A 68,928-nucleotide genomic window follows, 5' to 3' on the forward strand; every position below is an offset into this window, starting at 1 on the left:
CTAAATCTGTGGCGGACTATAATCATGTTGTTCATAAAATTTGCTCTAAATTGAAGTTTTGCGAGAAAGAGCCAACAGATGCAGATAAGATAGAGAAAACACTCTCTATTATGCTTCCGTCTGATCGTGTATTGCAACAGCAATACCGGGCCAAGAATTACCAAGTTTATTCTCAGCTCATCCATACATTGACTCAGGCCGAAAAACATGCCAAGCTTCTTATGAAGAATCATCATAAGCACCCGGTTGGTTCGGCACCTTTACATGAGGTTCACAATGTACAGAAAAATGCTAAGAATAAAAAGTTCAATGGAACTACTCCAAAGAATAGATTTGGTAAATGCAAACACAATAAGGGGCAGAGACCGAATTCATACAAGAGGAGCAAAGACAATGCGAGATCCAAAAATGACAACAAGTGTCATAGATGTGGTGACTTCTCGCATTTTGCTAAGAATTGTAGTGCTCCAAAGTATTTGGTTGCTTTGTACCAAAAGTCATTAAAAGAGAGCAAGCACCCAGGAGGAACAAGATATGAGACACACTTCAATCTTGCATCCGAGATTGTCAAGGATAAGAGTTGTTCACACCAGGAACCAAAAGAATAGGAGAACAACAACACTCTTCACGTTGAAGAGAAAATACCATCAACTGACAACATGCTCATAGACTTCGGTTCTGGAGACATGTTTGGAGATATTGACTAATTTTTTGGTCCATAACTTGATATCAGATTGCACATATGTTGTCAATAGTTATTTTCGATTGTATTATTTGTTATAAGGATTGCATACCTAAGTTATTTAGTTTGTACATACTCATAAATATTGTAATATCATACTTTTATATTATTCAATATATTGTATGTTTATGTCTATATGTTATAATATTAAATTAAATTATATTACTGTTTTACATATAGATGTCTCTTGATTGCAATCCAAAGGAGGAAGAATTATGCCTTGTGGACTCATGTACCACAAACTCTATACTTAGAGAGATCAAATATTTTCAAACTCTTACAAAAAAAGAGGGAAACATTATGACTATTGCTGGTCGTGGCGCATTAATAGTTGGCTCTGGACAAGCCACTATTACTCTCCCTATGGGTACACAGATTATGATAGAGGATGCATTGTTGTATCCTGATTCGACTCGTACCCTTTTAAGTTATAGAGATATCCGTAAGAATGGTTTTCATGTAGAAACACATGAAGACAATAAAGATGAATTCCTTCTCTTTAGTAAACTTACGAGATTTGGCAAACAAATCTGCGAAAAGATTTCTTCACTCCCAACTGGATTGTACTTTACATACATAAAGCCTATAGAACATATTGCTTATAAAATAATTTTCCAAAATGTCGATACATTCCAGAACTAGCATGATCGACTAGGGCATCCTGGACTAGGGATGATGAGGAAAATTATTAACAATTCAATTGGTCATGATATGGAAAACACAAAGTTTCCCCAGAATAAAGATTTTTTTTTTGCACTGCTTGTTCAATTGGAAAATTAATTTTAAGACCATCATATCTTAAAATTAGAGCTGAACCACTAAAATTCCTTGAAAGAATTCAAGGAGATATTTATGGTCCGATTCAACCATTGTCGGGACCGTTCAAATATTTCATGATATTGATAGACGCATCTACTAGATGGTCTCATGTGTCCCTTTCATCGACATGCAACCATGCTTTCGCTAAGATAATGGCTCAACTTATTAAGTTGAAGGCTCATTATCCTGAACATCGGATTCAATCTATCCGAATGGACAATGCTGCTGAATTCTCATCCCGTGTATTTAATGATTATTGTATGGCATTGGAAATTCAGGTTCAGCACTCGGTTCCATATGTCCATACCCAAAATGGTTTGGCTAAATCATTGATTAAATGAATCAAGCTCATTGCAAGGCCATTACTAATGAATTGCAAATTGCCTACGTTGTGTTGAGGTCACGCAGTTCTGCACGCTGCCGATTTGATCCAACTAAGACCAACTGCATATCACGAAACCTCCCCATTGCAGTTAGTACGTGGAAATCCTCCGAGTATTTCCCATTTGCGTAAGTTTGGGTGCGCTGTATACGTACCCATCTCACCACCTCAGCGAACATCGATGGGCCCTCACAGAAAACTAGGGATCTATGTTGGATATTCATCTCCGCCCATCATTAAGTATTTAGAACCCTTGACTGGGGATCTATTTCCTGCCCGTTTCGCTGATTGTATTTTTAATGGGGATCATTTCCCGGCATTAGGGGGAGAATTGTACCAAAAAGAATGCCAGAAAATTAATTGGAATGCAGAAGGCATTTCATTCTCTGATCCACGTACTACAGAAACTGAACTACAAGTTCAAAGAATTATTGATTTGCAAAATATTGCAAACAATCTGCCAGACGCTTTTGATGATTATAAAGGTGTCACAAAGTCTATATATCCTGCAAGGAACGTGCCTGAAAGAGTGGAGGTACCTAATAAAACCACTCAACCCCAAACTGGAAAGAAGAGGGGGAGAAGCACTTCCAAGAAGCAAGAAAAGACTGGAAATACATCTAAAATTTCCATTGATAGACAATTAAAGGACAAGCAATGTCTTGTGGATATATGTGATCCACAATCTAGCCCAATTATGCACATAAACACTGAGGCTGGAACATCAGAAGACCCTAGATCCATCATATTGGGAGATCATGATGAGTCTTTAAGGGTAGACGAAATTGCTATAAATTTCGTTGAGACTGGAGAGTCTTATGATCGTAAGTCCACGATAGTCGACTGTTACCTCTCTGAGCACATTGCAAATATTCTTCAAACAGATTCAGATCCCAAGTCTATGACAGAGTGCAAGAAGCGCTCTGACTGGGATAAGTGGAAGATAGCAATAGAAATAGAGATTGCCTCGCTTTATAAAAGGAAAGTGTTTTCAGCTGTAATGCCAACACCTCCTGGTATCCTTCCTGTGGGATACAAATGGGTTTTCATTCGTAAAAGAAATGAAAACAACGAAGTGGTGAGATATAAAGCAAGGCTAGTGGCACAAGGTTTTACGCAAAGACCTGCCGTTGATTTCAACGAAACCTATTCTCCAGTAATAAGTGGAATAACCTTCCGATATTTAATATTGCTGGCAGTACAAAATCATCGATCTATGCAGTTAATGGACGTAGTGACCGCATATTTATATGGGCCATTGGATTATGAGATATACATGAAAGTTCCTGAAGGAATTAGTATACCAGATAATAAGGCAAATCACAACATGTATTGTGTCAAGTTGCAGAAGTCATTATATGGCTTAAAATAGTTAGGCCGAATGTGGTACAATCGGTTAAGTGAATTCCTTAAATTGAAAGGATACACAAATAATGATGACTGCCCATGTGTCTTCATTAAGAAATTTTCAACAGGATTTTGTATTATATCGGTATACGTTAATGATCTTAACATCATTGGCAATGGATCCGATATTAATGAAGCACGTCATCATTTAAAGACGAGTTCGAAATGAAAGATTTGGGTCAAACCAAATTTTGCTTGGGTTTACAACTTGAGCACTTTCATTCTGGTATATTTATATACCAAGCTTCCTATGTCCAGAAAATATTAGAAAAATTCAATATAGACAAGTCATATCCAGCAAAAACTCCCATGGTAGTATGATCCTTTGAAATTGAGAAGGATCCTTTTAGACCACGGGAAAAAGAAGAAGAGATTTGGGACCACATGTCCCATATCTAAGTGCCATTGGAGCACTAATGTATCTTGCTAACAGCACCAGGCCTGATATTGCATTTGCAGTAAATTTGCTAGCAAGACATAATGCTGCGCCTACCAAACATCATTGGGTAGGAGTCAAAACGGTATTAAGATATCTCAATGGCACTAGAGATCTTGGATTATTTTATAACAGAAATCAAGATCCAAGTTTATTAGGATATACAGATGCTGGTTATTTATCAGATCCCCATAATGGCAGATCGCAAACAGGCTTTGTATTTTTACAAGGAGGAACATCAATCTCTTGGAAATCTACAAAGCAGACATTAGTGTCTACTTCCACCAATCATTCTGATATAATAGCTTTATATGAAACTTCACGCGAATGCGTATGGCTTCGTAGAATGATAAACCACATAATACAATCATGTGGTATAGGTGCGATTGAGACACCAACAATTATCTTTGAAGATAATTCTGCATGGGTTACTCAGATGGAATCATGTTATATTAAGAGTAATATGACTAAACATATTATTCCCAAATTATTCTATCCCCATGAACTCCAAAAGAATGGAGAAATTGAAATCTTGCAGACTAAGTCATGTGATAATTTAGTAGATTTATTCACAAAATCTCTACCATACTCTTCATTTCGTAAATGCGTTGAAGGTATTGGTATGAAGAGACTTAGAGACTTGCAAGGATTAGGGGGAGAATCAAATCAAATATAACTTGAATAATCATTACATTACACTCTTTTCTTTATATAAGTTTTACTCTTATAGAGTTTTCTCATATAAAGTTTTTAATAAGCTAATGTTAACACATTGTATATGTAATATTATCTATTTTTCCTTACTGAGGTTTTTCGAAGATAATATTGAAGACATATTGATCTCTGATCAGATTGTTTTTAGACTATGTCTTTAAGAAATTCTTAAAGGGTCGATTAACATTGGAATTACATATATATCGTGGTGTTTCTCCTTATTTTTCCCACCGGGTTTTAAGGAGTTTTGCCCGATATATCGATATACTTTGGTTTTTTCCCACAGGATTTTTCCAAAGCCTCAAGACGATAATTGATGGACAAATACGATGCCAATAAGAAGACCATTGATCAAGGGGGAGTGTTAAGATTAATTAGGATTAATTAATAGTGATCAATTAGGATTAATAGCGTCATTAGCAACTGCTAATGACGGTTGTACGGCATGGCCCTTTCGGGGCTTTTGGCCCCTTCGCATCAGACAACTGTCTGATCCCCTTTGTATATATTACTTTATTGTCCATCAATACACACTGTTACAACACTTTTCACTCAACACCCCCTACCCCCACGTTGGATCTAGTCCGCCCTGTTTTCCTAAGTGTATATCTAAACTCTAATAAACTACCCCAATCTATAATTTTAGCAGTGCTATGGTTTTCAAAACTTTTTTTAGATAATAAGAAAGAGTATCCGGCCTTGACCTCAAAAGAGGCTACAGCCGCTTATTACAAAGTTTGCAGCTCTTCCATCTGCGATCACAATGACAAAAATAAACATAAGGCGACATAGTCATCCCAAAAGTTTGATGAAGACGCTTATTAAGGACCAATCTTATTACTAAACCTTCATCCATGGTTGGTAAATAACTGCATTACCAAAACCTCTATGATTTGACATGCCTTCTGTACCGCCTTCTTGTCTTCATCATGCCTTTGTAGTTGTGCCTAGAATCTGAGCCAATGGGTTCCCCGATATAGTACATGTAAATAAGTTTTAGTTAGAGATTGTCAAACACCACATCATTCCTACTAAGCCAAATGGCCCAACACAAAGCAGATGCTCCTACTAACAGTTGTCTTTTTAACTTCGTTCCAACCCCTCTAAGCCAATTACCAAACAGATGAGTAATACTACGAGGCGGATTTAAAACAAAGGTAAATTGTATGGCTCTCCATAGGAATTTGGCTACATGACAATCAAAAAGAAGTGTTGAATAGTTTTATCACTAGAACAGAAGCAACAATATTTGTTGTCATTCCAATTCCGTCTACTTACCTTTTCAAGACCAAAGTATTTTGAGAAAAATATATCTTAATATTTTTTGTCAAATATTGAAAATAAAATATACATATTTTTTTATGGAAAAAAATACATATTCTTAGCTTGTTCTGGTGTTTTATATCAGCTTTGCAAAAAAAAAACGTGTTCTCAAAATACCAGCCTCGCAAAAAAATTGGATCGCCGGCAAACTCCCCGAGTACTTTTCTTAACTATCTTCCTTGACCGTTTTAAACATATCAAGCAAAAAGTTAGAAAGGAAGTTTCCAACAAAAATCTTCCAGCTAAAAATATTGCAGGCCATTGGGCAGCCTTTATGTCGCAAATAAAGTCATTTACTCATTTCAGATCAACAATTTTACATGACCGTTTAAACGGAAGTGTTTTACAAAGGAGTCCTGCGCAGAGTGTCCTAGCCAAAGGTTTACACTACCCTCTCTACTACACAGCTACACGTGCCCGTAGCCCCGTACAATAGCGTGCGCCCGTATTTACACGTTGACGAAGGGCGCGCCGGTGATGTACTCGGTGACGGCGAGCGCGACGAGCCCGAGCATGGCGAAGCGGCCGTTCCAGAGTTCGGCGTCGGCGCTCATGACGCCGCCGCTCCGGCCCTCGGCGCTCTCCCCCTTGAGGAGCGGCACCAGCGACGCCACGGAGAGCACGGCGGCCGTGGCCGCGAACCAGGCGAGCCCTGACCCGCTCCCGGCCTGCGAGAGGAGGCCCCCGCCGCGGGACGCCTCGACGGCGAGCGCGGACACGAAGCCCACCATGGCGAGCCGCCCGTTGATGCGCTCGGGGGCCGGCCCGCTGAACGCCAGCGCGTCCCACAGCCCGGGCCTCGCCGCCGCCGCCTTGGGCTTCGCCGTCAGGGGAGTGGAGGGCGCCGCGGTTGTCTCCTCAGCTGCTGGCTCGGCGTCCTCGGCCTGGGCCCTGACGACCATGGCGCGCCGCCGCGGCGCGAGCGCAGCGGCCGCCGGGACGCGGACGGGGAGGGCGCCGGCACGCGCGCCGGCGGTGGTGAAGGCGAGGGAGCTCATGGAGGCCATCACCGTGGCTGCCATCGAAGCTTGCGTGCCCAGGTGAGGTGGAGAACCGGAGATGGACGGAGAGGCTCGCTGCAGTGTCACGGGTGATCTCGCTTGTTTGTTGTTTTGCTTCACTTTTCTCACTTTTTTGCTGTGTGATGGTAGCGAGAAGGGTGTCGGCTTTTATAGGTGGAGGGGCGGCGCCACCGCGCCAGCCCCGCCCGTGACGGGGTGGGCGATGGTGGCGAGTGGCGACGGCGGTGGCCACGTCGGCGGGAAGTTCACGGCCGTAAACGCCGCTGAGAGAAAGAGAGAGAGTAGGAAGGCTAGCTAGTACATGCGCGCGACGTGGAGGGAGGCAGGGTCACAGAGAGCTGGGCTACCTCGTCGCCGTCGACGTGGACGGCGAGGCCGCCGCGCAGGGAGGTGGCCCGCTCCGTCGCGGAAAAGTGGCGGAAGATTCCAGAACCACGCAGGGAGACGTGCGAGCTCCGAGTGCCAGTGGTGAGTGGCGACAAGGAAGAAGAAGCCAAGCCGATCGAGCAGAGGATAGGCGTCTGTCGTGTGGCTAATGCGGTTTCAGTTGACGTGTATGGGATTTCCATGGTCTGACTGAACCGAGCTGCGATTGCAAGTGAGAGATCATAATTCTGGAACCTACGACTGGCCTCGATCAATCAAACTCCGGCCGCCGCTGGGCTTCTGGTTTGTTCGCCGGCGACCTCGTTAAGACATGGATCGACGAGGAAGAGTGCTCGCATTTCTCTTAGCATCTGATTTAGCACCCTTCCTTCTCGCGGTTATAGAGATGTTCGATCTGTTACTGTCAATATCTTCTTATAATGAATAATAAGCTTATTAAAATTAATAATATTTATAATATTAAAATAGTATTAATTATTGCACCCCGGCGCCCGCCTAACCATAGCATGGGGGTTGCAAAACATGCCGCCAACAACGTAACCTCAGTCATCGCCTTCTTCCTTCCAGCCATCTCGTCGATATGTAGCTAAATGAGTGAAAATATGTTCTCTTCATAGATCTAGTTTTTAGTCTGTATATTCTAGCTACTTTTTCACAGGTGCCGATGATGGCTCGTCTCTTTATCTCTCCCTACCTCGATGATGTCTCCTAGGAGACTAATGAAGAGCCAATGAGGATGGCTTTTACCATATCTCTGTAGGTTCACCTCATATCTTGGCAGTTGGCGTGCCAATCAGAAGATATAGTTGGATATCTCTTTGATGTGGCAATATTGATTTCCTTATGTGGCGGATGCAGGATTGAGCCCCGTGGAGGCTCTCATGTTCTTCTTCCTCGCCCCTGCGGCAACAAGATATGGTTTCTCATATCCTCTATTCTGGTAGTAAAACATTGCAATATAAACTATGTGTTGGTTGAGGTGACCTTCTAGCCGATATTCTTTCAATGATGAATTCTAGATCTCATTGCTAGCAATGAGTGTTTATTGCAATCTTCAAATCCTTATGGGACGAGGGTGTACCATTTGCAGATGTTTTTTTCTTTCACTTGCTCCTTTTTCAGTGTATTTTTCAAGTTTCGATGGCTGCGAACAATTGAAGAAAGAAGACGATCATAGAGGTCGCCGGTGCAATTTTATTTCTTAAGGTCATTTTGTGTCAAATTATCCTTCTTTCTAATGATGGCTGCGAACAATTGAAGGAAGAAGACAGATCATAGAGGTCGCCGGTGCAATTTTATTTTTAGAGGTATTTTGTGTCAAATTATCCTTCTTTCTAATGTGTCATCGCTTCTTTCTCTAGGTACTCTATGAAGTGAAATGAAATATTAGAAGACCGGAGAAAGTATGAATGGCACGCCTCCGTCAATTTTAAAAATATATTGACCTAATCTCTTACTCGTTTATTGAGATAGGGTGTTAAGAATAAAAATTGTTGTTTTAGATGGTAAACTAGACAATTATGCCCGTGCGTTGCTACGGGCAAAATTGGTATAAGTATCAGATACATATAGTTGTCCGTTAATTTGTAGGGATCTACGTGATCGAGTCATGATGAAGGGCTTGTCCGACTCTCATATGGGATGGAGTAAGACCCACCTATCAATGACACAAGACGGACCAAATCAAAAAATTAGGTGACCAAACCAAAAATTAAGGTAGAAACCTTATTCACTTTAGAAATATATAGGTATGGATATAGATATGTGATGGTAGAGCTGTTAAGCCATATTGTACTTCCATCCATAAATATGTGACATCTAGACAATCTATTTAGTTCTAGAATAAACTAATTTACATGTCCTAAACATGATCATATATTTGAGAACGGAGGCAGTACACAATTTGTGCTGCAAAGAAAAGTTCATTTCAAATTACATGATCATGACCGTTTAACTGAATGTCTTTTTGGCACAAACACTGTGATGGTAGAGCCGCTAAGCTACATCTTGTACAAATTCTGTGTTGCAAAGAAAGCCCATTTCAAATTTACATGACCGTTTAACTGAAAGATTTTTGCAAAAACACAGTAATTTTTTCTTAAGGAAGTCCTTCCACGTTTCCTCTTATTTTTACCAGGGAACCCAAGCTACGGTGTTCCAAGACTACTATACTTAGCCGAGCTCACAAGTACCCCGGCCGTACATACATATACACACGTATATACACTACCTCCTCTACACAGATACACGTATGCGTACGTAATGTACGCCGTATCTACACGTTGACCAAGGGCGCGCCGGTGAGGTACTCGGTGGCGGCGAGCGCGACGAGGCCGAGCATGGCGAGGCGGCCGTTCCAGAGCTCGGCGTCGGCGGTCATGAAGCCGCCGCTCCTGTCCTCGGCGCTCTCCCCCTGGAGCAGCGGCGCCAGCGACGCCGCGGAGAGCACGACGGCGGTGTACGCGAACCACGCGAGCCCGGCGCCGTTGCCGAGCTGCGCGAGGAGGCCGTCCCCGCGGGCCGCCTCGACGGCGAGCGCGGACACGAAGCCCACCATGGCGAGGCGCCCGTTGATCCGCTCCGGCGCGGGCCCGCTGAACGCCAGCGCGTCCCAGATCCCCGGGCTCTCCGCGCGCTTGGTCTCAGGACCCTTATTAGCCTGCGCCCTGACGAGCGGTGCGCGCCGACGCGGCGCGAGCCCGGCCGCCGGAACCCGGGCGGGGAAGTGGCCGGCGCGCGCGCCGGTTGCGGCGAAGGCGAGAGAGCTCGCGGCGGAGGCCATCACCATGGTCGCCATCTGGAACAGTGCACGGCTTGTGGCCTGTGGTACGATGTCACAAGGATTGCTTGCTTGCTCGAGTGGTGTGGCTGCTGTTCTGCTGCTCCGATCGATTTGAGATAGGTTGGGGGCAAGATGCCGGCTTTATAGGGGGGAAGGCAGGGGAGGTGGTGACCGGCGAGGCGGCCCGTGACGAGGTTGACGGTGGTGGCCGCGGTGGGGGCCACGTCGGTGGGAGATTCCCGGCCGTGAACACGGGTGAGAGAGAGTACGAGGGCTAGCTACTTGCTAGCCTAGTACATGCGCGCGACGTGGACTCCAGCGAGCCGGGCTACCGCGTCGCCGTCGACGTGGGCGGCGAGGCCGCCGCGCAGGGAGGTGCGGGGCGAGGTGGCCCGCTCCGTCGCCGGAAAGTGGCGTAAAGGTTCCAGAACCACGCGGGGAGCGCGCGGGAGACGTGTGTGAGCTAGGAGCGCCAGTGGCGAGTGGAGCCAAGGAAGAAGAAGCCGTCAAGGGAGAGGTGTCTGTCGCAATGTGTAATGGCTGTCATGGCTCTGAATGATGCCGATGCGATTTTAATCGGGGTGTTGGTAATTTGCATGGTTCCGCGCATGAGTGTGATCAGATTTCTGGAACCCGCTGCTGGAGCTGGACTCGCCGATCAAGCTCCCGGCCGCCGGCGAGTTTCTCGGCTTCTCGCGTTTCTTCTCCGGCGACCTCGTTCCACCGTGGACTAGAAAGGAGAGCTCGTGTTTCTCTCAATCTCTGCTTTGACGTCGTGCCTTCTCGCGGTTACGATCGAGATGTAACTGTTCTCTAAATTATAATCATTTCTGATATTGTCACCGTCTTCTGTTCGAATAAGCTCATAGATAAAAAAAACAACAACATCTACAGAATATATTTTCAAATATATTTTGACTATACAAAATATATATTTTCAAATTGTACATCATATATTTTGATGTGGTAGATGTCGATATTCTTCTATAGAAATTTCATCAAATTTAATATATTTTGACTTAGGAAAAAAAGTAAAAGTACTTGTACGTTAAGGATGGAGGGGGTATGTTTTAGTTTTACTTTACCCTAAATAAAACTTACCAACTTTGACTAATTTTCATTAAAAATGTACTACCTTTGGCCCCAAAGAGCGCATTTCTAGAATTCTGGGATAAATTAGTAGTCATGAGAAATTCCTCGGTTGTCCCATCTATAGCAATTAATATATCAAATCTTGATGAAGCAAACCTTGCAGATGGCAAAAATCTGCCAAAGAAAAATTTAGGCAAATAAATGTGCAAGCCATCAAATCTGCTGGTCCAAAAGCTATACGAATAAAGTAATTATGGCCTTATGGGACAAATTCCGAATGCTAGAATGCATAATTGGTGGGATAGGATTATATTAATATCTACAGTACTAAAAAAGATACGCTGCTGCAGGCAAGAGATATTTTATATGGTGGATAGAAGTAATTTAATGTTGTTGATATTGGTTTATTTTTCTATAAAGTGGGCCAGAGTTATGAAGTTGTGCTTAGAACAAAACAAGAATTTTAGTGACCCCTTTCCTGAAATACATTAATTTCTAAAATTTATAAGTGATAATATTTTTTGTTTGAACAATAACAATATACAAATCTATTTTAAAATATATTCTTATAGTGTACATTTTTTTATGTGGTAGATGTTGATATTCTCCAATATAAACTTGATTAAATTTCATGTTTTGACATAGGAAAAATAGAAATACCTATACTTTAACTAATTGTGATCAATTTTATAAAAAAAATTGCATTCCTTTTCATCCTACAATGAATGCAATCCTTGAATTTACGGATAGCTTTGTCCCTAATAACAAGAGCTGTTAAGAGCAGTCCCAACCCTCCAACTCAACTGATTTCCATAGCATTAAATACGTTGCCACGTAAACAAAAAGCTGAGGTGGCAAGAGAGTTAATGAGGAGAGAAGAAAATATATGAAGAAACTAGGTTTCATGTAAGAAACCATGTCTACGCGAAGACCAAGACAAAAAGGAGAGGGGATTGGGGGGGAGAGAAGACATATGATTAGATATTAATTTATTTTGAAGAAATCATCCATTGGGGATATAGTTTCTATGGGTAGTGTCTATATGACATGGCAAATATAGAAACTACTTGTGGTGTCTTGGGTAGGGATTGGCCTAAATAAACCAAATCTAGATGAAGCAAACCCTGAAAAGGGAAAAGGTTGGGACATTAAATGTGCAGGCATCTGGAAAGGAAAAGGTAATCTGTTAATTAAATGTGCACGCAATTAAATCTAGCTCGTCAGAAAAGTATAAATGCATTCATTGTGGGATAAATTTAGATATCAAAAAAGCTTTGTGGGACAAAAGGAATCTATTAATAAATGAGTGTGCTGCCTGGAGATATTTTATCAGGTGGATTTAATAGAACTAATTTAATGTTGCAGGTATTGATGCATTTTTAGATAAACTTGATAAAAGATAGTGAAATTTAATGTAAAACAAGGGAGAATGTTGTGAAAAATTATACAAGGAAAGGAAGTTCATTTCAATTTTACATGACCATTTCGCTGAAAGGTTTTTGTACATAACTACATACACAGTAATTTTGTGTCAAAAGAAAACCTTCTATAATGTTTCCAGACTGCCGTACTTAACCGAGCTTACAAGCACCCTAGCCGTACACAAGTCACAAATACGTATACACTAGCTCCACTACTAGCTACATGTGTACAATATATACGCCGTATCTACACGTGGACGAAGGGGGCCCCGGTGAGGTACTCGGTGGCGGCTAGCGCGACGAGGCCGAGCATGGCGAGGCGGCCGTTCCAGAGCTCGGCGTCTGCGGTCATGAAGCCGCCGCTCCGGGCCTCAGCGCTCTCCCCCTGGAGCAGCGGCGCCAGCGACGCCGCGGACAGCACGACGGCGGTGTACGCGAACCACGTGAGCCCCGCGCCGTTGCCGGCCTGCGCGAGGAGGCCGTCCCCGCGGGCCGCCTCGACGGCGAGCGCGGACACGAAGCCCACCATGGCGAGGCGCCCGTTGATCCGCTCCGGCGCCGGGCCGCTGAACGCCAGCGCGTCCCAGAGCCCCGGGCTCGCGCTTTTCTCAGCGTCCTCGGCCTGCGCCCTGACGACGAGCGCCGCGCGCCGGCGCGGCGCGAGCCCGCCGGCCGCAGGGAGCCTAGCGGGGAAGCGCCCGGCGCGCGCGCCGGTGGCGGCGGAGGCCATCACCGTGGTCGCCATGGGAAACGATGTCCGGAGCGCAGTGAACACGTATCGATCGCTCTGTTTGTTGAAGATGTGAGTCCGTGCAGTGACTCGCTTCTGCTGCTGTTGTGCTGTGATGTTGGTTGGGGGCGCGGTGGCGGCTTTATAGGGGTAGGGGAGGCAGCCCGGCGAGGTCGACGGTGGCGGCGGCGGCGTGGGCCACGTCGGCGGGCGATTCACGGCCGCAGGTTGAGCGGGAGGCAGGAGATGTGTGGGGTACGTGGACGCAGCCAGGTTCACAGCGGCGGGCCTGGGTGAATCGATTGCGTCGCCGTCGACGTGGACGGCCAGGCCGCCATGCACGCAGAGGCAGAGTTGTTGCAGAGGGAGATCAGGATAGCAGTGGGGTAGCTAGGTGTCTCGCTCCGTCTCCAAGGAGTGGCGGAAGGTTCCAGATCGACCCACACGGGCACAATGCGACATCCAAGGAGACGATCGATTAGTGTCTGGTAATTAATTTGGGCTTTCGTAAGGCAATCAAACGGTCTCGAATACACCCAAATGGTACGAAATGCACCAAAATATCAGTTTAGGTTTAAATGGGGTGGATCGGATGCGTTCGTTGCGAAAAATTCCGATGCGACTTCGTCGCACGAATAGGCGAGGAATTTTGGGTTACTGATGAATCTGCCTTATCCTCGGGCACTCTCTCATGTCTTGTGTGGCGACCTCTTTGTACACCTGGTTGACGAGAAGGGTTCCTTATTTTTGTGCTTCATGATCACCATTTCTGCTGATCAGATAGAACGTACTTACTAGATCAGGTACTGACAAGAGTTACCGAGAATAATGGAAGGACCTATTGGCTGGCGAGTCCCAAACTCCCAATCCTGTGTTACCTAGGGCATGTTTGGATCTCCAGTTTTACGAAAATTGTGCATCCTGGTTAACACAAAACCAAATGCGTATTAGTAAAAACAGGCCTTTGACGTTTTTATCAGAACTGGTTTATGGAGGAAAATATTAGGCGTGTTACCGCCCCTACAGTGATCCGGTGCTACCAAATAAGTTAGCACCTAGCTAGGTATTTCAAAAATAAGCTAGCACCTAAAGCGTTGCATGGAAAATTCATCAAACAATGTAGATTTTTTTAGATTAACGATGATAAAAATTTGAGATTGAACAAAAAACTTATTCAGATACAAAGAAAAGAGAAGTCAGCACTTGTATAGTTACAGCATGGCTGAGCCGCAACCCAAGGTCATCCAAAAGTTACAGCACAAGAGGATCGTAAGATCATCATCAGCTGCAACGAAAAGGAGGGGGGGAGCAAAGAAAAAACACCAAGAAAACTGACCTGCACATAGGAAGGAAGGTTTACAAGGATAAGAGAAGCCGCAATGGAAGATAAGCTTGGTGGTAAGCTCTGCTATGGCGCCCCGCAGAGGAAGCCTTGATTTGAATCCTTCTGGCTTCCCTACCCTCACCGTCGTTGGAACCACAAGGGATACTCTCTCTCCGGCTTCAGGACTCGAGGTAAGGTAGACCGTGCCCTACCAGAGTTGGAGCGCGATCGTCAGGGCTGCCTGCTGTTTGCTAGATTTAGTTTGGAAGTTGACGATTACCGTACCGGATAGCCGCACCAGCAGTGATGAGTACATGAGGGGGCAAAGTGAGAGAGGGATCAAAATAGAGAAGGGATAGAGTGAACTCTGTGACCAATAATAGTTACATTGGCCAACAAAATAGTATTTGTTTTACTCAAACCGTTTGAATCAAACGTCTGTCACGGCTAACCCAATACAAACTCACGCAAACTAACTATCCTTTAACTGGTTTTCTTGAAACAGGATTAAAACAAGATTTACTAAAGTGAGCTCATATTGTACAGATCCTAACAACCACTTAGTTTATTTACATATTCAGATAAAAGAATCTAAAAGCATTGGTCAATTATTCAAACATGCTTTTGATTTAAGGCCGTAACTTATCGTCCAAATAAGCAGTAGAAGCAGAAATGAGATGGAGAAAAGGGGATCTTAAACAAAAAGGATCCAATATTCAAACCTAGGAAAAAGAGTGTTTGAATATCTAGTTTTTTGGGTCTAAAACTGAGAGCAAATCTATATAAAAAAAGGAGTCGAGAAAATGGAGTGAGAATAAGGTAACTATGTTTTAAATCTCTTTTTGGAAATGAAGCAACCAATGGTTTCAAGTGATGTAGGAGTGTACTTATTACTTGCTCTGATCATAAATATAACTTCATCTATGTTTGCCCTATGTTATTTTTCTTTACCTTTGACTACATATATGTGTATTTAATGAAAATTGTTATATTTTATGAAAAGTATCATAGCTTTCACTATGAATCTTATAATATCAATTAATAAAATTTTAGATACTGATGACGAAAGTTAGAAAAGATTGATTTAGGACAAAGCTAAGTGTATTTATATCTAGTAGTTAATACTTTCTCTTCTGTTTACAAATTTGATTTGGAAATGCTTTGTCTCTGCTACCTCTATATACCCCTGGTAGGACCCTTCACATCTTGTATCCCTATTACTACCATATGGGTGAAATAGTTATGGTGAATTCAAAAAAAAAATTACCGTCATAGGCCACCAAAACTGCTAATCAAGAGGAATGCCGCCAAGGCGAGGGCTAGGCCGCAGGCCCCATGCTAGGAGAACTTTGCTAGTGTACAAAAAAAGATATTTTTTAGCTGTGATAATAGCGCATTTATCACTACCAAGCCCGTTTATATATTTTTTTGGATTCGCCCCTTGACGCCGCCGTGCCCTTTGTATCTCACCACACTGTGCCGCCGCTCTATGGATGCGCAAGTCATTAATACAATGGCCGCGCCGCCTGCGGCACTACTAGGAAGAAAGAATAGGTCAAGTTAGGAAGAATTGATCACTGGACACTCTCTGGGCTGCACGGGATCCGAGACCAGCCAAAACAGGTAGGTGGCATATGTTTTCAGTCAACCAGAGAGGTAACACTAAACTCCATCCACAAATGTATGAACTTAAAATAAGCAGGATTTAATGTGTCCATTATCCGAACATGCTTTTGATTTAAGGCTGTAACTTATCGTCCAAATAAGCAGTAGAAGTAGAAATGAGATGGAGAAAAGGGGATCTTAAACAAAAAGGGCCCAATATTCAAACCTAGGAAAAAGAGTGTTTGAATATCTGGTTTTTGGGGTCTAAATCTGAGAGCAATGCAAATCTATAAAAAAAAGGAGTTGACAAAATGGAGTGAGAATAAGGTAACTATGTTTTAAATCTCTTTTTGGAAATGAAGCAACCAATGGTTTCAAGTGATGTAGGAGTGTACTTACTTGCTCTGATCATAAATATAACTTCATCTATGTTTGTCCTATGTTATTTTTCTTTACCTTTGACTACATATATGTGTATTTAATGAAAATTGTTATATTTTATGAAAAGTATCATAGCTTTCACAATGAATCTAATAATATCAATTAATAAAATTTTAGATATTGATCAACAAAGTTAGAAAAGATTGATTTAGGACAAAACTAAGTGTATTTATATCTATGATTGGAAGATAAGTAGTTAATACGTTCTCTTCTGTTTACAAATTTAATTTAGAAATGCTTTGTCTCTGCTGCCTCTATATACCCCTAGTAGGACCCTTCACATCTTGTATCCCTATTACTACAATACGGGTGAAATAGTTATGGTGAATTCAAAAAAATTACCGTCATAGGCCGTCAAAAACTGCCAATCAAGAGGAACGCCGCCAAGGCGAGGGCGAGGCCGTTGGCCCCATGCTAGGAGAACTTTGCTGGTGTACAAAAATACACAATTTTTAGCCGTGATAATAACTCATTTATCACTACCGAGCCCGTTTATATATTGTTTTGGATTTGCCCCTTGATGCCGCCGCACCCTTTGTACCTCACCACACTGCGCCGCCGCTCCATGGATACGCAAGTTATTAATACAATGGCCGTGCCGCCTGCGGCACTACTAGGAAGAAAGAATAGGTCAAGTAAGGAAGAACCGGTCACTGAACACTCTATGGCCTGCACGGGATCCGAGACCGGCCAAAACAGGTAGGTGGCAGATGTTTTCAGTTAACCAGAGAGATAACACTAGAGATAGATTGGTTGCAGTCACTGAGAGAGACTGTGTGTGTTGCAGACCTGCAGCCCCTGAAGCCTAGCCGTCGTCTCCAGCCAAATTAAACGCCAAGCGCCGCCCGTGCATTGCAGGATTCCTGGCCTATAAATACAGCCTCGCTCTCAGTACGTCCCCTTCATCTCATCAGTCACCCATCACTCGTCGTCTTGGTCAGAGACATCCGTGGGCCGCCATCGCCATGGACGGCGACATGGCCGCCATGTTCCCCAACGGGATCCGGGCCTTGATCGTCGACGACGACACCAAGTTCCTGAAATCGGCTACCGCGACGCTCGCCGGTCTGAACTTCGAAGGTACTACGTGCACTCTGCCGCGAGCTCGACATGGCAGTGTTTCTTTTTCTGTACGAATCATCTGTGCAAACATGTGTTGTTTAACTTTTTGCAAGTATATATGTTTGGAAAGTTTTGAGTTGTGGCATGTAGTAGTTAAGTTTTTGTTTCTGGAAAGTTAGATCTTGTTTGGACTTTGGACTAATTTTGTCAATATCTTGCGGTTGTTTTCTAACGAAAAACTATTTTGCCCTAACTTGTGGGTACTCTCGGACAGCATCGTGGCATGCGTCTCACTGACTTGTGTGGGTGCTCTTCGTCTCGCGCTCGCAGTGGTGACCTGCAGCACCGTCGCGTATGCCCTCAAGTCCCTCACCACCGGCAAGCTCAAAGGCTTCGACGTCGTCCTCGCCCACGCCGCCAAGGCCGCCGCCTGCGGCTTCGACTTCCGCGCCATCGTCGAGGCCGACCTGCTTCTCCCCGTCATCTACTGTGCGTAACAACAAGCATACAGCTACATATTCATGAGATCTCGATCGATCGAGCAGGATATATACACGTATATATATTGATTGTTGTCGTTGAAACCTTGAAAAAAAAATTTGTTGTCGTTGATGCTTCGGCGGCGGCAGTCCTCCCGCCGGACCACCAGGCCGCCGGCGACGAGGCCGAGGAGCTGCTGCGCACGCTGGAGGAGGGGGCCTACGTCATCCAGAAGCCGCTGGACGCCGACGAGGTGCGCGCCCGGCTGTGGGCCGTCATCGCGTGGCGCAAGTGCCATCTGGAGACCAAGGCAAGCGGCGGCGGCAAGCGCGGCGGCGCCGCCGGCTTCGAGGCGGCCGGCGGCCTGGGCGTCGAGGGGGAGGACGAGGGCCGCGTCCACTACAAGGTCGTGAGGGCAAGAGCGGCCCGGAAGAGGAAGGGCGGCGCTGGCAGCAGCGTACCCGCCGGCGGCACCGCCGTCGCCGTAGCAGGTTAGATCCATCTCTACTCCTGATCACAAGATTGTTATAGCTTGTGATGATGCAGTAGTTACAATGTTTTTGTTACTTTTAACTGATTTGTTCTTCCATTTGTCCATCGAGCAGGAGGCCACCCAGACAAGGGAAAGGAGAAGCTGGACAACGTGGCTAATAACCAGCAAAAGGTGCCAATTCAATTTCATCATCCTGATTCTCTACCGTTTGCCTTTTTTCTACAGTAGTGGGGTAGTGGCACACTTTGGAATGAGTATGGTGTTGTGACAGTTACTGCAAAATTTGTTTCTGGAATGTAGCAGCAGTAACTTGTTCTTATTACTGCTACCGAATTATATATATATATATATATATATATATATATATATATATATATATATATATGCATGGTAATCTCTGGTCGGGCTGGGTCGAGTCGGGTCGAATCGGGCTATTTTCAGGTGGGTAGAATCAGGTTTCTCATCAGGGTCAAGAGCCCCGGGGTCAAGTCTACTTATTAGTTCATCTAGGAAACTTGTGTCGACCTATGAAAACCCATTTTGGCCATCTATGGAGATGCTATAATAATGCACAATATCTAGAGTTACCGTTTCTTTTTAATATAGTCAGGGTCTCTTTTGCCTTGCTCCTTCTTTTTATAAAAAGGAGTTATAACGGTGCATCTATTGATTTTTCCTTGTATAATAAGCTATAATATAATATTATAATTTATATGAATCTTTTTGGCACACTCTTATGTAGACTATGATGCAAGGCTATCTCCAATTTGTCTTATTGCAGTTAATGTAGTGTGCCATTGGTCTCTCTAGTACTCCCTCTATCTCTATAAATAATTGCCATCATTGGTATGTGTGCCACAAGTTTGACTTGTGCAATATTTGTATCTCCAAATAAATTTACTAAAATACTAGATTCAAAGATCTTTCCAATAATACTAATAATTTATCATAAATATTAATATTTTTTAATATATTTTTGTAAAAGTTGTTTCTCGGGAAATGAAAATGACAGATATTTAGAGACAGGGGAGTAACTAATCTTTTGTGTCATCTTTGGAGGATGTTGTACTGTCCTGACTGGCTGGAATTGACCGGTCAAAGTTGTGGTTAGGATATACTTGAAAAGTTTTTTTTTATCAAGATAGTTCATGCTTGATCTTAAACTTTCATGCATGGAGTAACCATAAAAGGCAGATGTAGTTACTTGTTATTGTACTATACATTATCTCGTTTTCAGAAGTTCTTCAGTAATCTATTGTCAGAAAATTCTTTTAAAAAAACATTCACTCAATTACACTTCTTATGCAGCCTGCACAGCACAAACGTGGCCGAGGCAAGAAAGCCCAGAAGAACAGCGGTGAAGCGTTCAAGCAGCTCCCGCAGCCTGACAATGGAATGGTGAATGGGCGGCAGCCCCGGCAGTGGCACCCGCGGCCGTCGTCTCTGTTCGTCGAGTCCGTCCTCCGGACCCTCAACATGGCACCCTACAACCCCCACTTCTTGTCGGACTTCGCAGGCCCGAGCAGCGCCGCCGCGGCCGCCCCGGCACCGCCGCCGCCTCCGGTGTACTCGGCACCAACAACGCCTGCCCCACCAGCACCGCCGCTTCCGGTGTACGCGTCTGCATCACCAGCATTTCCACCGGCGGCGCGCCAGCAGCACCAGCAGGGCCCGCCGCCGCCGCCTGTGATGCAGCAAGATATGGTTGCACCAGCGGCGGCAGGCGACGGTCCTTTCACCGGTGGCATGGCTGCTGGACCTTCAGCTGCAGCCGCTACAGAGGCAGGAGCGCCGTCCCAGCAGCACGACGGCGATGAGTCAGACACGATGGCGATGCTGGCTGAACTGCTCAGCAACGACCTCGACGATCACTACAGCGGCGGATCGTCATTGTCACTCGCCGCGCCTGATGCTCAGATTCTCGCCATGGTTTCGGATCTGAATGGGCTAATCGCAGGAGGTGAATTTGGCAGCACAATTGCCGCATCATCAATGGCGCCTCAGGATCTTGGCGCGGCGCCGAATGGTAGCAGCAGCAGCGCTGCATCGTTCATGGCGCCTGATCAGGATCTCGGCGACGCTTCTGCTGATCAGTGCGAGGACAACACCTGGTTCCCTCTTGATGCTCTTCTTGGCGACTTGCACGGTCCCATGTTCGAGTTCGACGGCGCCCAGCTCGGTGGCTCAACTGGTGGCGCCGCCGCCGCCACCGCCGCCCGTGATGCTGCAGGGAGCTCGCGTAACGGCGGGGGTGAAGAAGGTGGTCTCGTGGAGGCAATGTTTGCTTCTGATCAGAATGAGGACGACAGCTCGTTCCCCATGGATGCTCCTCTTGGTGACCTGCACGGTCCCATTTTCGAGTTCGACGACATGGACCTCGATGCCCACCAGCTGGGTGGCTCAACTGGTGGCGCCGCCGCCGATGCTGCTGCAGGGACCTCGTTTAACGGCGGGGACGAAGAAGGTGGCCGCGCCGAGGCGATGCTTGCTTCTGATCAGCATGAGGACGACATCCTTGATGCTCTTCTTGGGGACCTGCACGGCCCCATTTTCGAGTTCGACGACGTCCACCTAGACGCCCAGCTTGGTGGCTCAAGCTCAACTGGCGGCGGCGGCGAGGAAGATGTCATTGACCTGAATGGCATCGACATTCCGTTTGATGTCTGGACATTCGAGATGGAAGATTTCATGCCCCCGCAGCACAAGAACAGGAACAAGAACAAGAACAAGAACAGTGCCCGCGAGTAGTTCTTGAAGGGAGGCGATCGATGCGGTGTGCTTCGTAGAAGTAGCCAAGAAGGTAATAAGTGAGAGAGGAAGACTGAGTTCCTTCTCTGGAATAAAGACCAGCTTTCGACAGTACGATGACGATGCAGTTACCCTGCTTCTGAACTGTTCGTGTGTTTGCTGGAAGGTGTTGTTAAGTTCTCTAGACCTGTTTTAATCGTTTCGTTTATGTCACCAGCCATATAAACTGGTTCAATTTTCTTGAGTTTTGATTCGATGTTTTTGAAGCCACCTGTTTGAGTTTTCTGCTTTTGAGTCGATGGTGTTTCTGAAACCATTATATATGGCTGCCATCATTCAAGGGCAAATAAAAGTTGGCTTCGATTCCGCAAGATGTTGGATGCAACGTGTGAGTGCATAGTCCCATTGGATAGGAAATTTTGACTCGGAAGTTGAACAGAAAGAACCCATTATTAACTTTAAACTATGTAAATAAAAAAACAACATTGTTAAGGGCTTAATTTGAAACATATTGTCAATCTCTTTTTTTTTTGCGAGTAACATATTGTCAATCTCAAGATGCAACTTAGGGCCCGTTTGTATGAGCCGAAGTTTTTAGAGCTTTTCTGAAAAGCTATTGCTGCGTTTTTGCTTCTGAAAAACCAATAATAGCTTCTAGATGACACTTTAACTTCTTTGACTTAAAAAGCTAAAAAAAAACTTAGAAAACTAAACTTTTTAGCATTCCATATAAACTAATAATAGCTTTTATATGACTTAGGATCTGTTTATTTGAACTGCAGCTTCTGAAACTTTTCTGAAAACCTGTTGCCAGTTTTTTCTTTTGAAAACTAATAATAGCTTTTAGACGATGCTTTTAACTTCTTGGACTTAAAGCTACAAAGGAATGTAAAAACTAAGCTTTTCAACTTTCCATATAAACTTAATTGTTTTGAGCTTTTGAATTTCCAGAAACTGTAAATTTGCTATTTGTTTAGGCTTCTGCCTTTCCATACTGAAATGAAAAGATGCCAAGAAGATCAAACGAATAGATTTTTAGACCCTGTTTATTTTTCTTCGGGACAGCTTTTCAACATGAAGCTCAAACAAACCGCAAATTTCTCGTGCAACATTCGGAAAGCTAAAAGCTCAGAAAAGTTGAGTTTATATGTAAAGCTGAAAAACTCAGTTTTTAGAGTTTTTAGTTGTTTGAGTCATGAAAATTAAAAGCATCATGTAAAAGTTTTTTAGTTTTTAAGAAGCAAAAAGCTAGTAGCAACTTTTCAGAAAAGCTACAAAATGCAGCTTAAAGAAACATGCCCTTAAGTCTGTTACAAGTGCATGCATATACGGGATGAAAACGTTAGAATCAGTATTACAAAACAAAAAATGAAAGCGGTCGGATCATAATTTTCCCATATTTATGAAATTAATAAAATCAAATACGGTGAAAAACGACAATAAAATTAAATGTAAACGCCAATTTTTATATTTTCTCAAAAAATGGGAACGGTCGGAAACGGTATCATAATACGAAAAAATGGTGTCGGCCAGTACGGGAACTTCTCGTACCACTTTCATCCTTGGATATGTTATTCGCTGTATTTTGAAAAAATCATATTACTTTTTATGAAATATCCAGAACAAAGAGGGACGAAAACAACAGTGTTCTTATCAAAAAGAAAAACACTGTCCACTTGTGTTAACAAAAAAAAGAACTACCCACTAGTGAGTGGGCCTAACGTGGGCCCAGCCCATGTGTTTGAGCGCGATCCCGTCCGTGGCGGAATGAGAGATTTTCGACAAGGTTTGGGCCCTAACGAAGCCCAGCCCATTAAGAGTTGTTATCTTCAACACTGTTCGCTTCCGCGGCGGATCAGCGGCGCTCCTCGCACCTCCCGCCGGCGAGCCATGGCCTCCCCGTCCCCTCCCGCCGCCCGCCGCCGCAGACACACCATCTACCACGGCCATCGTCGCGCCTCGCCGCACCGCCCCACCGTCCGCGGCGGCCTCTTCACCGACCTCCGCTCCCCGTCCCCGAGGCCCCGCGCCCCCGGCTCCCCCTCCACCACCGCCACCGCCTTCCGCCTCCCCGACTGGGACCCGGACTCGCCCTCTTCGTCTTCATCCGCTCCCTCCCCGCCGTCGCCTTCCGCCTCCGCCTCCGCGCGCCGCCTCTCCCCGCTCGCGCGCTTCCTCCTCGACGCGCTCCGGCGCCACCTGCGCTGGGGCCCGCCCGTCGTCGCCGACCTCACCAAGCTCCGCCGCGTGCCGCCATCGCTCGTCACCGAGGTCCTCACCGCGCGCCCGCCCCCGCCGCCGCCGCTGGCCCTCCCGTTCTTCCTCTGGGCCGGCCGCCAGAAGGGCTTCCGCCACTGCTTCCCGGCATTCCACGCCCTCGCCTCGCTGCTCTCCGCGGCGGGCCTCCCCGGGGCAGCCGACCAGCTCCCGGACCTCATGTGCGCCCACGGCAGACCCGTCTCCCACCCGCAGCTCACGCTCCTCGTGCGGCTCCACACCGCTGCGCGCCGCCCGCTCCGCGCTCTCCACGCCCTCCGCCGCTTCCGCCACGAGTTCGACGTCAAGCCCGAGGTCCACGCGTGCAACCGCGTCCTTGGTGCGTTGGCTGCCGCGGGGCATGTCGAGGACGCGCTCAAGCTGTTCGATGAAATGTCTGAGACAGAAACGAAGCCTATGCCAGTGACGTTCGCGATCATGGTGCGCGCGCTGGCGCGTGCTGGGATGACGGAGAGGCTTCTGTGGATGATTGGGAGGATGCGGAGCGAGGTGTGCCGACCTGACATCTTTGTGTACACCGCACTGGTGAAGGCAATGGTGCGGAGGGGGTATATGGATGGTTGCATCAAGGTGTGGAAGGAAATGGAGAAGGATGGGGTGGAGCCAGATGCGATGGCATACGCAACGATGGTTGGGGGGCTGTGCAAGGCTGGGATGGTGGAGGAGGCAGCGGAATTGTTCAAGGAGATGAGGAGCAAGTGTTTACTTGTGGACAGGATGGTGTACGGGTCGCTTATTGATGGGTATGTTTCCACTGGGAGGGTTGGGGATGGGTGTAGGGTGTTGAAGGAGATGATTGATGCTGGCTATCGGGCTGATCTGGAGATCTATAACTCGCTTATTAGTGGTCTGTGTGGCATAGGTAGGGAGGATAAGGCTCATAAGATGTTTCAGATTGTTCTTCAGGAGGAGCTCATGCCAAGTTCTGATACGGTTTCACCATTGCTAGCTTGTTACGCTGAAAAGGGTGAACTGGTTATGTTTTTTGCATTGGTCAACAAACTGGCAGAGCTGGAGTTGCCTGTTGTTGAATTTTTAGTGGATTTTATGAAGCTCTTTGCACGCAAGGATGGTAGGGAATTAAAGGCTGTGGAAGTGTTTGATGCCTTGAGACAAAAACAGTATTGCAGTGCGGGCATTTATAACATTGTTATCGAAAATCTGCTGAAGATCAAGGAAAGGAAGAAAGCACTTCTGTTGTTTGAAGAAATGCAAAGTTCTGCTCACTTCAAGCCAGATTCATTTACATATAGTCATATGATCCCATGTTTTGTGGATGAAGGAAATGTCGAAGAGGCCTGCTCATGCTACAACTACATGATGAAGGATAATTGGACACCAAGTATGCCAGCCTATTGTGCTCTTGTGAAAGGGCTTTGCAAGATTGGGGAAATCAATGCAGCTATTTCTCTTGTTAAAGATTGTCTTGGAAATGTAGAAAATGGGCCAACTGAATTCAAATACACCTTGACTATTCTGGAAGCTTGCAGGTCAAAAAGCCCAGAGAAAGTCATCAATGTTGTGGAAGAGATTATTGAAGTAGGCTGTTCAATGGAAGAAATTATCTATTCTGCTATTATATATGGCTTCTGCAAGTATGCAAGTTCAACTGAGGCGAGGCACGTATTCACTATTATGAGAGATAGAAATATCCTGTCAGAAGCTAATTTTATCGTCTATGAGGACATGCTGAACGAGCACTTGAAGAAGGTCACTGCAGACTTGGTGATATCTGGATTGAAGCTTTTCAACCTTGAATCAAAACTGAAATGGAGAAGCACGATGAATTGAAGAAATATTTATGCAGTTACTCGGTACAATCTACTTCTCTTCATTCTGATTTCAAATTTTAAACAGTACATGCACATCTATGTTATTAAATTAAAAGTATTCTCAAGTGTTTAGATGCTTTCCCGTAGAAAAATACATGAATCCCAATGCAAATTTTGGTCCATTGCCGATTCCCCATTATCTGTGCTGCTTATTATCCCTTTCGGGGAGCTATTTGTATCTCACTCTTTACAATTTTTTCTCAAGTTGATATTCTTTTTTTTTTTGGCTCAAGCACTTGTGTTAGATATATACTCATATAAGTTTCTTGTGCTGACATTTTGCATAATGCCACATGTTTGTCTATGTTGTATGCACTACCTTGGCTTGAGTTACTTCAGCTACTCAGTGGTTTCCTGAACATTCAGTGATCACAGAACTATGTTGAAAACATGCATTTCATCAGTATTTCAAATACCATCATTTGCAGGTCCCCTCAGCCATGATAGCTTGCTTGATTACTAATGTTGTGTGGGGCATGTTCTTAGTGCAAAGTTTACATTTCCTTTATATCCCTTAGGAAACTTTGGGACATTCTTGTAGCGAACAAAGAATTTAACAATATCAGTATTTATGCTTTCCATGAGTATTTCATACATTTGAAACGTTGAAGCCACTATAGGGGTAGTAAAGTTGCATACTTGGTGGGAAAGTTTATATTGATGTATTCGCAGAAAAGTGTGTATTGATATTTTTCATTCGTATGAAGGTGTTACTGATATGTGCTGAGCATATTATTAACATTACCAAATGGGTGAGGTCACATATATAATGGTGGGTTAATGTGTGGTGATACTGGCAAACTTGATAGATCAGTACAACAACAACAACAACAACAACATAGCCTTTTGTCCCAAGCAAGTTGGGGTAGGCTAGAGATGAAACCCAAAAGAAACGAGACACAAGGATAAGAGAAGCATAAAAGAAAAAAAAAGAAAAACATAAGACAGAATGTTGAGATAGGGGTAAACAGAAGAACAAGCAAAAGTCACTGTTCCGGCACATTGATTGATAGTCTCCAAGCACTCCTATCCATAGCTAAATCCTTGGAGATATTCCACTCCTTGAGGTCTCTCTTAACCGACTCGTCCCAAGTCAGTTTAGGTCGACCTCTATCTCTCTTTACACTATCAACCCGCTTTAGAACCCCACTACGCATCCGGCGCCTCAGGAGGCCTCCGTTGAACATGTCCAAACCATCTCAACCGATGTTGGATCAAATTCTCCTCAATTGGTGCCACCCCGACCCTATCCCGAATATCTTCGTTCCTAACTCTATCCCTTCTTGTGTGCCTAACGAACCAACGCAACATACGCATCTCTGCTACACTCAATTGTTAGACATGTTGCCTTTTTTTAGGTCAACATTCAGCGCCGTATAACATCGCCGGACGAATCGCTGTCCTATAGAACTTACCTTTTAGGCCAACTTGATAGATCAGTATTTTATTAAAATTATGTTAGCTGCGATGATGATGTGACATCTTCATTAATTATTTACATGGATTCTTGTGTTACTTTACTAATGAGGTTCTAATACTGTACAATTGTTAATATGTGTTTGGAAAATCCATACCTGGACAAGGTTGTGGGATGGGCAAAGTTTCAAATGCAGCATGCTGTTTACTAGATACTGGGGATATGGATGGGCCTGATCACGTCACCTCATTATTGCTAACCTGCAACACCCTTTCTCAGCACGTGGCATCCAAAAGTGAAAATATATGTACAATATCTTTATGATGATGTATGTCTATCTACATCCAAAAGGGAGACTTCAGTCTTGTATGCAGTATTAAGGGATCTTTTCTCCCTTAGTAGCAAGATCATCCTGGTACAGTGGTACTTAATAAAAACAAAGAGAAATTATCCCCCCTTGCATTTATTTTAGAGGTTCCCCCTTCCCTCTCATTGTTGTGGTGTTACTTTTTGATTTTTTTACCTTTTGATATAAGGTGGAAAAGACAAACTAATAAATTGTATAAACCAATTTTATATGTGTTTGTAGCCTCTTCAAACAAATCAGATTCCGTTGGATCAAGTATGTGCCTCGTCATTATTTGGATCTTCATTTTGTCACCGATTTACTCTTTTTTTGTCTCTCTTAAAAAGAAAGAAAACCACTTATGTTCTGATCATCTTGCTTACAATATTTAGTGTATTCTTTCTTCTTGTCATCACCTTTTTGTAGGTTAGTTTTCAACCTTGGAGATAGCTAATTATTCTTTCATACAATTGCTAATGCTAGAATTACTTTTGAAAAATGTAGGAGCGCATGTAGAAAAATGTCCGAATTCATGAACTACTTTAGGGACTACAGTGATTAAAATTTTAGAATGCAGAGAAGTAGTTGAGCAATTTTAATACTTTTTTTCCTGTAATAGTGTCTCAATAGTTTAACCATGTCTGGCAATGTACCGTTTATTACTGTTCCACGTTGGTATCTGTACTCACAGAGCCTTAGGCATTAATAACATAATGTCATACATTTAACAACGAAGGGAGTAGGTAGCAGGCACAGAAAACTGCTTCCTTGATCCTGGTCCCTATTCTGCCTTGTACTGAGAGGTGAACTATGGCTCATTCTCAACATCTTTCAGGATGCTAATGGTAGTGTTTCAATTACGCGGGACAACATCAGGACTACGTCCTTTGATTTTTGGCGAGGCTGACATTGCAAAGGAGGGACATGGAAATTAAATACTTTGGCAACATTTGTACAAAGGTATGCACTACTAATTACTCAATGCATAGTAGTTGTAAGCATTGCTACGGCTTCATGCCACCCACTGGTTTTCCGTTGTCATATATCTTCTCTAAATCAGTAAATCTATACCAGGCTGCTTCATAACAATATCTGGAGTTTGCGCATCACCTGGGTGATCTGGAAAATCAATTCTGGCTGGTCGACACTCCACAGACCACAGCGAAGTGAGATCCATGCTGTACAACTTACAAGGTCGATGGCAGAGGTAATCTGGAAATTTCTGAAGTAAGAGACCTAGAAGTTGAACCCATGGGCATGTTTTCTCACTCATGCCCTTACCCTTGAACTGATTGAAGGATAAAAAATTAAATCCAGTCAAGCCCTTAGAACTCCTAGGGTTTAATCCAGTCTGTGTATATGAGCCTTCCTTGCTCTCCTCATCATATATAATAGTTAATATGTCATTGTTTCTAGATAACATTAGTGTTTGGAGGCACTAATTAGATACTAAACATCTGTCGTCTTCTCTTGCAGAAGTGTGATTTCTCTGCCTATTTCGAAGTGGAAGTTGGGGCCAATCTGCTGCATTATAGACATGGGCATAACAGTTGGCACATAGCGTTAGGTATAACTGCTAATGCATCTTGATGTTGATGGGTTGCTGTGGATGTTTGCGTACAATCCTGTTGATTGTTTGCCAATAATTTGCGAGCATGGGCGTTGTGATGTGACTCGTTGATCGTTTGCAGGACCGGCTTCTAGCCTGCGACAAAGGTGCACCGTATGGATTTGTTTGCATTTTTTTTCTTTTATTTTCTGAACTTGAGTCTATCATTCTTTCAAGAATTGATGACAATCTTTGGGTCGCATTTGGTGATAGGATGATGATGCTTGTATAGACTTGAAAACAAATGCAGAGTGTGGACAACTTTAAAGAACCCAGATGATCATTTATTTATTTATTTATTATATTTCACTTGAATGTTGTAGATCACCGTGGATTCAGCAGAGCAAACATTGAGAACTGATAGGCCACGTGAATTTTTCTTTTGCCCAAAGATTTCGTCACATATTTATGCTGGTTTCTTGCCAGAGATTGGATTTAGATGTCTAGCTTTAGCAGCAAGAATGCATGGTCACTGTTTGATGAGGACATTGGGTGATTGATCTATCAACGTTATATCGTTGCATATTATTCATGGGCGTATGATTTCGCTCCAGAGGAGATATCAGCTGATGTAGGTACGCAGCTGTCACCCTGCCAAATGCCAAATAAGAGGGGAGAGGGGAGTCTATGGACTATGGAACAGGAGAGTTTTCGGAATTTGGGACTCTGATTCTGAAGTTTCTGCTAGGTTCTGGCCTGCTGGCTGCTGTCAGCCTTGAATAAATCTCTCCGAAACTATGATGATACCTCTTTAAAGCTTAAATTCCGATGAAAATTTTGTGAATCATAAAACATTTCGGATGAAATTTTGTTGAAACTAGCCTTGTCTAGCATAGATTGTTGAAGACTCCTAGTGAACTGATAAAAGGCCGCCTGTGTGGCTACCACTTGCACTGGCTGTAATGGACAAATTATGCTTGGGAAACCAGATTAAGGTGTGCCTGACAATTCGGTTGATCACTGTGGCTAGCATACACTTTGCCTTGTGCAAATGGGTTGTGTTGTGCGTGAAAATTTCCTTCATGCATATGCTACTATGTATGAATAGATTGAAATAACAGCTCAATCAGTTCTGGCCACTATGTCCATCAGTGTCAACAAGCTTAATGGCAGGCAAAGACTAAACACACATTCATAATTGCCGCAAAGCGAGAAGATTGTTTACTAATCTGGAACATTCTTGCTTGCTTGACTAGGTTACATGTTATGCTCAATAGGGATGGATGTTGTAAACAGGAGGATGCAGCGAAGGTCAAGCATACGACATAGCAATGCATGCTCAAATTACAGTGTGTAAGCTGGACTTTCGTGTCACGACGAAAGCAACATCAAACTCTCAAGTGGCCGGCCACATACAACGTCTTTTCACCGTAGAAATGGCCGTAAAGTTCAATTTAACAACTTACAACAATATGCTAATCAGCTAATGGTGTCATTTGGAAGAAGAAGAAGAAGAAAGTTGAATGAAGCAGTGCCTCCAACAAATTAACCTGCCTTCAAGCATATGAAATAGGTACTGATGGTATTAAATTACCGCGGAAATCTGAAAAAATGTTTAAAAGAAAAAAATTAATTAAGGGAAAAAGTGCGAGGTCTAGAGTTCGAAATCGGATTAGGAAAGAATGAACCGCGACCATTAGAATTCACTGACCTTTTCTCTAGTCTAGACATTGCAAAAGGTACCGTGTAACAGCAATATTCTCATGTATTTTTCTGAGACACTGCAAATAATTGCAAGTAGGTAGTAGCCGTATGCAGTACGTGAGCTACCGTTACCACAAAATTTCTTCGTGTACATGAGATTTCTACTGATGATATATCTGTGACTCTACAACTTTAATCTCCTAGATTACCTAGGGTCAGTTCAAAATGCAAGAGTTCCATAGGAAACATATAAACTCCATTAGAAATATAAAAAAATATTTGCAAGAATACTATTTTTTGAACGAACTCAAGAATACTATTAGAATTCATGAAGAAATGCAACCCATGGAATTCATGAAGAATGCAACCCATGGAATTCATGATTTAGGAAAGAATGAAGTAACTGGAACCATTAGAATTATGTGCCCATTTTGACCTCTCGACGAAGATAGAGACTGGACAATTGCGAAAAGTACTCTCATGCATGATCATTAACTTGACTTGGACGACCATTAAGACGCTACAAATAATTGCAAGGAGTGTTCGTAGCTGTATGCTGTACGTGAGCTACCGTTGCCACAATCATCAATCAGTGTTTCGACTGATGATCTCCTCTCCATATTTATAATCTTTATTTTATCTATACGCTACCAATCTGTCACGGATCTCCTTCACATGCCACGGAGTAGGACTGGCATTATGGGATATTAAGAGTACACCCAACTTTTGGCGGTAGTAGAAAGGGACAAAGAATCTAATGTTGTATGTACACGCACCAATCAAGCGACTATTCAATCAATCTCATTTGCTATTTGATTATTAGATCCTCTATTTAATTAAAAAGTGGGCTGGTTTATATATGTGGCATTAAATTAGTGATATCACTGATGATAAAGAATGGAGGAGAGGTACAAGGATTCAGGTAGCTACTAGCATCTTACTATTACTAATTGGAGACTCCTTTTGAAACCTCTAGGTGAAGCCACCTAGGATTCTAGGTGGACAGTCTAGAGAAATCCTACAAATTCTCACAAAAATTAGAAACATCCGGCCTCAATTCAGCAACTCTAATCATAATAGTCATTGGATCTGTTATCTTTTTCTAATAAATTACCCATCTTTGTCATTATGAAAATAGACTAAAGTAACCCCATAAATATGTATCTAAATTACCCACCTCTGTCATTATAAAAATAATCTAAAGTAACCCCCTAATCTTCATGTAAATTACCCACTTATGCCATTATAAAATAATATCAAATAACCCCAAAATTTTCATATATATTATCTAATGATAACATAATAAAAAGTTAAAATAAACCCCAAATCTGAATCAAAATTATATTATTATAATAAAATCTTAAAGCGCATCAATATAAAATTTTAAGTTACCATTTCTATCATTATTGATATATTATTTATGTTATTATTTATATAAAAATACTAACCATAATGTGTTTGTCATCATATATTCTTGCATAAGAGAAGAGATAAAAATATCAATTTTCATATTGTTTACATAACTCAAACAAAGTGTTCAATTAAACACATATCAAATATATATATGGAGGTGAGATGCAAAGTGAAAAAATTATAGTAACTAAACCTACCACATTTATTATAATTACATAGTGATAAATATGTATCTTTGCAGTACTGGATTAGAATATTTAATTGGTTAAAGAGAGCATGTGATAGATAATTATTAGATATCTCTAATTAGCCCGTGCGGGAGCACGGGTTGGTAGACTAGTATACACAATCACATATGCAGGTGTGTACAAAGGTATAAATTCCTTGACATATCTCAAAGTATGTTTGCCAATCTGGAAAAGTATATGATTTTTTGAAAAGAAATACTTCTTCGTCATGAATCAATTCACTTCTCAACTGAGCATCTTTCTCCTTGCATCGGAGACTCAGAGTAAAGAGCCATGCATATCCTGCTCCAAGAACAAACCTGTTCAACTCTAATTAATGATCTCATGTATAGCTTCTTCAGAACAATCTAAGACACAATAAGACCACTACAAAATCCTCCAAGTCATATTGGTCCCAAAAAAAAAAAAACCTCCAAGTCATATAAGTGAAGCAGGAAAAGTAGCTGGGGAAGACGCTAGTCATTGGGCATCAACAATGCAAGGCATGGAAGGAGGAAGTCGAAATCGAAAAGGAGGTATCTGTGGTGTTCATTTCACCTGAAATTCACGAATTGTCTGTTTGGTCCAATTGATGCTCTGCTGCCGACACCATGAAACTCCAAGAAACTACGGAAAAGCACGAAAGAATCATCTGTTGCGAGAAATTTGTGAATTACCCTTGCACACCGACCAAGTATCTGCTGTGCACCCACGAGCAGATGAAACTGCAAAGCATGATCTGATCGTTAGCATTCATCATTTCTGGGGTCAACTTGCTAATTAAACACTCGTCAGATCATGCTGGCAGCTTCAGCTCCTAGAGGATGCACCAAAAATTGTAGAGAGAGAGAGAGAGAGAGAGAGAGAGATGCGAGGAGGGTGGGAAGAGGGTAGCATATATAGTACTATAGCAGTGGCACCAAATCATATGATTGGCCAATCTTTGATATTGGTGGTTATGTAGAAGGAAAGGCAAGATTGCTTGTAGTAAGTTCTAGCTAGATTGATGTAACAAGTAACTAATGTGGTGGTCCCAACGGCAACATATACTACATGCACTTGTGTCACTCTCAACCCTCCCCCACTAAACCACCACACCTTTCTGTTAAGCTTTGTGAAAATTGTTTAACTTTGCTGCACACAACAATCAATCTACACATATGCATAGAAATAAAAGATAGTGTTCACATAGCTGGCTCTATGATCCTAGCTAGCTAGTATATATGCACGTAGGGTACCATCATAACCTGACTTATGGTTATGGACAGCCTCTTGAGTTCCCCATCAGTTTCCAACCCACAACTACCTAATCATGTATATCTTATAATTCCACAAAAAAAGTACTTTTGTAGTTTTGTAGCTTGTTGTAGATTACTAAGCCGTGGGTCATGGTTCTGGTGAAAGGCCTTGTGACTGTCGGTACCCCGCAACAGGGGTACCCACTCCTACTGTGCCAAGACTCGCGTAGTTATTCGTAACTACGCCATAAGGAGCTGAGCAGCCGGACCCCTGGGGTCCAACTCCATCTCACCGGACCAACGGTCCCAGACCCGCTTCCCGCTCGGGGACGGCTCCGGTGTCACCACGTGTCCCAGAGGTGGAAATGCTCAGCACTTGTGGCCGCGGACCTGGACCCCCGCATGTGGGTCCGGGACCTCCACGTGCCATCCGGACTCCCGCAGATGGGTCCGGGACCTCCACGTGCCTATCCGGACCCCGTGAGCTCTCGGCTCAGCTAGCTGCTCGGGAGGGGTCTGGAGTCGCCGCGTGTCACGCAGACGCGGGCGCGGGCGCAAGCCTTCCACTGGAAGCTCGCCCACGTGTCCCGCATATGCGGGCGCGGGCACAAACCTTCCGCTGGAAGCTCCCTCACCCACCCGCATTAAGTGCGAGTGGTTGAGGCGTGCTCTGCTGCCGCTGGGCACGGGGCAGCTTTTGTCAGTCCACACTGTGGATCGCCAGTTACCGAGGAGGCTCGTCTGTTACCGAGGCACGCAGCAGTGTCTCAGCGCCGCGCGCGTGGGTGACGAGTCATGATGACCAGCTACTAATTGGAGCAACAGTGCACGCTGCTACAGCGGACTTAGTCAGTAGTTTGGCGCTTCATCATGACCTCGACGCGCGGCTCCAGTGAAGCGTCCCCTCATAAGAGAAGACTTAAATGTGTTACAAACATCAGTCCCAGGAGGCTGATGACACATTTATTACATCAGATGGTTCATTACCGTACAACTCTACGCGGTAGTGAGCAGAGAAGCGTGTAAGGATCACCGGGGTGTCCGACCCTAGAGGGGGAGGGGATGAATAGGGTCGCTAATCGCTTTTCTATCCTAGGGCTCAATCTAATTGCATAAGATAAACCTAACACGTCCTACACATGCTAGTTATGACTAAGGTTTATCTATGCTACCCTCTACTTACCCCAAAAGACTTGCAACCTATAGCCAATCCTAATCAAACTAACTAGGAAAGTAAAGGTAAGCAAGAAAGAGTAAATGCGGAAACAAAATGCGGTAAGTAAAGCGGTAAGGGAGAGGATATGCAAACTTCTGTGAAGACACCAAGACACACGATTTAACGTGGTTCGGTTAGGACACCAAAGTCCCTCCCTACGTCCACGGCCACTTGCTCACAAAGATCAAGTGTAATGCCGAGTCTCTTCGCTTGATCACCATCTTGCCACGCCTCCAAGGCTCCCGACAAGCAAAGGCTAAGTGACGCCAAGTCACAAAGACGAGGTCACCGCCACCGTCTATCTCGAAGCGTCACCACGGCACCGTCTTCACTATCTTGGAGCTTTAACACCAAGTAGGGGCCTCCTTCCCCGCACAAAGTGTCGTTGCCACTCCACACCAAGTCAGAGGGTCACACGACGAGTACACAAGTTGCTTGCAGTAGCAAGACTTTCTCTCAAGCTAGTTCTCTCAAGAACTAAGCCTAAACAAGCACTAAGCACTCTCACAAGTGTGCTTAAGCCTATATGATGTACAATGTAGCTCTATGATGGTTGGAGATGATCTTTAGCTCTTGTATACTTCCTTGAACTCCAGCACCCTCAAATGACCCGGCCTTGGGGGTATATATAGGCAGCCCAAGCAAATGTAGCCGTTGGAGAAAAGCTGCCAAAAAAGTGCTTAACGCCAGTTAATCCGACGTACCCCAAAAGCCATCATCGGTTCAACCGGTGTATGTAAACTGCTACTTGAAAAACTAGCCGTTAGCAAATAACCGGTGTATCGCCGGTTTAACCGATGCAATCAACCGGTGTATGTAAAATTAGCGTCGGTTTAACCGGTGATTATAACTTCTTCACGTTCCTCCACAAACCACCTCTCTGGACAACTGAACCGATGCAATTGACCGATGCATCGTCGGTTCAACCGGTGTATGTATTTTCATCGGTCTTCATTTGGCAATGCACCGACGTATGCATTTTCTTCAACGTCGGTTAATCCGGTGAGTGTATCTTCAGTTTCCAGCTTCTGGACAATTACACCGGCGTGTGTCTTTTCCTTAACATCGGTTCAACCGGTGTGTTGAATTTCTTCACAGTCTCTTCGATTCTTGTCCTTTGGACCGAAGAGGTTTCAGGGCCTTGCTACGCCTCTCTTCTCTTTGTCATCACTTGAACCTAAAAGCCTGAGAATAGTCATCTTAACAATCACATTAGTCCAAGTGTTGTGTGTGTCATCAATCGCCAAAACATTATATTGAAATATGGCATGAGAGGCCATTTTCGCTACAAAGCGCCACTATCGCGAGGATTACAATCCACACACACGCAACAATATTAAATATAAAAAGAAAGTCATCAGAGTCTTGCGCCATGCGGTATCTCCTGCGGGTGACCCTAGTCCACAGGCAAGGCTGGGTGCAGGACGGTACCCCTACTCAGCGTCGTCCGGAATAAAGTCTGGATCTTCTTCTGTAAAAATAAAGGATGGGGTGAGTACAAACGTACTCAGCAAGTCCAACCACACCCACGGAGGGGTATAAACAGAATATAATGCACAGGGTAATTCAAGGATAAGACTAGGGTTTGATTTGCGGAAAGCAATATTTTATGCGGGGGGTTCATTTGAAAGAAAGCATTTTCCAAAACCAGTTTTCTTGTACCGAGTAACACGAGAGGTTGATCCACACAGGATCCAAGTTTTAAGCTGCTACCGGACTCCTCATCCGCCGTAGCACACGGCACAACTGCCGGACACATTTTCAAAACAACTCACGCCAACCCATCCCAAAATAAACACTAGTTATGTGACCACACCGTAACTCGACCAGTACCGTGGACACGGCTATGCGAATAGATTCTTAACTCTGCAGAGGTGTGCAACTTTACCCACAAGCGGGGTATCGCAACTCGATCACCTTAGTGTCGGTGCAGATCCCAACAAAGCCATTACCCACCTTAGCTAGACCTGACTAGCCATCACGGGATGCACCAAGGGGTTATTGACCTATCACACAGAGGTTTTAACCGGGGCATAAGTCACACAGAGCTAATCCCTTCTCCTTGATCACCCGTTGCTCTCAGCTCTCCTGATGGCTATCAGACTAACTAGGGGGGGTTATGCTAAGCCGTTGCCCATACAACGGTCGAGTGGTTTGCACGATAGTGGAGTTAGGTGAGATGACACACCAACTCGGTCCTTAGGGGTGACAAGATGGATATCTCCCTTCCTTGCTCTGCCACACAGGCACAAGCACATCAAACGGCAAATCACACAGAAATGCCATCCATCCCGTCTAGACTTATCTTTCGAAAATCCACTTTTATCTCTTCCCCCACACACACATTTTCTTTATAAAACAAGTTGTGTTGAGTATGAGAACCTAAGCGTTCTAGCAGTGATTAACGTCCAAGCAAAATTAGACATTAATCTAGGTGGTCAAGGAATGGTTATAACAAATCAAGGGATGGCTATCCAACCGTATTTTCAGCAGACAAAACATATGCAATTTTGTAAAATAGGCCAATAGGTTGTGTTTATAAAAACCAGGACAAAAGCATGCATCAAAGGGCGGGATTGAACTTGCCGTCTTCAAAGCCTTCGGGGAAGTCCTAGTCGAAGCACTGTCCTTCGGGCTTGGGGTTGCGGAACTGGTCCTCGTTTGCTGGCTCGCAGTCCTGCTCGTCAACGGGCTCCCCTTCGTTCACACCGTGGTCTATGACGCATACAAACAAACACACAATCAAGAAACAGAAATACAAGCTTTATCGTTGAGCTCGATTTAGAGTCAATTGAGATATAGAGGTAGAAGTGATATTTTTGGCTGGTTTCTTAATGGCACGGCCAAAACTTCATTAGAAATGGCGTGGTGAAGTTTCGGGTCAAACGGAAATGGTCTGGTGCATAAAATGATAGGTCGTATAAAGGTCTAGGGGTTAAATAAAGAGTCAGGGACCTATTTGTAATTAATCTCGAGAAGGCAGGGGCCTGTTTATAATCTTTGGAAACATTTGGATTATTCTGGAAAGGTTAGGGGTCTATTTAGAATTAAGTTTACATAAGGGGAGGGTTTACTTTGAAATATAATAGAAAGAAGGTCCGTTTCGCAAAATGGTTAAAAGGTAGAGGGGCTCTTTTACAAATAGCAGAAAGGGGAGGGGCTATGGGCAAATATGCCTTTCTCTTCCTCCTCCCTCCACGGGAAATAGAGGAGGCGGCCATAGGGCGTCGGCGGCGCTCGGCCGGCGGCCCTGGGCCTCGGGGACGATCGGAGTGAGGGGGGAAAAAGGTCAGGGCGATGCGGGCGTCCGATCCCCGGCCGCAGCTCGGCCCGAGATGGCCTGGCCCCGACGGCCGGCGGCAACGGCGACGGTGGCCCCGGACCGGTGTCCCAGAGGGGCGGCGGCAGTCAAGGAGAGGGGGAGGAGCACCAGGGAGCCTCGGGGGTGCCATTTCCTACCTCGATTCGGGCCGAGGGGCAGTGGGGAGGGGAGCTCCGCGGTGGCCGGCGGCGGCAATGGCGAGCGGCGGCACTGGGATTCAGGAGGGGGCCGTGCGGTGATGGAGGTGGCTTGTGGAGCTCGGCAGCGAGGGAAAGGGCCTTTTTAAAGGCGTGGCAAGGCGGTGGGGGTTTGGCGGGACGCGGGCGGAGGCCGGCGAGCGGTGCGGGCGTGTTAATGGCGATCCAGTCGCTCGCTCGTGTCGTGACACGGCGGCGAGGTGGGATGGGACGCGTCGGGCAGGCTACAAGCAGCGCAGGCGGCGCTGTGCGGGCACAGGAAGGTGGTAGCGGTGGTGGCGGGGCGGCGCACGTGGGCTCGGCGGAGCTCGCAGCGTTGCGGCTCGGCGCGCGGCGTGGGCACGCGGAGGTGCCAGCGGCGGGGGTGCGGGCACGCGGTGCACGCACGAGCGGGGAAAGGCGGTGGGCGGCGTGCGCGTTCGGGCGGCGGCTTGGCACGGCTGTGTGTGAGGGCGGCCGGTGTCGCGGCTCGGCGCACCGCGGCGCGGCGAGCGCGCGCGTGCACAGCTCGGGTCAGCTTGGCGCGGCGCGGCGCTCGGCCAGGGAGGGGGGCAGGTGCGCGGGCGCCGCGGCGAGTGCGTGCGCCGGCCGGCCGAGAGCGGGGCGTGGGGCAGGTCAGGCCGGGGAGCGGCGCTCGGGCATTCGGCACGGGGAGTGTAGGCCGGGCGGTGCTCAGGAGCAGAGAAAGGAGAGAGGAAAAGGGAGGAAGGGAAAAAAGAAAAAGAAAAATGGAGAAAAGAAAAGAAAATGGGAAAAAGGGAAAAAGAAAAAGAAAAAGAAAAGGGGAGGGGAAAAGAGAAAGGGGGAGATGAGTCGGCGCCAACCGCAACGATCGGTCGCGCGTGGCCGACCGGCAGTCGAGCGGCGCGGGATGGGACAGCGGCGAGGAAAAAGAGAGGAGTACAGTCAGCGAAAAAAAGGGTGGAACGATGAATGAAGTCGGGTGTCGGGACGGCGGAAAACTCTGGGGAGGAATTAGGGTTTGAGCTCAACGATGAAAAATAAATTTTGAAAATAACTTAGAGCGTGATTTAATTAGTAAATGTTTCCGGGATGTCACATTCAGAGGCTAGACTCTGCTCCGACAAGACAGCTCAAGACCATCCCTGGTCAGAAGCTACGCATGGAAGCCGACGACAAGATCTCTGGATCTGAGGCATTGAAGGCCAAAGTGTAGTTTATAATACATCGCCGGGCCCACCTGTCGGGGTCCCGCTTAGTGTACTGCTCCCCTTGGGCTTATAAAAGGGAGAGCACGCACGGTAGAATGAGATAGACACACACGCCGAGATACTCCAGGACTCTCACAACACAAGCTCGGTTTCTCGCCGAACAACCCTGCTCTCAACCTCTTGAGAGCGCAAGCAATACAACACACAGTGGACGTAGGGTATTACGCTCCGGCGGCCCGAACCACTCTAAACGCGGGTGTTCAATGTGTTCTAGATCGAGATCGAACTAATCCCAGCTACCCCTCGATTTCATACTCCCTTAGGGCTTAGGCGGGTGCATTCCGCCACCCCGCTGTGGGTTTGCACACCACGACATTTGGCGCGCCAGGTAGGGGCTGCTTGGCTTTCGCTTGATCATCGGCTCGGCATCACCATGTTTCAGGTGTCGAGCGCCCGGGGGCCAGAACTCGCGCGGCAAGCGCCCGCGTCAGCAGGATGGCGACAGCGGGTCATGCTCTCCCAGCTCGTCATCAAGCAGGTCTGGGCGGAGCACAGCTTCAACAAATCCTAGCTCGCAGCATACCTCACTCATGTGAGGAAGCCCGCTCCGGCGGAAAGCCGACTCCGGTCGCACGAAGCCCGCTCCGGCGGAAAGCCGACTCCGGTCGCACCAAGCCCACTCCGGCGGGAAGCCGACTCCGGTCGCACCAAGCCCGCTCCGGCGGAAAGCCCACTGCGATCGCACTAAGCCGACTCTGGTGGCTCTCTCCGATGTTAAACCGACTCTGGTCGCACCCCTGACTCTACATCTCTATAAGTCCTACCCTTAGAGGCCCAATAGGGAATAAAATCTTTTCCTTTGTAACTAGGTAGTACTTTCATGTGGTCCAGTCCGGTGAGCCTCCCCCATGGAGGGGTCCGGACCTTTGCGAACTAGGTTCAGGGAAGTGTACTCACCCTCCGGGGAGGTCCGGAGCCGTGTAGCCGCTTAGCCTGGTTCCGTACCCTAAGCCTGCATGCTCTACCTCCCTAGGGCGAGTACAGTAGTACCTAAGACTGGGGGCCCGGAGGTCCGGGCAGCTCCGGCCTCATAAACCCGTGTTCTGGCTTACATCGCACATCTCATGTACATCTAGTTATAAAGGAAAAGTTTATTCTCAGTTCTCCTTTAAGGATGTTACATTCCAATTTCAATCTACGCATTCTGTTTGCGCTAACCCCCACGTGGCTTCTTACTCTTGTGCGGTGATTATGGTCCGAATTGAGTTGGCTAGTTAGTGACTTAGCTCGAGACCCCTCATGGAAGAGAGGGGTTTGAACCCCTAGGAACCCGCAGGTTCAGGGAAGCGCACTCATTCTCCGGGGAGGTCCGGAGCAGTGTAGCCGCTTAGCCTGGTTCCGTACCCTAAGCCTGCACGCACCACCTCCTGTGAATGAGTGCCGTAGTACCTAGGACTGGAACCTGGAGGTCCGGACTTTCTCGTAACCTAAAGGCCGGCCCCTTGAGCTCCATTCACTGAACCTAGCTGTCTATCTCAAAAGATTACAGCCAACATGATTTGGGACCCATGGGCACGCTACTAAGCATCTACCTTGAGTCGTGTGCAGGTCCAAACGTGATGATGCAACATGTGACCCAAAGGATGGACGACGCAGGACAAGACCCTTGCGGCGCGCACCGCTGGGCGCCAGAAGCAGCCAAGTTGCTCACAGTAGTGGCCCCACCTGCGGGTTCGTTGCCTCTCCCGAGGCGGGCCCGGGGGCCTCTGTCGGTACCCTGCAACTAGGGTACCCACTCCTACTGTGCCAAGACTCGCGTAGTTATCCGTAACTACGCCATAAGGAGCTGAGCAGTCGGACCCCTGGGGTCTAACTCCATCTCACCGGACCAACGGTCCCAGACCCGCTTCCTACTCGGGGGACGGGTCCGGTGTCACCACATGTCCCAGAGGTGGAAATGCTCAGCACCTGTGGCCGCGGACCCGGACCCCCGCATGTGGGTCCGGGACCTCCACGTGCCATCCGGACTCCCGCAGATGGGTCCGGGACCTCCACGTGCCTATCCGGACCCCCGTGAGCTCTCGACTCAGCTAGCTGCTAGGGAGGGGTCTGGAGCCGCCGCGTGTCACACAGACGCGGGCGCGGGCGCAAGCCTTCCACTGGAAGCTCACCCACGTGTCCCGCATATGCGGACGCGGGCACAAGCCTTCCGCTGGAAGCTCCCTCACCCACCCGCATTAAGTGCGAGTGGTTGAGACGTGCTCTGCTGCTGCTGGGTACGGGGCAGCTTTTGTCAGTCCACACTGTGGATCGCCAGTTACCGAGGCGGCTCGTCTGTTACCGAGGCACGCAGCAGTGTCTCAGCGCCGCACGCGTGGGCGACGAGTCATGATGACCAGCTACTAACTGGAGCAACAGTGCACGCTGCTACAGCGGACTGAGTCAGTAGTTCGGCGCTTCATCATGACCTCGACGCGCGGCTCCAGAGGCTAGACTCTGCTCCGACAAGACAGCTCAAGACCATCCCTGGTCAGAAGCTACGCACGGAAGCCGATGACAAGATCTCCGGATCTAAGGCATTGAAGGCCAAATTGTAGTTTATAATACATCGCCGGGCCCACCTGTTGGGGTCCCGCTCAGTGTACTGCTCCCTTTGGGCTTATAAAAGGGAGAGCACACACGGTAGAATGAGATAGACACACACGCCGAGATACTCCAGGACTCTCACAACACAAGCTCGGTTTCACGCCGAACAACCCTGCTCTCAACCTCTTGAGAGCGCAAGCAATACAACACACAGTGGACGTGGGGTATTACGCTCCGGCGGCTCGAACCACTCTAAACGCCGTTGTTCATTGTGTTCTAGATCGAGATCGAACTAATCCCAGCTACCCCTCGAGTTCATACTCCCTTAGGGCTTAGGCGGGTGCATTCCGCCACCCGGCTGTGGGTTTGCATACCACGACAGTGACAAATCAATACAATATAATATACCAAAATTTCATTGCCTTAATCTCACAAGTCATCTTTGTATCGGCTATACATGTACGAACCAAGGAAGTAGTAAACTAAGTCTGAGAAAGAAAACAATGAAAGATAAGACTGTATAACCATACCATTTAGGGTTGAGAAACGTTGCTGTTTTACTTGATGGACAGCATACAGATATTGAATCGCGATCGAAACTTATAACGATAAAAGAAAGGCAATAATAAAGGATATGTTTCAATTCTGACTATCAAAAGAAAGACAAAATCAGCAACGTCAGGGGGGTAATTAAGTAGGTTCTGGAGAAGTGCAGAAGTGGTGATGATCTTTTCGATTCCTTCATCGTCTTTTTGTTTCCTTTTTCGCGCAAAGCTGTGGCGGTTTTGGTCGCAAGCAAACCATTTCAGAGGTAACCGGGGAGAAAGCGAGATGCATGCTTGTGGATTGAATTCTGTCATCTGTATAATAGCTGGCATTGTGCATACATGATCTGTGATGATACATGCATGCTATATAACATGTTGCAAAAGGCAATGTGGTGGACACCTTTGTTTGTTGAGTTTAGCTGTGGGTGCAGTCCTGCTGGAGAAAGAGAGTCCCTGTACAATACACGCGCATGTGAGGCGTACACGTACACGGCGTGCAAGTCCACAAAAATCTTGGTTGCATAAATCAATGGTCCTTGAAAAGTGATGTGTACATCTAGGAGCAGTGGCGGAGCCATCCATACCGCACGGTGGGGCAGCTGCCCCAGCTAGCTGCCGGGAACCGCCTGCCGGGAACCGCCTGCCGTGCCCGTCTGCCGCGCCCCGCCGGCCGCCGGAAACCCGCCTGCCATGCCCGTCTACCGCGCCCCGCCGGCGGCCCACTGCCGGCCTGCCCCACCTAAATTTTTTTGCTGGCTCCGCCTCTGTCTAGGAGGACAACACGAAAGCGATCAACTTGACAGTGCAGTTAATTTAATTAATGTGTACTGATCAGGTAAAATTAGGCCTCACAATTGCCATGCATGACACATGTGCTTTGTCATTTTCTTGAACCAATTCATCCCTAGATCAGATGCAACTACCCATACCCTGCTAGATCACATATAACCTGAACATTATTGACCACTCTTATGTGCTAGATATTAAAGATACAACGAATCGCCTACTCCGCAAAGGGGACGCCACGTTCATCAAAGGGATGCCATCCTTTGTTTTCGATTTCCAGACTACAAGAGAAAGTGACGCTGCAGCTAGCATTGTGAGAGGAACTGAGGAGGAAGAAGATAGTGCATGGCAACCTGCTGCCTGCCTATGTCTTGCTCACAGTTTGGAATTAGGTCGTAGCAGCTTCAACTCATGCATGTGCTGATGTGCGTGGCAACAGGGCACATGCCAACACAATGCTTGGAAGAAGTGAGGTAGGCATGCTGCCACGCATGTCAAGAACCCTAAGAAACCGCAGCCTGCCACATGACGACCTTAATTTTGGTTGGTTCATGTATTAGCTGGTGATCAGTCAGAGCTAGCTAGCTAGCTAGATCATGCATTTCTGGTGCTGAGAGTCGAGAGAGACAGAATGAAAGATATGGATATAGGTGGTGCTAGGATGATGCAAGGCTGTAAACAAGCTAGATCATACGATGTTTGTTTTAAAAAAAAACATTCACAAGAAAAAAATAAAACGGCATATAGATAATTCCGAAAACACAAGAAGAGAGTTCTCATAGTTGATAAAAGAAAACATGCACTTTTACCCCATACGATGTTTCGTAAAAAAAAAATCAGACAACGCATTGCGCTAAGCGGATTTATGAAATTCGAGCAAACAGGAAGACTCGTGTGATTAGCAGAAACAAATTCGGCCTGCAGGCCCAAAATTTTGGGCCCAATCCGGCCCACACACACCACGTCGGTGAACCGTGTGATCCTTCGTAAAAGCAGTCTTTGCATGGTCGCCCTCTTGTCCTTCGCCTTCTCGATTCCGCACCAAGCCGGAGAGTCGATGACTGGCCAGTGAATCACTGAAGTTCAAAGGAGCCCGGCGCATCAAGATACAACTATGATTCACTTGAGAACTAAGGCACAAGATTCAATACCTCTCTCACACTTTCTCAAGAGCTATCTTAACACCAACACTCAAAAAATCTGTGTTAAAACTTGTAGATGTGTGATCACTAATCACTTTTGTTGGTAACTTTTTTTATGCTGGAAAAATTTATCACGTGGATCTAATAAACTGGAAAAATTGTAGGACATTGGTCTAATAAAATTGTTGATTTCAGTTCAGATGATCACTGGCCTGTAGCTGACTTGGTTAGCCAGCGCTAACAGCACTGAGTTCGAGTTTTGGTGGGGGCAAATTCAAGGCTAAGGTTAGAAAAACCATATCGATTGTCCCATGTCTAAAGCATAATTAGAATCTAGTCTTTTCACAGGTAACGGACCTAGTAGAGGTTCGGGAATTTTCTAAATCTGCGTGAGGAGATCTTCTTAGTGCAACGGTCGCGGGGCGGTCTCCCCCACATCTCTAGTTTTTTAGATTTTTTTTGAGATATTATAGTTTTTTATATGATCAACGGAATTTTTTTTGATAAAAATGATCAACAGACTGTTTATTTATCGGGACAACAATTTTTATATTTTTGAAACAATGGAAAAACAATTTTTGTCGAGAGAAGACTTTTTGAGCGCACGAGAGAGGCCAGGCCGGAGTTGTATAGGCCCACGGGCCCGGGCCCCGGCCCATGATCGGCCCAACTAAGCCCACCTGCAGACTGTCACCACCTCAAGGAACCCTGGCCTTCACTCCCCACCCGAACGGACGGCCGCACCTGCACGCGCCGCCGGATCGCGCTCCCCACCTTGCCGTCCTCCGCCACCGCGCTCCCCTCCCGTAGCCGCCGGCGACCCGGCGTCCTCGTCCCCCCGCCTCCTCCTCCTTCAACGACAACTCGCCGGTAAGCTCTCCCCGCCTCTCTCCTTAGATCGCTCGAGGCCAAATCCAAGCGCAAAACCCAAATTTCCTGCCGCCTACAGTTCGCGCCTCTTGCGTAGTGCCAATCCGACCCGTCCGTGCTTCGATTCGGCTCTGATCTTCGCCAGCGCGGGGTGGAGCTTCTTACCCTAAGTAGCTCTCGGGGCGCTACTGATAGCAGCTGGATTATTTCACGAGTTCCTTCCTGGGCCCTTAATAAAGCGCCAGTTGAAGGAAGTGTGATTTGGGGTGCTCACGTGTTCACAAATTCCTCGTGAGAGTGCTACTCGCTTTAGGGATGTTGCTGAGTTGCTGAAGATTTTTCCTTTTCGTCACACCTGCAGGTCACCCAAAGGGGCTGGGGCAACCATGCCCAAAGTCAAGAATCCTCGTGTCTTCATGGACATATCAATCGGCGGAGGCACTCCCGAGAGGATCACATTCGAGGTTGTAAAGCTTGCAGCAGCATGCTTGGTCTTGCTTTTCGCATAATGGCTGGCTGTTTCAACTGTCGAGGACATGGTCACATGCACCGTATTAACTCTTGGTGTTTGTTTGCAGCTGTTTGCAAATGTAGTCCCGAAGACCGTGGAGAACTTCCGAGCACTTTGTACCGGTAATTCTGGTTCCTTTTGCGAAATAGCGTGTCTGCGTGCTTGTGTGGATTTGCTATCTTGCTATGTTTGAATATACAAGCTCTCAGTGTTAGTAACAAATGGAAAGACGTCACCATGCTCTTTTTTTCATGTTTCATTGTTTTACCATATGTGACACGAGAGAGTTGAAGCTAACTACACAATATACTTTCTTCATACTTGATTGGCATTTGATTTTACCAAGTTTCTTTGGTAGGCGTAAGGTTCGCTATTCTGAGTAGCTGAAAATTCACATAATTTAAATTATTTATTAGCGTGGAGTTGCAAGCTACATTTCCATTTTATAGTCCAAATCCTAAGTCTTAACTTCTGCCCAACATGTAGGTGAAAAGGGCCTTGGAGCATCCACACAGAAAGCACTCTATTATAAGGGAACAAACATCCATCGCATAGTTAAAGAGTTTGTTGCTCAGGTATCGCAAGATTGTTACTATCTGGCTCCTGCATATTTCTTAGCTAGCGATGGTATATTTGAATCTTTTGTGGGATTTCAACTACCGGACTATATACAATATGCATGTGATTGTGCAAATTCATGCAAAACTTGATCCCAGAATTCTCATTCTGATAGATATCATTAACGCCTGTTTTTTTTAAACTAAATCTGTCAAATTTCTTTCCTGCAGGGTGGTGATTTTTCAAGAGGAGATGGTATTGCTTCATTAGCCCAGGCTTCTTCTTTCAACTGACTTCTTGCTGTAGTGTACTTTATAAGCTCAACATTGCATGCTATTTCCAGGACGTGGTGGAGAGAGCATTTATGGTGGAAAATTTCCAGGTTACTATAGCTACATTGAAATTTGTGGCAGTCGTAAAATTTATCTGTTACCTATTAGTGACTGTCCTGTTAAGCTTTTGCTGAAGGTTTCTTGCATTCCATCATTTGTTCTACAGATGAAAACTTCAGGCTAATGCACGATGAGCCTGGTGTGCTGTCCATGGCAAATTCTGGACCAGACACCAATGGGTCCCAATTTTTTATAACATTCAAGCCTCTACCTCATCTTGATGGGTACTGCTTTTTCTTGAGTCAATTGGCTTTATTAGATTTTCAGTTCTCTATGTCACTACAAAAAATGTAAAGCAAACTAATATGTTGTGGGCAAATTTACTGGTGCATTGTGACTAGTAATGATTCGAAGTGATGATGACCCCAACCTGGATCATGTATTGTTTACCTTCCCCCCCCCCCTCGAATATGCTGGAGAGCTGCGTATCATTGCATTAAGAAGAAAATTGTAGAAATACAAGTACACACCACATTCAGTATATTGTATTTTCCTTAACATTGATTAATGTCACCGATTCCTAACTTCCTGTGATGTCTTCCCTTTGTCTTATATTCCCTACCTATTCTCCATGGCATAACAACCTTATGAATTAAATTGTAATGTCTGTAGCAAGCACGTGGTCTTTGGGAAGGTGGTCAGTGGAATAGATTTGCTTAAGAAGCTTGAAGCAGTTGGTGGTGAAATTGGAACTCCTACTCGTCAAGTGAAAATTGTAGACTGTGGTGAAGTCTCTAACATAAATTCTCAAGATCAGCTACAGGGAGAGAAAGGTATAAAGAATGAGTAAAATGTAGATCTGCAAATATTTTGTATCCTCTCTCTGCTAATTTTTCCCATACCACTTTGCAGAGAAGAAGCTAAGAAGAGCAAATGCTAACTCCAATGCTGAAGGGAGAACCAAATCCAAAAAAGCATCCAGTGATGATAAACACAGAAAGAAGAGAAAACACTACTCATCAGATTCTTATAGTTCAGATACTTCAGACTCACGATCCTATTCCTCAGAGAGTGGTTCTGATTCAGAATCATACTCATCATCATCATCGGATACTAGCTCATCCAGTGATCATAGGCGTAAGAGAAGAAAAAGTTCTAAGAAAGATAAGCGTAAGCCTACAAAGAAGAAGGGTAAACATACGAAGAGTAAGAAAAAGAGTACAAGATCTAAACGGAGATCGAGACGGTACAATATTAATCTGTATTATCTCGCTACTTAGTTAGCATTGGATGCCTTAGTGGAAATTTGCCCTTTTTGATGCTGTTTTATCTTATAGGAGCAATGGGAGTTCAAGCGATGATTCAATAAGCTCAAAGTCAGATAACAGCAGTTCTGACAGTGAAAGTGGGGGCCGTGGTACCAAGCATTCCTCACGGAAAGGTAGTAAACCTAATGGCAATTAGATTTACTTTGTGTTTTCTATATTTACCATCACCATATTCTAGTGGACCCCAGTTTGAGTGCATATACTGGCCTGCTAAAACCTGCTGTGCTGGAAAATTTCTGCTTATGAGTTTACTATGTCTAGTTTTCTTAAAAATTGAATATCATGTCCAATAGTTTCTTCTGCTATTTGGTTGATTATGTTAGCATACATTGAATAATAACCTTTTAGCATCCATAGAATAAAAAGAAACTTCTGACTTTGGTGCCTTGTTCATTCTATTATTAATCTTCATTGTTTATTTATAGTGATACATACTCCCTCCGTCCCAAATTATTAGTCATTTTGGCTTTTCTTGATGCATAATTTTTGCTATCCATCTAGATATATCATGTGTAGGTGCATAGTAAAATCAATGTATCTAGAAAAGGCAAAACGACTAATAATTTAGGTCGGAGGGAGTATTTCATTAAAGAAACTTTATATTTTGCTTTTGGATATGAGAAATAAATGGACTGGAGTGCTTTCACAGTGATAACAAAATTAGATTTTTCTAATTGAAAGCAACTGTTTGTCTGTTTCTAATAATGAATTACTGTTCTTTCTCCAACCTGAAAGAAACTATTTATAACTATGGCACATACTAAAATATCCAATCAACTTGAAGTTTCATATACTGTATTTATCTATAACATTTTAATTTAATGTTCTGAGATGACTTTGCTTCATTTTTTGTTGCTGTTTTGACGTAGTAACCATATTTATTTCTAGCAGACAAAGAGAGTACCAAAATGACAATTTCAGAACAAGGAAGAATCTTTGAAGGTGTAGACAAAGGCAAACACATGGTTACTGCTGTCCACCATTCACATGATGGGAGCAAACCCTCAAAGAAAGATGAAAATGGGGCTGATGACAGATCTGGAAATTACAATCCAGAAGATAGGTATACATATTTCATGTTTGGTTTATCAAACACACTTTCCTTTTGGGATCCTGTTACTACCATGCAAGAGAGCAAAATTTGTCCCATTCAACTTTGAGATTTCTAGTTACCGTCTTGAGTGGTTTATACAGATGTCCTTGTTTCTAAATGCAGGAATGATCGACTTGCAAGCTCCAGGATCAATCCCATCCAGGCTGATGTAAATTTAACAAAGCCAGGAAGTGCAGATGGCAACAGTGGTGCTGATACTGCAGACCCTGGCATGTCTAGAACTGCTACAGAAAGGCAGCTGCCAAGCAATGAACCTGTGGCCACCAATGGTAAAAAAGTAGCTATGGGCTCCGCAGACAATGGACAGCCTCAACGAATCAGGAAAGGACGTGGTTTTACACAGAAGTATGGGTATGCTCGGCGGTACAGGACACCATCTCCAGAGCGCCCTCCTGTTCGGCCCCGCTATGATGGAGGAAGAGATGATAGATGGAACAATTTCAATAGGTAAAATTGAAATTAGAGTAGTTATCAAACTTTGACAGATCGGACATTTGTACTGATTTCCCCATTATGATCAGGTATGGAAGAAATGGTCCTTACAGTAGACGCTCGCCAGTAAGGAGATACCATGGCTCCCCAAGAGCCAGTAGCCCATCCAGGTTGGTGTTTGTTATGTATTAAAGTGAGGTTTGCAGGGCTTTGCTGATCTCATTAGACTTAAAGAGTAACCTCTTTCCAGCTAACTCTTTTTTTTGTTTATTTATGTTTATTTAATGCCTTAGAGTTTCATGTTGTAATATTATAAGTTTACTTCTAGGAACCAACCTGCTCATCGTAAATTGCGAGATAGAAGCCATCTCTAATTTGTTATGATGTTTAAATTATAATAGCACCGAGTAAAGAACAGGGCATTAAATATTTTATCATATCCAATCTAGATGGATCTGGCGTTGCTTCAAGTTAAGATGTTCCATCTTTCTAAACTTATGATCAAAACTGTCAAGAAATTTGTGCCTGGTAATTTTTTTTTGTTCTGTTAGTTCATCAGTTCCATAGTTTGCTTGGTTTGATTAAATCCCTATGTTTGTTGGTATTGTGCATACTGAACCACATGCCTTGAATGTCAATTTTTGTCTATATAGATCAGCTGTGCAAGCACAACATAAACCCTACACTGCTTGTAGATCAAGCAGCTCATGTATAGATCGGAGTTTACTTGAGTAGCTCTTCCATCACCATGATAAAGAAGATTTTTTTCCCTTTCCATTTGCTTGCTACTTTTTGTACCATTTTGTGCAAAGCCATGTTACTTTAGCAGTGGCTCAAAAGTCCATGACTTCAGGTACCCAAGGAGAGACCGAAGCAGGAGTAGATCACGCAGTCCGGTGAGACGCCGTGACCGTGGAGGGTATCACCGCCCCAGCCTAAGACGTGGCCGTAGCCCTGCAGAACAAACAAGACGCGACACGAGCAACAAGCCCCCTCGACCAGGCCATGGTGGAGGCGGCCAAGAACACCGTGGCAGCAGCCCCCCTGTCAACAGAGGACGGTCCACGTCCAGGTCGAAGAGCCGTGACCCCTCGAGGTCCAGGTCTCCGGAAGCTGCCCCAGCCAAGAGGGAGAGCTCAAGATACAACCGCAGGCGCAGCAGCAGCTCCAGATCGAGCAGCCCTGATGGAAACAAAGGCCTGGTTTCGTACTGAGATGTGACAATTCGTAATTTCCAGGCGCCTAGAACTCTGTTTCATGCTAGTTTAGTATTCTGTACGCTTTTGTAATGGCTTGTCTCAAATCGCTTTCTATGTAGTTGTACATTTGGATGTTCTGTTGGACTTGAAAATGTTTCGTATATCAGAAGATTTTTAGACTAGTTTTGAGTTGGTATGCCGCTAAGATTTTTTAAGAGCTATGTGTTGCCATCAGGAAGAATGGAAGATAGGGCCATATGCTTTCTGTAGGCAGGCATAGTTGATTTTGGTCCCATTCGATTTGATCTATTTTTGAACCGTCCAAGCTTCGGGAGCTACGAGTGTATTTGACGTGATTTGACCAAATTCAGTCTGGTTTAATGCAATACTCCTAGGGCTGTCCAAAGTTTTTGCTCCGATCTAATGCGACCAAGTTGTGTGCAAACCAAAAAAAAAGACCCGTCATTTGCAAACAAAAAAACATGATCTGGTAAATTTCCGATTCTGGTAATCGACTCACAAGTCCCAACTGCTTCTTCACCCTTCTTGGTCCCATCGACCAGTGTCTGTGTGAGAGCGACCTTCCCGTTGCTTCTGTCCCCTGTACATGATTCGCCTCGAGAAGCCGCGTTGCGAGCTGCGTGCGGCGGCGGCGCCGAAGATGGCAGGCATTCCTCCGGCCGCCGACGGCGGGCACGGGGAGATGTATGCTCGCGGCTTGCTCTCCCGTTTCATTCGGAAGCGGCGGCCTTGGGCCTTCCCCAAAGTTTTGATCCTTGTCGGCATTTCGTGGCAGGGCGGAGGTTCCCCGGCGCTGCGGGGACGGGGATGTCAAGGCGCTGGAGTCGAATGCGGCGCAGGGTGATCAGCCGGGGGCTGGCGGAAGTGGTGAGGGCGCGGGTGTGGAGGGGGTGCAAGGCGGCGGTCCGGCGAGCGCCGGCGCCGGCGCGGGGGTGGCGCACGACGGAGGCCCGGCCAGCGGCCGTGCTGAGAACGGAGGAGCGGTGGACGGCGCAGCCCAAGCATGTGGCTGGGTTCGGAGGTGAGAATGCTGTGCTCTTCCTGTCTTGTGCTGGCGGTCGGGTTTAGGAGTCAAATTTTTTATATCGGTTGCAGACAAAATCGGGTAGAAAGGGAAGCTTCAGATGCCCAGTGTGTGTGAGAAATTGGGTCTGGATACGGGTATCTGTAATATTAACTCCTCGGGTATTCCGATTTTTTGCTGTGTTGTTCTATTGTTGCTAGTGGTTCAGAGGTTCTGGGTTTAAGGTGTATCTGTTAACAATCCTGAATGTTCATTCGGCATCTCTGCATTGGCAGGCCTCGCTTTGGTTCGATTCCAGATGAGAGGATGCCAAAGCCAGGCCGTGTTAGTGCGTATGAGCAAACACTGAGGAATTACGCCGAGAAGAAGTCAGGTGTTGTTATCAATCCGGCAGTAGGCACGTCTTTCGACTCCCGTGCTGAAGCATACGAGTTCTACAACTTGTACTCGTGAGAGGTGGGGTTTGGCATTTCGTGGGGTAGGAACAGAAAGAATGCTGCTAAAAGTGTTACAAGGCAAGAGATTGTCTGCAGCTGTATGGTGAGTTGTAGTTCCACTTATGTTTCCGTCAGTCTGTACACTTGCTTGGTAAAATTAGGGTACCTTAGCTGTCACTCATGGTTGTGCTTTAGGGCAATCCAAAGAAGGCTAACAGTTCAACTCAGCGAACTGGCTGCAAGGCTATGATCAAGTTACACAGGTCCAATGATAATGGTTGGCACATTGGGGAATTTATAGCTGATCACACTCATCCTCACTGGGGCTTGCAGTGAGAAGTCAGAGTGGCCTTCTCACAAGCATCTCGATCCCTACACTAAAAATTTAGTGCTCCACCTTAGGAACAACAAAATAGATCTCAGTAAGATAAATGGCATCATTGCTAGCTTCTTCGGGGCCATGGAGAATGTACTGTTCAATAAGAGGGCTTTGAAGTCGCTGTGTGCAAGGATATCAAAGGAGAACTCCGATGATGATGTTTGTAAGGCTCTTGAATTGTTTCATTCTTTTAGAAGGGATGACCCAAGCTTCATGTATAGTGTTGAGGTGGACAATGAGAGCCGGATAAAGACATTGTTATGGACAAATGGGTGTAGCAGGATGAAATATGCACACTTTGGTGATTCAATAACATTCGATACGACATATAGGACTACTTTGTATGACATGCCCTTTGGCCTGTTTGTTGGTACCAATAATCATTATCAAAGTGTCATACTTGGAGGAGTGCTGATGAGATATGAGACAGAGGAAAGTTTCAAATGGGTGTTCAACGAGTTTGTTACATTAATGGGGGGTAAAGCTCCATGTACGATTCTGACAGGTAACACCCCCTCCCTTTCTGCTCTTTATCCTTTTCACAAAATTGATTATGCTTTCATTTTGGGTTGCTGCTGTCACAATTTTCAACTGATATCAACTGTGTGGGCTGTGCTAAATGTAGACCAATGCCATGAGATGGAGTTGGCAATCAAGGAGGTGCTACCTGATACGACTCATAGATGGTGTAAATTGCATGTGCTGAGAAGGGAGGATGAATGCCTTGGGCCAATTTATTTGAAGAATCCTGGATTTAAGGATGACTTTCATAAGGTCATTGATGCCATGTTATTGACAGTGACAGAGTTTGAGTCTGCTTGGCAGCATCTCCTGGAGAAGTACAATTTGCATGGAGATGCATTCCTTACTCAGATTTATGATTCTCGACATAGATGGGCAAAACCCTACTTCAAAGAGAAATTCTTTGGCAAACAGACTAGTATGCAAAAAAGAGAGACCGTGAACCACATGCTCGAAGGTTACGTACCACCAGATAGCTCTATCTACATGTTCGTGCAGCAGTACAACCAACTCCAATCTGATCTGGAGTCAAAGGAAAGCTTTGAGGAGAGTAGGACTAAGAAGGTAACAGGTCATACAGGCTGGTTGCCATTTATGTTTTAGCCGGTAAGTCCCATTTGTGACTTATCTTTGTCTGTCCTGCAGAAATCAAGGGTCCTGAGAAAAGGAGTTCCAATTGAGGAGCATGCTGCAAAGGTCTGTACAAGGGCTATGTTTGAAAAGTTTGGTGAAATAATCTTCGAATCTGGTTCGTACGTGGTGGATGAGGAGGAGAAAGGGAAGGCATATGTAGCACGGCACATCAGGAGTGACCGCCAGGAGACATGGTCACAGGTGAAGTTCCAGGTTACGATCCGGGCTGAGGATGGTACAGTTGTTTGTGAGTGTGGAATGGGGGAGCACATGGGGATGCCGTGCTGCCATGCTGTGAAGGTAAGATTTTCATGGTGTTTCAGACCGCGATCTGACGCTTCTATCTTGAATACATTAGTGGTAGGTTTCAAAACTCAGATATAACCAGAGGACATCTGTGCTGGTGCAGGTGCAGGTGATGACGCACTTGGGAATGCAGGAGATACCTGCTGGAAACATCGCGAAACGATGGACGAGGAGAGCGCAAGGGATATTGCGCCGGATCATCTGGCTGGGTACCCGAAGGATATGACACCAGGGATGCAGCAAGCATATAGATACTCAGCACTGTATGCTGCAGCCATGGAGCTCGTAGATCTTGGCGCCTCGAGTGCGCCTCGAGTGATGACGCATTTGCAATCGCAACTGCAGCTCTGGCACAAGTGAAGCAGAAGATTCTGGAGGCCGGCAAATCTAAGGATGGTGCTAGGTCAGCCGAGCAGCCCACCCATTCAGCCGCCTCGGCGTAGGGCTCCAATGCTCAGGACATGTCTGCTGTGACCATGGACGACACTACCTTGGCAGCAGGGGAAGGGAGGATGGGGATGAAGGCAGCGCCTGGGCGCAAGCGCAAGCGCAAGCTTGTGCAGCATTTTCCAGCAGAAGAAGTGTCACAACCCACAGTCGCAGCTCACATGTGAACCATCTGCAACCTTGTGGGTGTTTTGTAATTTGCACTTTTGCAGTGGTAATGGTAGTCATCTAGTGCTGACAAGTTGTTGCAGGCTGATGGCCGAATTGTACTAGGAGCTAGGTGAGAAGACGCAGGCTGGTAGCTTTGTAGTGATGCTGGAATGTGATTGTAGTTCCTAGTCGCAGTGGTATTGCCACGCTTTGTTGACTCTTATAAGGTGTCAAATCTTTTTACTGGTGGGCACTATGCCCGTTTGCTTATGTAAGCATGGATCATACGTTTTTTAGTCATTTTCCACGGATTTTTCTTCTAGTCATCCTACTAGGCCAGAAAAAAAGAAAAAAAAAAGACAATTCGGCCATGACAAGCCCCTTTAAAAAAAACAATGTCAAGTCGGCCCAGGTTGTCAGGACCCAGGATACTGAAATCTTTTTTTAGCAGAGATACTGAAATCTGCGTGAACTGGTGCCCATTAAGCTTTGGGAACTTGGGAGACTTGCTTGAGCTTGGCTCTACCCCGCAGCAACTAGCCGTTAGGGCCCAACCAGCCGAACGAGACGTTTGAGCCAGGCCCAACGACTCTTTTCTTTCTTTTACCCGCTCCGCGAGCGGCAAAAAGCATTTTCCGGCATTTACGAAAAGCCCCCCCCCCCCCCCCCCCCCCCCCAAAATCCCCGAGAGCGGCGGCCAGAAATTTCGAAATCGAAATCGGAGCGGCGGCGAGCAGGAGCAGCCGAGCTCAACCACGCCGCCCCCAGGCCCCACACCCAGCCCCGCTCCCGCTTCCACCGTCGGCGACCTCGCCGGCGTCGGGACGCGGCCACCGAGGCCCCGCCCGCGGCCGCCTTCTCCCGGGCGTCAAGAGGTGCGCGGTCCATTGGTGGTTTCGCGTCCCGAGTGGAGCGCGGCCCCTCTCCTCCCCGTGGAGTTTGGTTTCCGATTCGATTTGGTTGCTGCGTGCATGATGCTCTGACTGCTTATCTGATCAAAATCCCCATTCGTTCATCCATCCATCCATCCATCAGGTTAATCCCCTGCGCCCCGATTGTAACAAGGGGTTGGTTCCGTGAGGCTGGTGGGAGATGGGGATAGAGGATTACCACGTGATCGGGCTCGTCGGGGAGGGCTCCTTCGGGAAGGTCTACAAGGGGAGGCGCAAGTACACTCGCCAGGTTGGCTCCGCTCGCCTCGTCTCCCTTGCAGTTTTCTCGGACGATTTCGGTTACAGTTACACCCCTCATCAGCGCCCCCATGAGCCTACAAGATGTGATTTGGGTCATAGACAACTATTGACTGTGCACGTTATCTATCTGATTTTGATCCAGACGGTGGCGATGAAGTTTATTTTGAAGCATGGGAAGACCGATAAGGATTTACACAACCTTAGGCAGGAGATTGAGGTAACAAACTGTTGCTGCTTATTTATCTATTTGCACGTCAAAATTGGGTATGTTTGCCATGTAAATGAAGGGTTATGTGTCGGTGTTGGGGATGGGTTGCATTGTGGGAGGGAAACATTGTCCCCGAAGCAAATGGGTTGAATCTTTGTATCGAGGAACCACTAATCATATATATAGCTTACTATGATGTCTCTTTTCTCATGGTATTGCAAACTTTGTAGATTCTCAGGAAACTCAAACACGAGAACATAATTGAAATGATTGATACTTTTGAGACCCCTCAGGAGTTTTGTGTTGTCACAGAGTTTGCTCAGGTACACATGAACCTGGTTTGATTACAGTGGGCTATCTCATCATCTATTGGCTTGATGGGGCTTGGTTGGCTAACTGTTAAGTGATAATGCTCATCTCAGGGTGAATTGTTTGAGGTACTCGAGGATGATAGATGCCTTCCTGAAGAACAAGTTCAGGCGATTGCTAAGCAGCTGGTATGAATGTCACTCATGTTTCGTGTTCTTCACACATAGCAGTCCAGAGTTGTTTAGGCCGCCTTAATGGTTCCACCACTTCCTCATTTTCAGGTAAAAGCATTGTATTACTTGCATTCCAATCGTATTATCCATCGGGATATGAAACCTCAGAACATTCTTATCGGGAAAGGATCTGTTGTAAAGGTACATTCTATTCCAAGTCGGCACTGATTGATTATGTTTTCAATTTAATTTTTTTACTAATAGACCAACATGAGTTTTCCTTTGGTGTACATTAGATGCTTCAAAGTAAGTTATCTTCCATGGTCTTACTCTCCAGATTCTATCATCAACTATTTGCTACGTGCAGTAATTGTATACATACAAAATTCGCACCATCCTATATCTCCATGCAATTCCTTATTCCATCTCGTGTGTTTTAGTTTCCTGTTTACTTTCTTATGGTATGATATTTAGTAGCTGTAGCTAATCATATTGCTTGAACGAGTATTCATCTCAGCAATCATAGTTTTTGCTTTAAAGCCTGGTTTAATCAATGTTATTTGCAGCACCTTGATACTTTTCTAGTTATAGTTATCATCCATCACACTGCAATGTCTGAAATTTCATTTCTATTCTTTCTTCCTTCAACAGCTTTGTGACTTTGGGTTTGCTCGTGTCATGTCAGCTAATACTGTTGTATTACGCTCCATAAAAGGTATTCTGTTTTGACCTTTAAATGCTATTTGAGCTTTTGCCATCACTTCCTGTCTTGCATTCTCTTTCAAAAAATGGTGCTAGCACCTGTTATGTGCTGCTACTGTACATCATAATTTATCACAAATTGTCTCCTTTCATTTGACTTGCTCCTTAGTGCTCTTTGCTTAGCTTAATGTATCATATGCTACATGGATATGGATTGATCCATTGATTTTTGTTCAGGAAGTTGTTTTTCCAACCATCCATTTTACTAGACTCACTTTTCCTGTGCAGGTACACCTTTATATATGGCTCCTGAACTTGTGCGGGAACAACTATATAACCACACTGTGGATTTATGGTCCCTTGGGGTCATCTTGTATGTACATCCATGAGTTTTTTCTATGTATAATTTTTTATTTTTAAGATCTTCTCTTATTAGTGGTGTTGTTCATATCATTATGTCATGCTTATTTCTTGTATTATGAGAGCTTATCCTTTTGCTATTGTGTGGTGGACGGTTTGATTTCATTTGCTTCCATCAAGCTAACTTCACTTTTTTTTGGTTGGCCAGGTATGAAATGTTTGTTGGACAGCCCCCGTTTTATACAAACTCAGTTTATGCGCTTATACGACACATAGTCAAGGTTATCATTCTTATTTTAGTAGCATCACTTATTGGCATTTCTTTTCTCAATATAAAAAATCCTCTTGAATATGGCAGGATCCTGTGAAATATCCAGATAATATGAGTGCAAACTTTAAGAGCTTTCTGAAGGGATTACTAAACAAGGTCACTAATGGCATTTGCTCCCAGGCCACACTGTTGAATTCATTCATTTCTCCTTTATCGTGTCTAATGTTGTGTAAGATGGAACAGGAGCCTCAAAGTAGATTAACCTGGTCGGCATTGTTGGAGCACCCATTTGTCAAAGATGATTCAATGGAATCTGGAGCTGTAAGTATCTTGAGTTACATAGTACAATAAAATTAGTAGTTCGAGCATCACAATAATTTATACAGTAACTAAATGTCATTATTTATCTTTTACCCAGGATACCAGAACTGCACCTTTTGAAACTAAATGTTCTGAGAATAACTGTAAAGCTGAGGAGATCCAAACTTCAAGGATCCAAGCTTCTGCTGATCCACAAAGTAGGAAATATTTTAGTACCAAACCTATTTTCATGTGCTTAGACATTCCTTTTCCAAATTCTATATGCTGAACTGATTATAATATTGTGCAGGTCAAAATACTGTTAGCAATACCGAGAAACTAAAAGATAACAAAAACATAGACCATCATGGCTCATCTACTGGTACTGTTATTGGAAGCAGTGCTCCCTCAGGCATGTTATTATCCAGACAAAAGATTATTTTGAGACTTCTGAGTAGTATTTGTGGTGGCAGTAGTGTATTTCAGAAAAGTCATGTTTTATTTTTCCAGAAGTTTGCAGTTAGTGGTGATTTTCAAAAGTTGTTTCCCACAATTCTCAGAATTGCATAGTGGGATTTTAAGGGGGGGTGTTTGTCCATTCCTGGATGTTGAGTTTTTTGAGTCTTTGTTTCCAATATAGGATAATTTTGAGTGTAATAGTATGTTAGATGTTTTTGTTCATATTGAAGTTCATTATTCATGTGCATTTCATCATTTCAGAGTTTACGGCTTTAGATAAGCTGGAAAAAAATTCACAAACAGTTACAGGCGCAAACAACATTCTTGGAGATGGAGAAGCACTGTTGAACATTCTCAGCCCGATCAGAATTTGGTTGACTAATCCTCAAAGCTCATCCAGGTAGATTTGTAACTTATGCTTTTCCATTCCACGTGCTATGCAGACGTTCTTTATTTTTATTTATCTCTAGGAATCAGGAAGAAAGAAAATAGTAAACCCATATTAATATGGTTACAGTTGCTACCCACTATCCACATACTTCCTCAACAGATGTGTTCACACTTCATTGTGTTGGCTGTATGACTGTATCCATCTGATCACTTTTGTATGCGCTCTCTAAATTTGACATCCAGTGGTAGACTGGTAATTAGTAATCTATAATGCAGCTGCTGTCTGCAGAGTGCAGACACCACATCAAATAGAATATTAACATGAGAACATTGCTAAGTCTAAAATTCACTCAGAGAAAAGGTTGCAACTGTTGTTTTTTCTGGTTTCCTAATGCCAATTTACCAATTGTAACGTATGCTCGTTCAATTTTAACAGGGAACTGAACTTCGATGGAGTATATCAGTCACTTCGAATTGTTAAAAATTTAATCGATACTGGGTCATGCCACTCTTGTGCAGCATCTGATGGCATCATCTCTACATTTCTTGAATTTACTAGTCTCATTATCAGAATTAATCTTTCAGATGCTTATGGCCCTGCAGTTAAGGTATTTAAATGGACATACTATAGTTTTTGACTCTTTGTTCACCATAAATATTAGTTCATCCTAGTAAATAGCTATTCAAAGGAAGCAACCTATGTTCTGTTAACATACCATATGTTCTGAAATTTTCAGTTTTGGGGACATAAAAGTAATTCTTACATTCTGTTGATGTCTTCATAACTTGTTTTGTATAACCGAGTTTTTGTTGGCAGTGCCTAGTGATTGTACAAAAGCTACTTGGTACAAGTGAAGATGTTTTTTTAAGTTCTTATTACAGACACTGGTCCTCCCTGTATAAACTTTATTCTCAGGTCAAACTTCACTATCCACTTCAGGTTTTATCATCAGCTATGTCTACCCTCTTCTTGTGACTGATAGGGTTTTGATCTGCAGATCACTGTTTCTAGTGTTGATCCATCTGGAAGAGTATATCGTGAGTCAACTGCATGCCTTGCCCTGATGTTATTTCGAGTTATTTCTCGGCTGAAAGCAAGTATGTCATCTGAAGGCCCAAAGCATGCTGAAGAAAGTCTCCTCAAGATCATTGATCATGCTAGGAGGTCGCTGTTGCTAGAACTCTTGTGCAAGTGTCTAATTGCTTCAGGTTTAAGCATAGTATCAGGTTCTACTAACATGGTACCTGCAGCATGTGAGGCATGCAAGGCTATTTGGTATCTAGCTCATGCTGTTGACATTATGTCCATTACTGCACACCATTTCTCATTTCCATTAGCTAACTCAAGACAACAAGTTGATTTAAAGCTGGATGATAAATTGCAAGAGCAAGATTCGATGGCAGATTCAAACGATCTTATAAATAGATTCTCGAAATCATTTCTAGGTTCTCAGCCAATGCAGGTTGCAGTTTATCACTGCTTGCATAATGGTCCAGAATCGGCTATTCATGCCTCACTTCAGGTAATCCTCCCATGCTTGTCGATCCATGAACCATAAATTCTGTTTGGACACATTACTTTTCAATGCTGATAGATACAACTTTTTAGGTCTAATAAACAAAAAAAAAGCTAAGAAGATAAGGGAATTGTTTCTACCTGTAACAGACACCATTCAATACATTGCTGGTTCTCATCAAATACAAACTCAAGCAGTAGTGCAGTACCATTGCTGTTCTCTATTCTATTCTAGTCTAGTGTGCCTTCATGCTCCAGCTAGTTTTCATCTCCCTAAAAAACAGGTTGCACTGTGAAATATCCTTTGTTGGAACTTTTGAAAGTGTGGTGGGTGAGTGAACAGTAATTGACATTGCATGGTTCTCCCTCTTCAGTTCACATACCATACCATACCATACCATACCACATCAGGTGGTGCTTGGAAAAAAAAATTATTATCCCTGACCCATGTCAAAACAAAAGGAATGCATTTTCTCATGCAATAATATAAATTGATTTAGTGTCTTATACTGAACTTTATTTTGTTGATTCTCATGCATCTATTTGTTACTTTTCAGCTTATTTCAAGGGCTTGTCTGCTGAATGCGCCTTTCTGTGCTATAATTTGTTGTCCATTGAATCCACCATCTGATATTAATGAAGCAGAATATGGTGGAGACGGCACAATAATATCTGATATGTTTTCTTTGTTATCACTGTGTGGATCATATTTAAATAAGGAATCCAAGGAGAACATCAATAAGAAAAGCAAACTATCCAACCCTCATGCTCTAGTAGTTCACTGCTGCCTTGCATTAGCAGCAATAGCAGCAAGTCTGAAGTTAGAGGGGAAATCTTCAGCTTCAATTATCCTAACGAGCTCCCAGAAGAAACAGCGATCTAGGCTTTCAGTTCTTGCACACCTTTCTTCAGTTGACGATACAGTTAAAATTTCCCTGCAGCCACATTGTGCATCTGCAATGCTTGCATTGTCATCACTTATCTCGCTTGAAAATGGAGCGCAAACCAGATCTTCTGTTTGTGAAACAGCTCTTGCTTTGTTTCCTCGTATGGCAACACTTCACACACTACTGAAACTTTGGTTATCTGATGGAAGTGAGGCACTCTGTAGATATAATGCTGGCCTGCTGAATCTGTATGGCCTCCGTGATGGAAGTATTGGGCTGTTGGAGACAAGATTGAAATGGGGTGGGCCATTGGCCATTGAGCAAGCTTGTTCAGTTGGCATTCCACGGCTTCTAATTCTACTGCTTACTGATGGAAACTCAAAAGAGACCTCTGAAGTGAAAGAGAGTCCAGTACACCGCAGTGGATTGTCACCATTGGGAGTTGTATGGACCCTTTCTGCTTTATCTCATTGCCTTCCTGGTGGAATTTTCCGTGAAGTTTTGTACAGCAGGGAACAGTTAAAGCTTTTAACTGACTTGTTATCTGATATACACCTCAAGGCATTGGTAGCTTGGACAGGTCTTGGTGGTGGAAAGAGGGGAGTTCGGGAACTGATAAACTCTGTGGTTGATATTTTGGCATTTCCATTTGTTGCAGTGGAGAGTTCTCCAAATGTACCCTCAACATCTGCATCCATCAATAGTGGCTTCCTTCTCAACGTTGCATCTCCTGGTAGAAGAATTGGTACTGAGAATAAGGAAATGCTAAAAATTATCGAGCATAACATGCCTCAATACATTCAAGTTCTGTTAGAGGTCTGATTCGTTGATTCTACCCTTTTCTTATTTACCCGTGAACATTTCCATAAGTTTTCTTTCTTTTTCTAGGTTGGTGTTCCTGGTTCCATACTTCAGAGTCTTGACTATGTCGACGTGGAAGATCTAGCAAGACCCTTGGCCATTGTAGCCAAAATGGTGCGCTACCGTCCTCTAGCCTTGCAGCTTCTTAAAGAAGGTCTTCTAAATCCAAGTAGAGTAGCAGCATTACTTGAGACTCCTACTACTGCAAAGGACACTTTGCTTGACTTCCTCATGATAATTTCTGACCTTGCTCGGATGTCGAAGGTTTGTTGTTTCTTGGCTTATTGGCGCTTGTCTTATATGGCCTGGAAAGATATTATGTTGTGTTGTCAAAACTTTGTCGGATATATAGATTGACAGTTTTATACATTGTGATTGTGCCCAGGACTTTTATGAACCCATTAATAAAGCTGGCCTTGTTGGATTTTTGAAGAAGTTTTTATCAAATGAAGACCCTGATATAAGAGGAAAAGCCTGCAGTGCCATTGGCAACATGTGTCGTCACAACTCCTACTTCTATAGTTCACTTGTAAGAAAGCACAATTTATTTCGTTGCAGACAGAAACTGTATGCAATTGTCTTAAACAAAATATTGAACTTTGCTGTTGTTTTGGTAACAGGCAGCAAACAAGGTAATTCACCTCCTGGTTGACAGATGTTCTGATCCTGACAAGCGCACTCGGAAGTTTGCATGTTTTGCTGTAAGTTTGTAAATGCCTTCAAATTCTAAAGTGTTTGAACTTGTATCTTTTATGCTTCAAGAGCACACAATCCTTTCTATTTGTTCGCACAGATCTGAGTTACTTATTGATTCTTGCTGTTTTAGGTCGGCAATGCTGCATATCATAATGGCACTCTATATGAAGAACTCAGACGTTCCATACCTCAACTCACGAAGCTACTTCTTGCTCCTGAGGAGGATAAAACCAAAGGCAACGCTGCAGGGGCGCTCAGTAATCTAGTGAGGAACTCTGATCTACTCTGCCAAGACATTGTCTCCCAAGGCGCAATTCAGGTTTGTCAAGTCTTGACTAGTACTCCCGCTTCTAATCCTACTATGGCTCCACCAAACCACAAACACTCCGTTCAGCAGCCAGCTCCAGCTCCAGCCCAACAGTATTTTCCTCTCACACCACTCCAGCCACCAGCTCCAGCTCCAGCCAGCCAACAGTATTTTTCTCTCACACCACTCCAGTCACCAGCTCCAGCTCCAGCCCAGCGAACGGAGTGAAAATTCTTTGGCCCTTCTGTTCACTGAGAAATGGTTGACTGAAGAAAACATTACAATTTGTCATGACTTGTGACAAACCTCACATCTCCTGTTCACTGAGAAATGGTTGACTGAAGAAAACATTACAATTTGTCATGACTTGTGACAAACCTCACATCTCCCGACTCCCGACTTACTTTTGCGCAGGCCCTGTTGAAGATGGTCACTAGTTACTCTACAGTTGCCCTGAGCCCCCCCAACAGAGATGTTCTTACTGAATCGCCTCTACGGATTGTGCTTTTTGCCCTGCGCAAGATGTGTGACCACGCCATCTGCCGGAGCTTCATCCGATCTTCGGAGCTCCTCCCGGTCATCGCTCACCTCCGGCTGTCACCTGACCGGACGATCTCCGAGTACGCTTCTGACATCGGGACTAAGGTGCACCGAAGTTGAAGTTTCTCCGGGCAGGTGCAGTGCAGGTGTTCATTTTTTTGTACACAGGGTATGATGTTCTTTAATATATAAGGATAGTGGTGCAGTATATGTTATCTGTTTCTCACGGATCAACCACCGAATATGTATATGTATGTACATATGGCGCACAAAGATTATCCTTAAATCTCTTGGTTACATGAACGCTGCACACTTGCCAACCACGTGCGGATGATTGCACGTAGAACACTCCTCTGGACTGGTCCAATTGGCTTGTTAGCCCACTCTTTTGGCTGCCAAGTTTTTATGCCCGATGGGGAAAAAAAATTGGAGATACGACATAAAGTTAACTCCCTCAAAAACCTTTTAGGAAAAATATGAGGAGTAATATAAATTGATATGTCGCTAAAACTCCTTTTAAAAACCCAGTGGGAAAATTAGGAGAAAATATGCGACATATTATTGATATTGCCTCTTGAATAACTTCACATGAAAAACCTTTTCAGGAAAAACCATAAGTGAGTTATGAGGGCAATATGTGTCTTTGATATTTCCTACAAAAACCCCGATGGGGAAAATAGAAAATACGACACATGCTTATGTTAATATTACCTTGTTAAAAACTTCAACAAGAAACCTCATGGGTAAAACTTGTTAAAGAAAAGAGTATAATATAATGCAGGTATAGATTTGCATCTATGAGATGTCTCCCCCTGATTCTTGCAAATCTTGAAGTCGTCGCGTACCAATATCATGTACAATTTTTTGAAATATAGAAGTTGGTAAGGACTTAGTAAAGAGGTCAGCGAGATTATCACATGACTTAATTTGCAAGATGTTTATTTCTCCGCTTTCTTGTAATTCATGGGGATAAAACAGCTTAGGGGCAATGTGCTTGGTTATATTGCTCTTTATGTAACCTGTTTGCATCTGTGTAACACAAGCATAATTATCTTCATAGATAATTGTAGGTGATTCGATTGAACCAATACCACATGACTATTGTATGTGGTTAATCACTCTGCGAAGCTATACACATTCACGTGATGCCTCATATAGTGCAATGATTTCAGAGTGATTAGTGGAGGTCGCCGTGAGAGTCTGCTTAGAAGACTTCCATGAAATAGCAGTACCTCCATGTAGGAATACAGATCCTGTTTGGGATTTACCATTGTGGGGATCAGATAGATAACCAGCGTCTGTATATCCAATCATGTTGGGATCAAGATTTTTCTTAAAGAATAAACCTAGATCCTTTGTGCCATTGAGATATCTGAAGATATTCTTTACTCCCGTCCAATGACGCTGAGTAGGTTGAGCACTATGTCTAGCTAGTAAATTTACTGCAAATGCGATATCAGGCCTGGTGCTATTTGCAAGATACATAAGTGCTCCAATGGCGCTGAGATATGGAACCTCGGGTCCCAGTATCTCCTCTCCCTCTTCTTGTGGTCTAAATTGGTCTTTCTCCATTTCTAGAGAACGAACAACCATCGGGGTTTTAGATGGATACGATTTATTCATATTGAATTTCTCTAATATTTTCTGAATATAAGCTGATTGATGCACTAGTATTCCTGAGGGAAGGTGCTCAAGTTGTAAACCTAAGCAATATTTGGTCTTACCCAAATCCTTCATCTCAAATTCCGTCGTGAGGTGATTGTGTGCTTCTTCTATATCCTTTGGGTTGCCAATGATATTCAAATCATCAACATACACGGATATAATACAGAATCCTGTTGGAGATTTCTTAGTGAAAACACATGGACAATCATCATTATTTGTGTATCCCTTCTTAAGAAGGAACTCACTTAGTCGGTTGTACCACATTCGTCCCGACTGCTTTAAGCCATATAGTGACTTTTTAAGCTTTACACAATACATATTGCGATTTGCTTGTGGATTCGGAATTTGGATTCCATCAGGAACCTTCATGTATATGTCCGAATCAAGTGACCCATAAAGATATGCTGTCACTACATCCATCAACTGCATAGATAGATGATTTTGAACTGCCAATGATATCAAGTATCGGAAAGTAATTCCACTCATTACTGGAGAATAGGTTTTATTGTAATCAATGCAGGGTCTCTGCGTGAACCCTTGTGCTACTAGTCTCGCTTTATATCTCACTACTTTATTGTTTTCATTCTGTTTTCGGACGAAAATCCATTTGAATCCCACAGGGAAGACTTTGGGAGGTGTAGGTATTGCAGATGTGAATACCTCTCTTTTAGTGAGCGAGGCTATCTCAGCTTGGATTGCTTCTTTCCATTGAGTCCAGTCCGAGTGCTTTTTGCACTCTGCCATGGTCTTGGGATCTGGATCATTTAGGAAGATTTCTGCAATTGTTGCGGAGAAGTATATGTTGACAACAGTAGTCTTACGATCGTATGATTCTCCAGATTCAATGTAATTGATGGAAATTTCTTTCATCCCTTTGTGTGACTTGTCATTTCCTAAGACTATGGAGTCAGGGTGTTCCGATGTCCCTGGATCAGTATTTGGGTGCACCATTGATCCGGGTTGTGGATTTGGTCCTGGTATGGGATTTGTATCCACTTTTGGGCATCTACCAACTTTAGGTTGGCTTGTATTTACTGATTTTGTAGATTTAGTCAGCGGAATCCTCTGACGCTTCGTTTGAGCATCATTCTTGGGAGCAGTCGTACTTCTCCCCCTCTTCTTTGAAAGCGAGAGGAGTTGAATGTTTTTGTTTGGTATCTCTACTCTTTTGGGTGCATTCCGTGCAGGATAAGAGGACATTGTGACACTCTTATAATCAGTAAATACTTCTGGCAGGTTATTTGCAATATGTTACAAATTTATGATTTTCTGAACTTGTTGTTCAGTTTCTTGAGTACGCGGATCTGAGGAGGAAATGCCTTGGGTATCCCAATTGATTTTCTGGCATTCATTTTGGTACTTATAGTCTCCCCCTAATGCCGAGAAATGGTCCTCATTGAATATGCAATCAGTATACCGAGCCGTGAATAGGCCCTCTGTGAGGGGTTCAATGTATTTAATAATCAATGGTGATTGATACCCCACATAGATTCCCAGTTTCCTGTGTGGGCCCATAACGGTACGCTTAGGTAGTGGGATCGGTACGTATACTGCGCAACCAAATTTTCGCAGATGGAAAATATTTGGCGTATTCCCATGTACTAATTGCATAGGAGAGACTACATGATATGCAGTTGGTCGCAATTGAATTAAGTCTGCAGTGTGTAAGATTGCATGACCCCAACATGAAGTTGGAATATTGCAATTTTGTAGTAAGGGTCTTGCAATGAGTTTAATTCTCTTAATAAGAGATTATGCTAAACCATTTTGTGTATGGACATATGGGACAGAGTGTTGAACTTGAATTCCTAAAGCCATACAATAATCATTGAAAGCCTTTGAGGAAAATTCAGCAGCATTGTCCATTCGAATTGATTGAATTTGATGTTCAGGATTTTGTGCTCTAAGTCTAATGACTTGAGCAATAATCTTTGCAAAAGTATGGTTATGTGTGGATAAAAGACACACATGAGACCATCTAGTAGATGCATCTATTAGAACCATGAAGTACCTGAAAGGTCCATACGTAGGTTGTATGGGGCCACATATGTCGCCTTGAATGCGTTCAAGGAATTTGAGTGGCTCATTTTGAATTTTAACGTGTGATGGACGTAAAATCAATTTCCCCGTAGCACATGAAGTGCACATAAAATTTGATAATTTGGGAAATTTAGCAATATTTAACTCATGACTATTTGAATTGCCGATAATTTTTTTCATCATCTGAAGCGTCCCCTCATAAGAGAAGACTTAAAAGTGCTACAATATCAGTCCCAGGAGGCTGATAACACTTTTATTACATCAGATGGTACATCACCATACAACTCTTCGCGGAAGTGGGCAGTGAAGCACCACTATCGCGAGGATAACAACCCACACCCACACAATGATATTAATTACGAAAAGGGGGTCATCAGAGTCTTGCGCCATGCGGAACCTCCTGCGGGTGACCCTAATCCACATGCAAGGTTGGGTGCAGGACGGAACCTCTACTCAACGTCTTCGGGAATAAAGTCTGGGTCTTCCTCTGTAAAAAAATTAAGGATGGGGTGAGTACAAACGTACTTCGCAAGTCCAACCACACCCACGAAGGGGGTATAAACAGTATATAATGCATCGGTTACATCAAGGATAAGGCTGGGGTTTAATTTGCGGAAAGCAATATTTTATGCATGAGCTCATTTGAAAGAAAAGATTTTCAAAGCAAGTTTTCTTTGTACTGAATAACACATAATGTTGGCCCACACATGACCCAAATTTTAAGCTACTACCGGACTCCTCATCCGCCGTAGCACACGGCACAACTGCAGGACACATTTCCAAAATAACTCAAGCCAACTCATCCCAAAATAAACATTAGTTATGTGACCACACCGTAACTCACCCAGTACCGTGGGCATGGCTATTCGAATAGATTTTAACTATGTAGAGGTGTGCAACTTTACCCACAAGCGGGGTACCGTAACTCGATCACCTTAGTGTCGGTGCATATCCCAACAAAGTCATTACCCACCTTAGCTAGACCTGACTAGCCATCACGGGATCCACCAAGGGGTCATTGACCTATCACAGAGGTTCTAACCGGGGCATAAGTCACACAGAGCTAATCCCTTCTCCTTGATCACCCGTTGCTCTCAGCTCTCCTGATGGCTATCAAACTAACTAGTGGGGTTTATGCTAAGCCGTTGCCCATTCAACGGTCGAGTGGTTTGCATGATAGTGGAGTTAGGTGAGATGACACACCAACTCGGTCCTTAGTTGTGACAAGATGGATATCTCCCTTCCTTGCTTAACCACACAGGTACAAGCACACCAATCGGGAAATCACACAGAAATGACATCCATCCTGTCTAAACTCATCTTTCAAAATTCCACATTTCTCCCTTCCCACACACGCACACATTTTCTTTATAAAACAAGTTGTATTGCGTATAAGGTCCTAAGCG

General features: G+C 44.6%; 7 protein-coding genes and 2 long non-coding RNA genes across 12 annotated transcripts; 5 read left to right on the forward strand and 4 right to left on the reverse strand.

Annotated features, from left to right (window-relative positions):
• Positions 1–6,094: 6,094 nt before the first annotated feature.
• Positions 6,095–6,977, reverse strand: LOC120663654 (low molecular mass early light-inducible protein HV90, chloroplastic-like). The gene has a single exon (XM_039942538.1). The coding sequence runs from the start codon at positions 6,843–6,845 to the stop codon at positions 6,273–6,275; it is 573 nt and encodes a 190-aa protein (XP_039798472.1). The 5' UTR covers positions 6,846–6,977; the 3' UTR covers positions 6,095–6,272.
• A 1,099-nt stretch (positions 6,978–8,076) lies between these two features.
• LOC120663670 lies at positions 8,077–8,867 on the forward strand. Its single transcript, XR_005670570.1, has 2 exons — positions 8,077–8,512; positions 8,594–8,867. It is a non-coding gene; the product is annotated as an uncharacterized LOC120663670 (long non-coding RNA).
• A 252-nt stretch (positions 8,868–9,119) lies between these two features.
• Positions 9,120–10,531, reverse strand: LOC120663664 (low molecular mass early light-inducible protein HV60, chloroplastic-like). Its single transcript, XM_039942549.1, has one exon. The coding sequence runs from the start codon at positions 10,027–10,029 to the stop codon at positions 9,508–9,510; it is 522 nt and encodes a 173-aa protein (XP_039798483.1). The 5' UTR covers positions 10,030–10,531; the 3' UTR covers positions 9,120–9,507.
• A 2,005-nt stretch (positions 10,532–12,536) lies between these two features.
• LOC120663673 (low molecular mass early light-inducible protein HV90, chloroplastic-like) lies at positions 12,537–13,368 on the reverse strand. Its single transcript, XM_039942567.1, has one exon. It carries the CDS (start codon positions 13,270–13,272, stop codon positions 12,775–12,777), a length of 498 nt encoding a protein of 165 aa, XP_039798501.1. The 5' UTR covers positions 13,273–13,368; the 3' UTR covers positions 12,537–12,774.
• A 9,882-nt stretch (positions 13,369–23,250) lies between these two features.
• On the forward strand, positions 23,251–29,254 carry LOC120663681 (pentatricopeptide repeat-containing protein At4g20740-like). Of its 2 annotated transcripts, XR_005670576.1 has the most exons (5): positions 23,252–25,501; positions 28,118–28,242; positions 28,357–28,489; positions 28,759–28,849; positions 28,974–29,254. XR_005670576.1 is itself a non-coding variant. In XM_039942579.1 (2 exons), exon 1 carries the CDS (start codon positions 23,301–23,303, stop codon positions 25,476–25,478), a length of 2,178 nt encoding a protein of 725 aa, XP_039798513.1. In that variant the 5' UTR covers positions 23,251–23,300; the 3' UTR covers positions 25,479–25,501; positions 27,075–28,111. The 2 variants fall into 2 exon arrangements, 1 of the variants encoding a protein (XP_039798513.1); XM_039942579.1 differs by lacking the exons at positions 28,118–28,242; positions 28,357–28,489; positions 28,759–28,849; positions 28,974–29,254 and adding an exon at positions 27,075–28,111 and having other exon boundaries at positions 23,251–25,501.
• Positions 29,255–30,135: 881 nt separating this feature from the next.
• On the reverse strand, positions 30,136–31,592 carry LOC120663693. The gene is made up of 2 exons (XR_005670580.1): positions 30,543–31,592; positions 30,136–30,434 (listed from the first exon to the last, which is right to left on the reverse strand). It is a non-coding gene; the product is annotated as an uncharacterized LOC120663693 (long non-coding RNA).
• Positions 31,593–45,095: 13,503 nt separating this feature from the next.
• Positions 45,096–50,918, forward strand: LOC120663699 (peptidyl-prolyl cis-trans isomerase CYP63-like). 2 transcript variants are annotated; one of them, XM_039942595.1, is made up of 14 exons: positions 45,096–45,252; positions 45,614–45,716; positions 45,831–45,885; positions 46,250–46,338; positions 46,552–46,576; positions 46,665–46,703; positions 46,820–46,937; positions 47,326–47,486; positions 47,566–47,899; positions 47,991–48,094; positions 48,870–49,044; positions 49,198–49,542; positions 49,617–49,697; positions 50,381–50,918. In XM_039942595.1, exons 2-14 carry the CDS (start codon positions 45,639–45,641, stop codon positions 50,739–50,741), a joined length of 1,965 nt encoding a protein of 654 aa, XP_039798529.1. In that variant the 5' UTR covers positions 45,096–45,252; positions 45,614–45,638; the 3' UTR covers positions 50,742–50,918. The 2 variants fall into 2 exon arrangements, with proteins under 2 accessions (XP_039798529.1, XP_039798534.1); XM_039942600.1 differs by having other exon boundaries at positions 48,873–49,044.
• Positions 50,919–51,300: 382 nt separating this feature from the next.
• On the forward strand, positions 51,301–54,971 carry LOC120663712 (protein FAR1-RELATED SEQUENCE 5-like). Of its 2 annotated transcripts, none has more exons than XM_039942607.1 (7): positions 51,301–51,431; positions 51,523–51,768; positions 52,047–52,311; positions 52,404–53,092; positions 53,213–53,673; positions 53,755–54,042; positions 54,152–54,971. In XM_039942607.1, the coding sequence occupies exons 4-7, from the start codon at positions 52,669–52,671 to the stop codon at positions 54,272–54,274; spliced, it is 1,296 nt and encodes a 431-aa protein (XP_039798541.1). In that variant the 5' UTR covers positions 51,301–51,431; positions 51,523–51,768; positions 52,047–52,311; positions 52,404–52,668; the 3' UTR covers positions 54,275–54,971. The 2 variants fall into 2 exon arrangements, with proteins under 2 accessions (XP_039798541.1, XP_039798549.1); XM_039942615.1 differs by having other exon boundaries at positions 54,158–54,971.
• Positions 54,972–55,357: 386 nt separating this feature from the next.
• On the forward strand, positions 55,358–64,195 carry LOC120663726 (serine/threonine-protein kinase TIO-like). The gene is made up of 23 exons (XM_039942626.1): positions 55,358–55,520; positions 55,681–55,827; positions 55,981–56,055; positions 56,277–56,369; positions 56,469–56,543; positions 56,637–56,729; positions 57,180–57,243; positions 57,519–57,603; positions 57,799–57,871; positions 57,949–58,017; positions 58,105–58,182; positions 58,280–58,379; positions 58,472–58,573; positions 58,882–59,020; positions 59,447–59,618; positions 59,828–59,926; positions 60,009–60,533; positions 61,084–62,229; positions 62,302–62,538; positions 62,660–62,803; positions 62,895–62,975; positions 63,101–63,289; positions 63,692–64,195. Exons 2-23 carry the CDS (start codon positions 55,738–55,740, stop codon positions 63,935–63,937), a joined length of 3,975 nt encoding a protein of 1,324 aa, XP_039798560.1. The 5' UTR covers positions 55,358–55,520; positions 55,681–55,737; the 3' UTR covers positions 63,938–64,195.
• The last annotated feature ends 4,733 nt before the right edge of the window (positions 64,196–68,928 follow it).

The sequence above is a fragment of the Panicum virgatum genome, chromosome 2K (assembly GCF_016808335.1).
Source record: "Panicum virgatum strain AP13 chromosome 2K, P.virgatum_v5, whole genome shotgun sequence".
NCBI lineage: Eukaryota > Viridiplantae > Streptophyta > Magnoliopsida > Poales > Poaceae > Panicum > Panicum virgatum.

Bases quoted from the DNA above. Each gene is read 5' to 3' on its own strand.
- LOC120663699 (XM_039942595.1), top strand. From the start codon at position 45,639: ATGCCCAAAGTCAAGAATCCTCGTGTCTTCATGGACATATCAATCGGC. The intron at 45,886-46,249 runs GTAATTCTGGTT...CCCAACATGTAG, and splicing joins CTTCCGAGCACTTTGTACCG to GTGAAAAGGGCCTTGGAGCA. The intron at 46,938-47,325 runs GTACTGCTTTTT...TAATGTCTGTAG, and splicing joins CCTCTACCTCATCTTGATGG to CAAGCACGTGGTCTTTGGGA.
- LOC120663712 (XM_039942607.1), top strand. From the start codon at position 52,669: ATGGAGAATGTACTGTTCAATAAGAGGGCTTTGAAGTCGCTGTGTGCA. The intron at 53,093-53,212 runs GTAACACCCCCT...TGCTAAATGTAG, and splicing joins TCCATGTACGATTCTGACAG to ACCAATGCCATGAGATGGAG. The intron at 54,043-54,151 runs GTAAGATTTTCA...GTGCTGGTGCAG, and splicing joins CGTGCTGCCATGCTGTGAAG to GTGCAGGTGATGACGCACTT.
- LOC120663654 (XM_039942538.1), bottom strand. From the start codon at position 6,845: ATGGCAGCCACGGTGATGGCCTCCATGAGCTCCCTCGCCTTCACCACC.
- LOC120663664 (XM_039942549.1), bottom strand. From the start codon at position 10,029: ATGGCGACCATGGTGATGGCCTCCGCCGCGAGCTCTCTCGCCTTCGCC.
- LOC120663673 (XM_039942567.1), bottom strand. From the start codon at position 13,272: ATGGCGACCACGGTGATGGCCTCCGCCGCCACCGGCGCGCGCGCCGGG.
- LOC120663726 (XM_039942626.1), top strand. From the start codon at position 55,738: ATGGGGATAGAGGATTACCACGTGATCGGGCTCGTCGGGGAGGGCTCC. The intron at 55,828-55,980 runs GTTGGCTCCGCT...ATTTTGATCCAG, and splicing joins GGCGCAAGTACACTCGCCAG to ACGGTGGCGATGAAGTTTAT. The intron at 56,544-56,636 runs GTATGAATGTCA...CCTCATTTTCAG, and splicing joins AGGCGATTGCTAAGCAGCTG to GTAAAAGCATTGTATTACTT.
- LOC120663681 (XM_039942579.1), top strand. From the start codon at position 23,301: ATGGCCTCCCCGTCCCCTCCCGCCGCCCGCCGCCGCAGACACACCATC.